The sequence below is a fragment of the Nicotiana sylvestris genome, chromosome 10, assembly GCF_000393655.2.
Source record: "Nicotiana sylvestris chromosome 10, ASM39365v2, whole genome shotgun sequence".
In the NCBI taxonomy this organism is placed as follows: Eukaryota; Viridiplantae; Streptophyta; class Magnoliopsida; order Solanales; family Solanaceae; genus Nicotiana; species Nicotiana sylvestris.
In genome coordinates this window covers 138746124-138818212 of record NC_091066.1, presented here as the reverse complement: position 1 = coordinate 138818212, position 72089 = coordinate 138746124, and the positions used below count along the sequence as shown (strand labels likewise).

The 72089-nt window shown below is 36.7% G+C and overlaps 3 protein-coding genes, 1 long non-coding RNA gene and 1 other non-coding gene across 7 annotated transcripts in view; 3 read left to right on the top strand and 2 right to left on the bottom strand.

Moving 5' to 3' along the window:
• The window catches only part of LOC104233227 (uncharacterized), a 1196-nt gene extending 51 nt beyond the window's left edge, over positions 1-1145 (top strand). Inside the window, exons 1-4 of the long non-coding RNA XR_712550.2 lie at positions 1-91; positions 407-648; positions 747-950; positions 1059-1145. The exon at positions 1-91 is cut by the window's left edge and continues 51 nt beyond it. This is a non-coding gene — a long non-coding RNA (uncharacterized lncRNA). The remainder of the gene's footprint in view (positions 92-406; positions 649-746; positions 951-1058) is intronic.
• Positions 1146-9271: 8126 nt separating this feature from the next.
• Positions 9272-13560, bottom strand: LOC104233229 (uncharacterized). Of its 3 annotated transcripts, none has more exons than XM_009786592.2 (6): positions 13299-13560; positions 12272-12624; positions 11617-12186; positions 10716-10998; positions 9539-10312; positions 9272-9453 (listed from the first exon to the last, which is right to left on the bottom strand). In XM_009786592.2, the coding sequence occupies exons 1-5, from the start codon at positions 13525-13527 to the stop codon at positions 9552-9554; spliced, it is 2196 nt and encodes a 731-aa protein (XP_009784894.1). In that variant the 5' UTR covers positions 13528-13560; the 3' UTR covers positions 9272-9453; positions 9539-9551. The 3 variants fall into 3 exon arrangements, with proteins under 3 accessions (XP_009784894.1, XP_009784895.1, XP_070016581.1); XM_009786593.2 differs by having other exon boundaries at positions 9544-10312; XM_070160480.1 differs by having other exon boundaries at positions 13289-13381.
• A 15010-nt stretch (positions 13561-28570) lies between these two features.
• On the top strand, positions 28571-28677 carry LOC138880611 (small nucleolar RNA R71). The gene has a single exon (XR_011403340.1). It is a non-coding gene; the product is annotated as a small nucleolar RNA R71 (small nucleolar RNA).
• A 24040-nt stretch (positions 28678-52717) lies between these two features.
• Positions 52718-59701, bottom strand: LOC104248461 (uncharacterized). Its single transcript, XM_009804714.2, has 5 exons — positions 59322-59701; positions 58555-58905; positions 55243-55839; positions 54405-54696; positions 52718-53280 (listed from the first exon to the last, which is right to left on the bottom strand). Exons 1-5 carry the CDS (start codon positions 59559-59561, stop codon positions 53243-53245), a joined length of 1518 nt encoding a protein of 505 aa, XP_009803016.1. The 5' UTR covers positions 59562-59701; the 3' UTR covers positions 52718-53242.
• A 4544-nt stretch (positions 59702-64245) lies between these two features.
• Positions 64246-65801, top strand: LOC138880027 (uncharacterized). The gene is made up of 4 exons (XM_070159679.1): positions 64246-64472; positions 64584-64741; positions 64874-65101; positions 65203-65801. Exons 1-4 carry the CDS (start codon positions 64246-64248, stop codon positions 65799-65801), a joined length of 1212 nt encoding a protein of 403 aa, XP_070015780.1.
• Positions 65802-72089: the final 6288 nt, after the last annotated feature.

The window sequence follows — 72089 nt, the reverse complement described above, 5'->3', positions numbered from 1 at the left end:
CAGAATTGATCTCAAGTACAAACACATGATATTCAATCTAATGAATTGAATAATTCTACCGATACTAAGGTTCAACAGAATGATGAATCAGGTAATACTTTTTGTTTATCTACTGGACATGTTAGTTCATTTACTGAGTGGTACATTGTTCTTATTTTTATTGTTCCTTGAGATTTTCAATAAATATTTTTATGTTGGTTGCGTCCTGCACTCCCATGCTCTTACTACAGAAGTATATACCACTTAAAAATTTTATTCTGTAGTATATTTTGCTGTCCTTGAGACTTTTTGGTGATAACATCTTATAGTAGATTAAAAGAAAAATAGAAAATGCTGCACTAATTTGGAAAGCAATTGTTCCATTCTCTATATGGATTTAATGATCATTAAATCTTTTTCAAATCAGGTAGTTCAGAGGAAAGAAAGGTTCGTGGACCCACAATATTAAAAGATATACGAAAACTGCCACTATGGAATACAATTGCTATACAATTCAATAATCGTAACTAACCCATAAGAAAAGAGGGTCAAAAGCTTGCTAGCTTTCTAGGCATAATCGCTAGAACTCCAGAACTAACACCTCTGAACATAGATGATTGGAGAAACTTTGCCAAAGATGAAAAGAAGAAACTGTTGGAGTTTGTGAAGGTATGGAGTTATTATTATTCTTATGATGTGTGAATATAATAATATATTATTTTATTATACGTGATATTATCTTTTGATTGTTTTCTTTTATTTCACAGAAGAAGTTCTCTATCCCAACTCGTGGAGAAGCATATGGCATAAAGTCAACAGGAAATAAATGGAAAGATTACAAATGTGACTTGAAAAATGTGTATACGACAAAATATAAGACGAAAGATGCTTTGCTAAGAAATAGACCAAGTCATATACCACGAGATCAATGGACCGGTTTGCTCTCTTATTGGCTTTCTGATAAAGCAAAGGTATCAATTTTATACTTTTAAAATACACATTTAATTTTTATTGTGTGATTGTTTTTGTTAGTTTTTATGTATAAATTATTATATATTATTTTTATATTGTAATGACAGAAGCGTACACAAGCAAATAGAAATAACAGATCAAATCAAAAGATGCCTCACATAGGAGGGTCAAAAAGTATTGCCGCCTTGATGGATGAGAAGGTATTCTTGTGTATATTTTAAAATTTAATTTCTCAAAACTCTCTTTGTTATGCATATTTGACATTATTATATTATATTAGGCTGAAAATGGGATAGAGCTTGCATGAGCATACGTTTTCATATTAACTCATAAACAACGTAAGGATGGTAGGCCACTGGATGTTGAGTCTACAAGGACAATCGCAAGATTTCTTCTTTTTTATTTTCTGAATTTTGGTTATCTTTCCAGAATTGGGATTATGAGAACTTTATTTGCCTTTTTCTGATACTATCATTTGAAATTATATGTAACAATCTAGCTAGTCACTAGAATCATGAACCTCATGTCACAAAAAAATTGCCTAATATTTTGATTGCGTGAGACATAACTAAAAGTGAATAATATAAGAAAAATAAAATTCAGCTTTAATTGCCTTAGTATACTTCTCAGATAATAATGAAAACCTAATATTGAGATAACAGCTTAGAACATAGTGACTTAGGTCATATTGTCTCTTAAAAACTGCAAACTTGGGACCAAAGTGAAGGTTATGGAGTTGTTTAAATCCAAATTTATGATATTAAAGAAACTAAAACTTTAGTGTGTATGGAGATATTATTTTTTACACCTCCCATAATGTGCTATGGTTGGCTACCTCTTAGATATTATTTTGAATTATGACAATCAAGATAAAATGGCAAGAAAATCATTTGATGGAATTAGGATACAATATTTTAATATGTTGGAGTTTGAATAGTTGTTTGTTTATGGTGCACCCTGATTACCATTAGCCAATGTTTTGTGTACATCATCTGGAGGTTCCTTTGATTAAAATATGACTTTTAGGTCATTATGAACTATTTCCAATTAGATTGTAGAGGTTGGCAGCAATAGCAATAAAGCTTGTCACAACAGCTTGAACAATCATGACCACTGTGATTATATTGTCTTTACTTGAAGATAAACCATGGACATCTTTGCAAAAAATAAATTAAAATGCTCACCACAGAAAAAGAATAAAGAAATCATTCAGATTTCTTATAGAGTAAAGGGATGATGGTAGTAAGATAAAGGCCTTAGAGCAATTGCACCTAGCAACATGTGGCTTTTAGGTAGGTGGCCAACCAACCAAGTTGAGTTCACTGGGCCTGATCAGTCGATATGCTCACTGGGCCGGTAGAGGCACCCCGACTATCTGAGTATAACTTCAACATTGATGGCCTGATCGGTGGACTATTTGGATGGTTCTCAGCTTGTTCAAGCATTGTCTTATCACCTGTAGCAGCTACATTATCCAAAACATCAACACATTCAAGTTCTTGCCTCTCATCATGCACAACAATAGATTTAAAGCTTGCTGGTTTTCAACTAGTTCAGCACGTGCAACAGTTGCATCAGTCACAGTGTTAATCTGTCCCCGTCCATTATTAAGTTGTTGCACAGCTTCATTACCTCGACAAACTTGAGTACATCCTTGATCTGAAACACGATCAGTAGTAGGGTTTTTAGAAACCTACTTTTCCCCATCGCAAACCTGAGAAACCCTATTCAAAGCTGTAATTTTAGAGCCTGCTGTTTTTTCAAACAATTCAGCAGGTACAGCAGCTGGTTGATCATGTACATGCACCAACTGTTGTTGAACAATAATCTCATTAGGAAATTCCAAAACCTTTGTACCATCTGTTGCCTTAGGATCCTTCAAATCAACAGGTTGTTCAGTAGATGATTGAGCTCGATTCCCATTAGGAGTCGGAGCAGCAAGTACCTATTGTCCAGCTGCATATATTGAGAGTACCATCTTTTCTCTTTCCCATATGTTGATAGTTGTATCTTAGATTGTTCATGTTCCTTAGTGATCAGCTGTCTAGCTGCATTAGCGTATTGCTCAACATCTATAGTTATAGAAGTCCTAGTTAAATTTCTATCAACCACAGGTATTGTTGCATTCTTCAAAACCTGAGAACCCCTAACTACAACAGCATCAAAAGGGCCTGTAGAAGTACTAGAACCAGATGTTATACTCGAGACACCTCTCCAACAGAATATAATATATGTCCAAGTTCTTTTCCTTTCACTCCTTCCCTTTTATTGTTCTCTGGAACTATTATTGGCTTGATATATGCACACATAACAAATGTGACTTCCAATCTTGTATGGCAAGGCATAATGTGTGGTTTGGGGTAAGAATCTTGTGTTGCAGTCTCTGTTTCGTCACAGGTGACACGTTATGTCTGTTAACCCATGCCTTCACTGCTCTATGCTCATATGTAAAGTGATCAGCTTCTATATGTGGGTTTTTCATTACTTACTGCAAAGATGTCGTGTGATAATAGACAAGGAAGCAGAATGAGATGCATGTTTGTAGAGAAAAGGATCTTACAAATTAGCAGGTCATCTCCTGGAATTTCAATTCTCACCTGAAGGATTGGACAGAAGTACTGGCTAGGTGCCTGGATAAGGTTCTTCTCTACCTTGACATGCATTTCCGCAATACATGAGAAACAGTTGGAGTGGTTTTCACCTTTATTTTCCCGGAGTTCTTGCACACTTTTGAAAGCTTAAATCTTTTTCTGATTTGCTTGATATCTTGAAAATTCATCTCATTTACTTCTTATCTATACTATTGCAGTTTGATTTGTTTCGGTCGGATTTGTTATGTCTTATTCTATAGAAAAATGGAACTGTCATTCTACAGTAAAACAACTTTAGCTTGGGGCAATGTTTGCTCGATAAACATCCAGTTGAAGACTATTATATTTCATCTATTGACGTAGTTATTTTGTAATTTTAGGTCACAGTCTGATGATCGATAATTTAGCCGGTGGAAGATTTTAAAATGATGAAGCATTGCAGAAATTATTTGAAGACTATTATTTGTTAGGATTAGTTATATAATGACAATAGCTATTTGCTTCAAATAATATAAGTTTATATTTTAAGTTACCGTGATATTACTATTTTGGATTAATACTTCCTTTTGTTTTTAAGATTTAATGAGATACAATATGTTTTTATGAATCAATATTATTATGTTTTATTATTTGGATCATTTTTTTAATGAATGTAGTAACTATTATCAATGGTGGTTAAACTATTGTCGTTATAGCTTGTGACTTAGTGACAATTTAACATAATATACTAGCTACAAAAATAGATGATAAAAAGGCAAATTATGATGTTTCCACGGGGAATATTATAGCCATTATAATTGCTATTAAAAATAATTTTTAGCGGCAATTTGATTGAATTTACTAGCCATCAAAATGGATGCTAAAAGGGCGTACTAATTCGTTTTCAAAAGGAATATTATAGCCATTTTAATTGCCACAAAACAATTATCGCTAAATCTATAGACCTATAGCGACAAATATTTTGAATTTAGTGGCTATAAAAATGGACGTAAAAAGAGCATTAGTAGCTGTTTTTAGATTAGATTTAGCAGCCATTATAATTGCCGCAAACAATTGCCGTTAAAGCAAATAATATTTAGCGGCAATAAGTCCGACCTTTACCAGCTTTTGTAAGAAACGCCGCTAAAGGCTTTGCCGACCCCAATATCAGTGGCTAAACATCAATGGCCGGTAAATGGTATAGCGGTAATTGTTATTTCCGCCAGTGACCTTTTATATTGCCGCTAAAGCCCCTTTTTGTTGTAGTGTGGGTGTTACTTCTTCAAGAGTTTGATCTAGAAATTATTGACCGGAAAGGTAGTGAGAATCAAGTGGCGGACCACTTGTCCCGTTTGGAGGAGGAGGGGAGGCCTTGTGATGGCCTTGAGATCAATGATTCATTTTCCGACGAACAACTCCTTGCAGTGTCAATGAAGGATATGCCATGGTTTGCCGATGTTGCCAATTACCTTGTGATCGGAATAATCCCGTGTGAGCTCTCTTCTAACCAAAGGAAGAAGCTCAAGCGGGATAGTTTGGATTTCTATTGGGATGAGCCATACTTGTTCAAGATTTGCATGGATGGTATGATTCGTAGATGTGTCTCGGAGGAAGAACAATTGAGTATCTTAGAGGCTTGCCAATCTTCACCCTATGGTGGCCATCATGGTGGGATAAGGACCGCCTAGAAAGTTCTTAGTTGTGGATTCTATTGGCCCACCTTGTTCAAAGATGTGGGAGATTGGGTGAAGAGATGTGATGAGTGCCAAAGAGCGGGCGAAATTTTAAAAAGGGATGAGATGCCTCTCAATACGATTCTTGAAGTGGATATCTTTGATGTTTGGGGCACCAATTTCATGGGTCCATTTGTTAGCTCTTGTGGGAATACTTACATTCTCGTGGGGTTGATTATGTCTCAAAATGGGTTGAAGCCGTGGCTTTGCCTAATAATGAAGCCCGAAGTGTTATTGTGTTTCTTAAAAAGAGCATCTTCACAAGGTTTGGCACTCCTCGTGTGATTATTAGTGACGGGGGGTCTCACTTTTGCAACAAGGCTTTCGACACGTTGCTTTCCAAGTACGGTGTCAATCATAAAGTTTCTACCCCCTATCATTCTCAAGCTAGTGGTCAAGTGGAAGTCTCTAACAGAGAAATTAAGAGCATCTTGTCAAAAATGTAATATGACCGATTGGTCGAAAAAGTTGGATGACGCTCTATGGGCTTATCGGACGGCTACAAAACTCCAATTGGTATGTCTCCGTATTAGTTGGTGTTCGGAAAAGCTTGTCATCTTCCGGTTGAGTTAGAGCACAAGGCCATATGGGCTTTGAGGAAGTTGAATTTGGAATGGGATGTTGCGGCAAATCTTCGTGTTGAACAACTCAATGAGCTCGATGACTTTAGATTCCATGCCTACTCAAGTTCATCCTTGTATAAGGACAAAATGAAGTACCTTTATGACAAATATCCTCGGGGTAAGGAGTTCAACATTAGAGATACGGTTCTCTTGTTCAATTCCCGGTTACGTCTGTTTTCGGGTAAGCTCAAGTCAAAGTGGAGTGGGCCATTTGAAGTTGTGTTCGTGACCCCATATGGTGCTCTTGATCTAAGGAACAAAAATGGTGAAGTTTTCAGAGTTAATGGGCACCGGGTCAAGCATTATCTTGGAAAATTTGATGACAGCCACGTGGTGGCACTTCTTCATCTAAAGTGATGTGATGGTAACATGTGTTGTGCTGCGACGTTAAATCAGGCACTTCTTGAGAAGCAGCCCATGTCTTTTTCTTCTTGTTTTCTCTGATTTTCTTTGTAGTTTAGGATTGATTTTTGAGCTAATTGTTTGTGAGATGTTGCAGTGCAAAAAATTTTGGAAAAATTGAACAGTCACTGAAGTTTGCCAGTGCAGCCGCATTGCACTTTGTGCGATCCGCACTGGTGAAGGCCAAGTGAGGTACTTTTTAAAGTTTGCCACCGCGACCGCATTCCATTTAGAGCGGTCCGCGGTCGCGGTCTGGTTTTGTGCGGACCGCGGAGGTTGCCTTCTCAAGCTTCTTCTGAATAAACCCAGCGCGGTCCGCGATCTGTTTTGTGCGGCCGCACTGGTAGGTAAGACTGGGTCCCACATCTTTTTCTATAAATAGAGCTCAGGGGTCACCAGTTACAGTTTCGAAATTTTAACACTCAAAGACCTAAAAGATATTGTTCATACTCTCTTGTGACCATAATTATTGCTTAGACTGACTAATTGCATTTTATCTTCACATCTAGTAATATTTCACTAATTCCTTATTCGTTTAATTGATTAATTTTGTTTTTATTTTATTACTATTAGCCTGTAACTTCTTTTTCGTCCTGTTTTCTCTAATTTTGTTAGCTTAGGTTGGTTTAAGTGTTAGTTTCTGGGGTGCTTAATGTGCATAATGACTGGGTAAATTGAATAGGGACAAAGTAGGTGAAAACTTGAACAAAAATGCAAAAATTGGAAACCCTAACTCAATGCCTGAACTAAGCACCCTCCGCGGACCGCGGTAGCTTTTGTGCGGTCCGCGGTGCCCTGACGAGGTCCGCAATACCATTTTGTGCGGACCGCGGTACCCATGTGTTTGAAAGTTGACTTTTGCCCAGCGCGGCCGCATGGCACTTAGCGGCCGCAGTACCATTTTCTTTATTTTTTTCTTCAATCATGAGTAGCTAAACCCATTAGCTAGGGTTGTGGCTCAACCCTATTGTGGATAATTGATGGGTGTTGCCATCTATTGTTAGATTGACTATGGGTGTTTTTTATTTGGGTCAATTTTATGGTTTAATCTATGAATTGGTGGTTACAAATACTGGTTTATGCTAAGTTGACTTGGCTCTTCTTGATAAAGAGAGCCTAAGTCTCTAAAATTGGCCCGACAAGGAATTGGGATGGACTCAAGAGAATTGATAGTCCCAGTTAACGGGTTAAACCTCGAGAGAGTAATCACCCTACTTGAACCCTAGTTGCTTGATCTAATTTGCCTACCCATTTGGTCTCGATAAAGTCAATTGGGCAAAATCACTCTCTCTACCGAGAGGTGTGAGAGTGGGTAAAATTGTGCAACGGTTATAGCATAAACCCCAAATTATGTCAATCGAACCTTAGTAACATCTACCCGTCAATTAGCCACCTAGGTAATGTCAAGACCCTAGTGCCCTTCTTTCCATTAGATACAACTTAGCAATTATCTCGTAGCATAATCTAGTTCCAATTAGTAATTAATAATATTAGTTTGTTAAAGAAAATTCAAGAGATATTTGGAAGTGACATTTGGAACAATTACACAACTCTAATATAGATAGATACTTGACTCCACTACTAACTCCCTGAGGAATTCGATCCCGACCCTCATATCGGGTAAAAGCTATTGCGACCCGCTCTTCCTACGTTAAGGTAGCGTTGAGTTGGCAGTGATCAGTCTGTACGAGACCTGACATTTCATAAGTTGTTGGAGTTATTAGCAGATATATGCATAATCCAGGAAAGGAGCATTGGCAAGCTGTGAAGTGGATTGTACGGTATATTCACAATACTGTAGATGTTGGGTTAGTTTTTGAGAAGGAATGCAATCATTATGTAGTTGGATATTGTGACTCAGATTTTGCGGGTGACCTGGACAAACGAAAATCAACTACTGGTTATGTGTTTACTTATGCAAAGGCATCAGTTAGTTGGAAGTCTACTTTACAGTCAACAGTTGCTTTGTCTACAATAGAGGCAAGGTACATGGCTATTATAGAGGCTGTGAAGGAGGCAATTTGGCTTCAGGAGTTGCTAAAGGAGCTTGGTATTGGACAAAAAAGTATCACAATTTTTTGTGATAGTCAAAGTATCATTCAATTAGCGAAAAATCAAGTTTATCATGCAAGGACGAAACACATTGATGTTCGATATCATTTCATACGAGAAATCATAGAAGAAGGTGGAGTCACAGTGAATAAAATTTATACTACAGAGAATCCTGCTGATATGCTGACAAAAGTGGTGACTGCGGTCAAGTTTCAACATTGTTTGGATTTGATCAACATTGTTGAACACTAAAGATTGAAGATGAAGGCACAACTAAAATTTGTTATTGATAGAAAATTGAAGATGTGCAATTTTGCCAAGGTGGAGATTTGTTGAAGTTGTCAAATATCCCACATCGGTAGCTGACACTTTTGTTTGGGAATTTTTCTCTATAAAAGGAGGCCTAATGTATAGGATTTAGACACACCTCTCATTTGTCTTCTCATCTTCTTAAGGCATTTGTATCTTCTCTCTTTAGTATATTTCACTTGTATTTTGGAGTGGAATAAAATATTGGTTGCGTCCGAGGAAGTAGGCAAAATTGGCTGAACCTCGTAAATTCTGGTGTTCCTTTTAGTGTTGTATTATTGTCTTATTTATTATTTAGTAGCTGCCATAATTTTTGGTATAGTAATTGTGACTCATTCACACTATATATATTTGACTTCCACATCATGTTGAACTTCTTGTTTTAGATTGACTTTTTTCTCATGCAATCATTACAAGTACCAAATTTTTAAAAATTAAGATTTTATAGGACTTCATCTTCGACAAGTCTTTTTAGAATTTATTTAGGCACGTATCCTAACCATTTGTGTCACAAACTAGATGAAGTTTCAATTCGAAGAGTTCTTTAGATGCCATTATTTGTTAACGCATGTAAGGCCAAAAATATTGAGAGAAATAAAGGAAAGAATAAATACTAATTTTGTACAAATGGTCACAGAAAATACCATTCCCAATCAACAGATTAATTTATATACCTCAAAGTTTTATTTCCAAATTTGACATAATATCCTTGATTACCAAAGCAACCCAAAAAAAAAATCCTAATAAGAGATATTATTCAACTCTTGTAACTACTTTTCCACTCTCGTTTAATGCTCGTATTGTAAGAAATCCCTGTAAAGAATTTAAAGTTATACGTATCAGAAACATCATCAATAAAATTGGTTTTATAACATACATAGGTAATTTGATTACGTACCTTACTTTTCAGACTAATTCTTGAATTTAAGACAATCCTTCTTCAAGTGTCCCTTCTTTTTGCAAAAGAAGCATTTCATATTCCTTTTATCCACACCGTCATGTATAGTAGCATTATTTTCATGATTTGGTGATTTCTTCTCATTTCTTTTTCCATTCTTTGGTCCTTTTTCTTGTTGAACCGATAGTAATCCTTCTCCCTTTAATCGTTTCTCCTCTTGAACACACATTGCAATGAGTTCATCCACGGTCCATTTGTTCATATTTGTTTTATAGCTAATCTTAAAGGAACCAAATTGAGAAGGAAGCGAATTGAGAACAAATTGAACCAAAAAAGATTCCGAAATGGTTATATCCATCGCTTTAAGTTGTTCCGCCATATTAGCCATTTCTATAATATGCTCACGCACACCTCTAGTCCCGTCATATGTCTTAGTAGTTAAAATTTCCATGAGTGTACCTACCGATGCCTTATCGGAAGCCTTGAATTGTTGCTCAATAGATGCCAAGAACTCTCTTGCTTTAGAAGAATTTGGTATTGATTTGCAAATGTTCTTAGCAATCTTACTCTTCATAATCATGAGACTTAAGCGATTAGAGCGTTCCCAAGTAGTATAGACGGCATATTCTTCCAAAGGCTCATCAATTCTGAAACATAAATCCAAATCCAAACATCCCAATGTAATTTCTAGTTGTTCCTTCCATTCATTGAAATTGGAACTATTCAACTCGGGAACGTTGGACATATGACTTGAAAGAGAATCTGGAGTAATAGCTTGAGAAACAAAAGAAAAAAATGTTACAAGTCAATAAATATTATGACAACCATGTAAAAACCTAATAAATTCACAATATTATCATTTGGTCTAGAGGAAGGGAACTTTGGATCAACGGTAAAGTTGTTTGTGTGTGACCTATAAATTATGGGTGGAATCAGCCACTAGTGATTGCATCAGGGTAGATTGCCTACATCATACCCTCTTAGGGTGCGGCCTTTCCACAGACCCTGCGTAAACGCATGATGCTTCGTGCACCGGGCAACCCTTTTGGTCTAGAATATGATTTGTTACAATTAATTTAAAAGTGATATAAACATTGTAGCTCATTTTTGGCAAAAATGCTCAAACAAGTCAAACTTTCAGAAGATGAAACCAACTCAAGACAAGTAGAAATCTCACCTTTATATGAAGATGGCATAATAATAACATTCATTGTTGCATTGTTTGGTGGAAGCTGCAAACTGAGCGGATAAAGTTTCCCATTCAATGGACTCCTAGTACACACAATAATTTCTTCAAGCCCAGTTTCATCCTCCAATCTCTTAGTCAACTCCTCAACAGTATTTCCATCGAAAGTTATGAAAAGTGCCTCCATTTCCTCTTCAATTTCTCCAAATTCATCCGCCATATGATAAAATATGAACCTCCCTTCCCCCAAATTAGGCACCGAAGAATCACTTGACTGCCAAAAGAAGAAGAAAAAAAGAGACAATTGAGCACCAAAAACAAAATAATTATTGAATTCACTAGAGGTGGTAAGTCATGTCATAAGTCAAACTTGGACAAGTTAAAACGGATCAAATGAATAAATCCAACCTACCCAAATTTTGTTGGAAAAATGACATTGTATAGCCGTTGTAAAATTGTATATATATATATATACACACATTATGTATGTTATATACAAAAATTATATAAATTTTATACACTTTTTTGACTACCAGATATAAATAATTTCTGACACGGACAAAGTGATAATACCCCAATTTGTTGGGTAAAAATAAGTGTAGTCAAAATGGCAACATGAATCAATCTCCCCTTCTCTTTTTGTTTTGCCTTTTTTGCTGGGGGAGGGGGGGGGGGTGAAGCAAGTCAACAAATGGATCATAACTTGATACATATGGATCATAACTTGATACATTTAAACTTGAACATATGACTAAAAATGGGCTGATTTTGTCACCTCTAGAATTGACATTCCAAGGCAAGTATACATAGCTTCACTTCTATTTATGAATTGTCGCATGAAAGAACAATAAGAATCCTTAAACGTCAAGATCAAATGTAGGAAATTTAGTACCTCTTGTGTAGAAAAGCTCGTGGATTTTGAGGAAATATTAGAAGGAGAACTAGATTCAGAAACACATGAATCTTCACGAGGAGCCAATGGTGATAGCAAGTTTTCAACAACCTGAACATCCCAAAGAATCCAATCTTGAGTTACTCTCCTATAAGGAATGTCATGTGTAACAGAGTTTTTCCATGGAAGTAGTCCACCATTTCCCCTCAAGAATTGCCCATATCTTGTCCTTAGCTTCACTTGATTTCCATCTCTAATGGGTTCCCATTCGACAGAAGAATCGAGACGATTTGGTAGAGTTTGCACAACTTTTCGACCAGTTATACCAAGAACAGAAGACTGATTTGATGCTGTAAGATACTTGCCATAACAACTTTTTAAGCGTATAATATTGTTGGTATTTTCGACGAATTCTATTGTCCATTTTGCATTTCTTGAAGCACCGTCGCGATCTTGGGTTACTGATTCTTTATCTTCTAATGCTGTTAAGTACTTGTAATGGTGACTCTGTAGACGAACGGCTTTTGCTTTGTGGAATAGCTCCATTGCTGGTCTTCTAGTTAGAGGACTCTGTCAAACAAAGAAAGACGAGGTTGGTTGTTAACTCATTACATACTGACAGAGCCAAGAAAAGACAAAGAAAACTAGAGCATACCTTAGGTGAGAAACAATGACTTGAATACATCGACATCGGAGACCCCAAATCCAAGGTAGAAAGTTCACCGGAGACCGATGAAAAATTCGAAACCATAGTCAAATAATCCGTTAACGATTCATCTTCCGGCACATCAACAGGCTCCACACTCCACAAAATCCAATTATGTGTAGTAGCACTATAAGGACAATCATGAGTCACTCTATTGGTCCATCGTAGTGGCGCTCCACTTGCACTTAAAAATTTTCCTCCATAACCTCTTAATTTCACTTGAAATCCATATCTTAATGGTTCCCACTCAATTTTTGTGTCCTCCATATTCTCGGGCAAAGTTTGAAGAACCTTTTTTCCTCCTATTAATGAAACATAATACTTATAAAAAAGTAAACTAGAGTATATAATATTTAATAATACAATTTAAACTTTTAGATGACATATCTCATGGTATCAGAGCAAGCAAAACAAATGTTAAAATATTATTGTCATCAAGGAAACAAAAAATAAATATGTCATGTGTATGACTTGCAAAAGAATCAGACCTACACGAAAGGTGCATTCAATTGAACCCTATCGGATAAATGAGATACTCCACCAATGGGCGTGATAAGGCATAATATAAGTAACTATAAGTGCACCTTTCTAAAAGTTTAAACTTTTAAATGAATTAGTTTCATATTTCACATATGGAATTAGAGCGAGCAAAAAATCTTGATTCAAATTCCACGTATGTATGGATCATATAAAAGAATCAGGCTACACTTAAGGACAGGAGGTATGATGAGACATATAACGTAATTAAGTAATTATAAGTGTATTATTCTTAGCAATTTAAATTTTAAATGAAATGGTTGCCACATTTTAACATGGTAAAAGAGTAGGCTAGCGGTCCTGCATGTGTGTTCAAATTTTACCGTCACCTAGAAGCAAAAAATGATATGAAAATAAACAGGCCTATAGACGTGAGCGAAAAGGAGGCATAATGAGATATAATATAATTAAGTAATTTAAAGTGTATACGTTTCGGAACCTGTCATGCTAAGAAGAAATGGCTCGTCGGAAGCCGTGAGGTATATGCCGGAGCTGCTTTTCAGTCGGATAAGGTGACTGTTTCCGGCGACAAGCTCCACCAGCCACCGTGCTTTTCTTGATGAGCCATTTCGGCTTTGTCGGATGTTTTTTTGATCATCATCTGCTACTAAGTATTTGTTTAAATGACTTCTAAATCTAACAGCCTTAGCATCGTAGAATAGTTCCATTAGTTAACTTTGTTAATAATATTGGAATTAAAGTTGAAGGATTTAAGCAAAGGATTGGAGAGATCAAATATTTATACAGGAGAACACAATAATCCTAGTGATGTCACTGTGGTTTTTGTATTGTTGCCAAAGTGATTAAGTAAGAGGGACAAGATTAGGACCATTATAATATTGTACATATATCACGCGTGGCTGATGTCAATATAGTAGACTCTGTGCTCTATAATTTATTCCCATGGGTATGTATATATGCATAGATTAATCAGATATTTAGGAATTGTAAACCATAAGTCATGTCCTTTAATTAAAAGGCCCATTCTTCAATTATAGGTAGATGACTTCAAGTTATTTTTATTGTAATTAGATTAAAGAATAAGAAAAAGAAAAAAGACTATCGATATTTTTAGTTCTTTTTCTTTCTCTATTTCGATTAGTTCCTATTAAATCTGTCGGAAGATGCTTTGTTACCTTTCTTCTTGGTCTATTATCAATCACTTCTTGGACTATTATGTAACGACTCGGCCTGTCCTTTTGAGTGTTGTAATCTCGTTTTCTCATTTACTGCTTATTCTATACTTAATTGTTGTTATGTGACTTGCTAGGGTGTAGTTGGTTTGGTTCCGGAGATGTTTCAGAATGAATCAGGACACTTAGTCCCAGGGTTGGATGCCTAAGTTGGAAGAGTTGACCGGATATTGACTTATGTGTAAATGGCTTCAGAATAGAATTTTGATGGTCTCGATAGCGTCGTATGGTGATTTTGGACTTAGGAGAGTGTCCGAATATTGATTTGGAGGTCCATAGGTGGTTTTGGCTTGAAATGCCGAAAGCTGGAAAATTAGAAGATTGAGAAGTTGAGAAGTTTGACCGAGAGTTGGCTTTGTGGTTGCCGTATTTAGATTTTGGTTACGGAAGTTGGAATAGGTATGGTGTGTCAATTACGACTTGGCTGCAAAATTTGAGGTTAATCGGAGTTGATTTGATAGGTGTTAGCATCGATCGTAGAAGTTGGAATTCATTAGTTTTCATTAGGCTTGAATTGGGGTGTGACTCGTATTTTTTATATTATTTTATGTGATTTGAATCTCGACTATGTTCGTAGCGTGTTTTAGGACTTGTTGGTATATTTGGTTGAGGTCCTGGGGGCCTCGGGGGTATTTCGGATGGTTAGCAGATCATTTGGACTTGGGGGGATGAAGGCTGAAGGTTGAAGGCTAGTGATTTCTGGTGTAACCGCATTTGCGGTGAGCTTGGCTGCAGATGCGGAGCCGTGAATACGTCTGAAGGCTCGCAAAAGCGAAGTTGGGACCTCAGAGGAATGTCCGCAGATACGGACAAAGGATCGCAAATGTGGAGGATGAGCTGGGCAGGGAAGTCCGCAGAAGCGGACGTAGGTGCGCAGAAGCATGTCCACAAATGCGAAGGAAGGTCCGCAGAAACGGAAGATGACTGGAGGAGCATGATCCGTAGATGCAAAGGTATTTTCGCAAATGCGGATTCGTATCTGCGCATGAATGATCGCAGATGCAAAAGTGGGCTGGAGACTGTGGATCGCATAAGCGATGAGGAATCCTTAAAAGCGGGACGACAGATGTAGTTAAGTGAAGCGCATGTGCGAAAGGCCTTGGGCAAATTATATTCGAAGGGTTTCCGGGATTTTTGTCATTTTGGACTTTGCAAGCTCGAATTAAGCCGATTTTTAGAGGGGTTTTGAGTGATTTCTTGAGGTAAGCCACTTTTGATCATTTTTATGCAATAATATTGATTACCCATTGAATTTTCCACCTAGTTTATGTATTTTTTAGGTGGAATTTTGGGAGTTTTGGACTAAGGATTGAAGAGTGAAATTTGGGGATTTGAGTGATGATTTATATCGAAATTTGGTAGATTTGGTATGGTTGGACTCGTGGTTGAATGTGTGTTTGGATTTTGTAACTTTTATCGGATTCGAAACGTGGGCGGAGGTTGCCTTTTTAGTTGACTTTTTGATTTTTGATTAATTATTTAACATCTTCTTATGGAATTAATTCGTATAGCTTGTGTTGAGTATATCGACTTGTTTATGGCTAGATTCGAGGCGTTCGGAGGCCGACTCGCTAGGCAAAGGCTTGCTAGGGGAGTGATTCGATTCGCTTGAGGTAAGTATTTTTTTAAACTCGGTTGAGGCACCAGTTGCCTGAATTGTTGTGATAGTTACGTGCTATTGGGTGCGCATGTGCATGGGGATGAACCTATGTGCGGGCACGGGGGTCATATATTCATGTTCGGGTTGTGATCGGGTTCTTATAAACCTAGAATTAACTGTTAAGCTTAAAACTGTGATATCTCTCATGTAGTAACAGTTTAAGTGATCTAGTTGAGCCATGCCAAGGTTACGCGGAAGTTTAATTCCTGAACAAACTTGATAAATATTTTCAGTGATGAAATTGCCGATTTGAGCTACAATAGCACACTTTGCACATGCTTACACTTTAGCATATTATTTATACCATTCCAGGAGCATGAGAATCTTATTTCATTGATTATATACATGTATACTTGCTTAACTTCTCCTATATGATATGTATGGACTGGAGGCCTGTGATTATGCCGGGTGAATTATGTTATTGGCATGTGAGTTGTCTGTGCAACATGTGAGTTGTTCGTGTGGATACATATATTGATATTATTGGCATGTGAATTATCCGTATAGCACGTAAGTTGTTCGTGCGAGTTCTATTGTTAGCGCGTGAGTTGTTCGTGCAGCTTGTAGAATTTGCATTTCCTTGACCATTTATCTTATTTAATTATTTCCTTCCTCTATATGCCATGATATTGTCTGAGCAGGGTATTTGAGAAATTGTGCACATGCACACATGGATATTCTTCTCACGAAATTTGATGAGTTGGTTTTAAATATTGTTTTGTGTTGCTTTTATTAAAAAATAAAAGGCAGAACCACACCGGAATAGCTAGTATCATCAATAATTTAAGCTTATATTATCTTGCCTTGTTTACTTACGATACTTATTGAGTTGGTTGTACTCACACTACATTTTGCATCTCGTGTGCAGATCCAGGTATTTTCGGGCACGGTGGTTGCTAATCTCAGAGTTTTTACCCATTCGGAGATTATCGAGGTAGCTGCTTTGGCGTCCGCAGATCTTGAATCTCCTCCTCTATCTTTCGGTTTTACTTATACTGTTCTACCTTCTTAGACAGTATTTCAGACTATGTTATTGTATAGATGCTCATATACTAAGTGGCACCTGGATTTTGGGAAAGTCTGTATTTGAGTCGCAGTTGTTCATATCGGCTATTTATGAGAGTTACTACTGTTAAAATTGCTTCATCTTATTTTTAAATATTAAAATGTCTAGTTTTATTTTGATTGTCGACTTGCCTAGTTCTGTGATAAGTGTCATCACGACATATTGAATTTGGGGTCGTGACATATTATCACCTTATTGTCGATAATCAACTTCCTTCTTGGTCGATGGAGGTTATTTTTCGGTCTCCTTGATCGTTTATCAACCCATGGAAGTCATTTTCTTAATTTCAAACTTTACGGTTCTAATTTCAACCCACGAGGTACTTTCGGTTAACTCTTCTATAATTACTTTGTGGTGAAATTTAGCTTAGAAAATAGTACAAGCAAGTAAAAAAATCTAATTTGTTTTAAAAGTCAAACGTAGATGAATTCAAGTTTTATGCACCGGTACTCTACAATTTTTTGTTACTGTCCTCTTTTTTAGATACCAAGTACCAACTCATGCTTAATGTAATTAATTACTTACAATCATATTTTAAGTGATTTGATTTCAAAATACTTTTACACATCATAGTATATATAAATTTAAACATAAAAGTATTTAAGGATTAAATTATGTAGTTTGCTATTGGTATGAAGATCATGGGTAATGCTTGAGGTCCTCAAAGGGGTGGGAAATGATGGAATGTGAAAAGCAGAAGCCATGGAAAAAGACTAAAATAGAGAGTGAAGACAGACCTTTGAATTCATTGAAAGACGAAATTTTGGAGTGGCTATATATTCTTGTCTGAATCATGTTGTCGAAGGGCAAAAAAATTGGTATAATCATCCACGCCTCCAAAAGGAATTAAAGTCTTTAGAAAAAAAAACAGAAGGAAAGAGAATGTTCTACGTAATACTAATACTAATTTTAATCTAGTAAGAATGTTAATATGGTCGCTTTATCATTATCTATATCTATCTATCTATATCTATATTCTATAGGGGTGGGCATCGGTCGATTCGGTTCGGTTTTGTAGAATTTTGGTTCGGTCAATTCGATTTTTGGTTTGTGATTTTAATAACCAAAATCGAACCATAATAACTTCGGTTCGATTTATTCATGTTCGGTTCGATTTAATCGATTCGATTTTCGGTTTCAAGTCATGACAAAAATAGTACGAAACAACCAAACAATATATTAGTAAAAAAGGAATTTGAGTAAGAAACAATACTAAAGTATATAATGTTAAACTTATTAGTATAATAATTTTGTGGTATAAAAATATATTACTATATAGATAAAATATTAATATTAATATTAAACTGCGAAGTTAAAGGTAGACAATTCGAAACATAAATTGCGTACTTTAAGATTCTGCACCATATAATATTAAAATAAGTAAAAAAAACTACGCATGAAATTATGGAGTATCAGCATATCAATGGAAAGCTAATTAGTTAATTAGTCAAAGTACAGGATCCTTCAAAAAATTAAACATCTAGACCATATTATTAAAAAAATGATGAAGCGAGTCCTGTACTTTTCAGTTTTAACGGAAGAAACTTGTATTTATCTCTTAGATATGAACTATATGTATAGACACACACATAAGCACATGCATTTTTCTTTTGGATTTCTCATCGTCAGGCGTAGCTACTTATTGCAGAGGTCCGAAATTTGGTTTTTCGGTTTAAAGAAAAATCGAACTATTAAAACCGACCACCGAATCGGACACCGAATTTTTTAAAATTATAAATCGCAAATTGACCGAATAAACCGAAAACTGAAACCGAATAAATCGAATTTTTCGGTTCAACCGGTTTTTTCGGTTCGGTCGGTATTATGCTCACTCCTAATATTCTATATCTATCTATATCTATATTTATATCTATATCTATATCTATGCCTTATAAAAGGACAATGTGGACGTTGCAAATATAACCTGAGTATTTATGCCCAGAGTCGAATCCACAGAGAATTAACCTATCAATTACTTTCGTTGGACTTACAAAATTCTTTAGAATCAACTTCCCTAAACGTTGTGAATAACAATTGATGGTATATTTAATAACTAAGATTGAAAGTCAATAAACAGTTGTAAACTAAATATGTTTAAGTTGTGAACAATAATGAGAAGGTTCTAAGGTAGTGATTTCCCCTATTGATGGAATCCCTTCTGTTTATGTTTCATATAGATTTACCAACACATCTCTATCAATCATGAACACTCTTTTTACCGTGAATCTCTCCCGAGTAATCACGATAATTTACTAGACGCACTCTCCTGAGATACGCTAGCTGGCTTTGTTTATTACAGTTCACTTTAGATTGCACCCAAGACTTTGTTATCCCTAATCCCGCCTTTAAACCCGCTATTATAGATCCCTCTTATACTTTGGGAGTGATGTTGTTCAACAATTACCTAAATATGCACTCTCTCCCGAGTTATGCACACTAATTAGGCACAGCTAATTGAGGATCCTATCAATTAACTACAACAAACACGTAGTTGAAGAAATAGAGATTAAACTGGCAAACTATATTAACATAATCAAGAAGTTCATCCTTCAATAGGTTCCATCAAAAACCCTAGACAAAGAATTTAGCTACTCATGACAATGGGTAAATAAACTATGAAAATATTCATGATCAAAATTGCCAGAAAAATAAAGAGAAGAAGAAAATATGATGTTTTGGGTGATCTCTCACACTTGTTTTTCTTGCCAAAGTACTCTCTAAAACATTACATGTCTCCCTTAGACGAGTTCTATTGTTTAATATAGGGTTTTGGGCTAAAAATCCCGTATTTTTTTGCACTTCAGTCCCTCAATTTTCCGCTTCCTATCGCGGTTCTACCGCGGTTACGCCAGGACCGGCACCAACTAGCCTCTCAGAATCTGCAATAGCCTTCTGCCGCGGTCCGACCGCGGTTACGCCGGGACCGCGGCAGTCCATCTCCAGTTCTGGTTTTGCTGCCTTCGCGTGGTGCACTTAGCGGATATTGTAGGATTGGCCTCTTTTTCTCCGTAATTGATCCCAAAAGTACTCCATAGACTTCTTTTATTGTATATAGCCTGCAAAGCATGAAAAGCACTAATCAGAGCATTTTGTTATCACTTTTTACCATAAAAACTATACAAGAAGGTGGTTCTTTAGGGTCTAATTATAGTCCAATTCACCTATTATCAACACCCCACACTTAAATCTTTGATCGTCCTCGAGCAAGTTGAACCACACTTCTAGGTCTAATCGTTCGATGCATTACCCAGTTTATGTCACACCCGCTATTATGAAAGAACAACCTAAGCAGTGCAACAGCCACACCTCAGATGAAGACTCTAATGTCATGCCACACTCGTGCTTACTCTAGTTATTCTAAACAGAGGTAAAACTTATTTTTTCTTCCTGAGTCACATGCCCTCACATCACATTTCTGAGAGAAGTTCCACACACATAAAATCAAGCAACAATGAACTATAGATAGAACGAATCCACTCACTCTCAGCAAAGAACATTCACATGCCACATAGATACACCATAAGCTTGCCCTTAGTGTAATACTCTACTAATTGAGTTGTTCAGTCCAAGATCAAGAGGTCTTTATTTGGTTATAATGTAGGCTAAGGGACGGGTAGGATATATTTGGATATAGTGACTAACCTCCCTAAGCGCTTTTAATACAATCGTTCCCTTTATTTCAATTTCCATGTTCAACCCAATCATTCTTCCACACTTGTTTCATAGGCTACCCCCACTTTTCTTTAGGTACAACTCACCTCTTTCTTTTTTTTAACAGTCATTGCACCATTCAAGTGTTTTCCTGATTTTCCTTTTCTCACTCCATTACTACCCCACACTTTGACTTTTATATGCTCTTTAACGATTCAAGTGCTTCTAGGAGGTACAGGTTCAAACAGTCAAACTATTCAAACACAGGGATATAGGTTATTGTAAGGTTATCAAAGAACAGGCTTCAGGCTCGAAGGGGTTAACTATGGAAATATTTACATGTGGATTCATAATTATACAGGCTACACAAGGAACTACCTCAATCATCTCTAAGGCCAAACAACTTCTATTTCGCTTTGCAAACACACAGGGCAAGTTCTAGGTATCGCATGCAAGCACAGAATACAAGTATTATCTCACACACACTTGGCATGTAACTCATTCCGAATTAGTTTGTCAACACACTCACGTGAGCGTTCAAGAAAGACAAGGTGTGCAGAATTAAGGCATAAAATTACGAGTCTACAAACGAGCCTAGACGTCGCACCCTCAAGTTCGTTTTAGTTATTTGCAGGTGTGTACATTACGGGTTGCATTCTTGCCCTCACTCATCTTAGTCCAATAGAGTCCTAAGGGTCCTAAAAATATTAAAGAAAAATCTATCTAACCCGGTTCAAGAAAAGACCTTGGAAAAGAACCGTGGTCAAAAGAAAAATCAAGGAGGAATTACTACACTACCTAAAAAGAAAAAGAAAATAAAAAAAATCTAAATGGACTACTTCCCTCAAGAGTACTGTCCAAGTGGTCCGTCCTCAGGAAGAGTCTTCTACATTTATTTATTTTACAACCAATGTATATGTACACTAACAATATACCACTAAAGCAAGTCTCCACCTCACACAAAAAGAATATGGCATGTCCCCATGTCATAACACAAATAAAGTGCAAAAGGGTAAGAAGACATCCCTGAGCATCACTCGGAGTCGGAGACAGTGCTGGGATCCACATGACAAGCCCTCCCCAAAGCACGGAACCAAGCTATCATCCAGCTCTCAGACCTGGCCTGTCGCTGAGACATGGCATCCATATGCACATGCAGGCCATCCACCGAGGAGCGAAGATCTGCCACATGTTCCTCCAAAGAATGCAACATGGGTCGGCTGGACTGTGATCTAGAGAACCCTACCCCAGTATGGGGTCACCGAGAGGATCCGGCTCCATCATAGGATCTCCTGGATGGTGCCATGGGTGCTGGGGCGTCATCCTCATCATCAAGCTCAATGGTTGTGGGTGCATCTCTGCCCACTGTGATATTTGAAGCTCTGAATGTCGCTTTTGCGGGCAAAGTTCCATCTGTAGGATTGGTGGAGACACCATCCAGCAGACACAACCTCGTCACAAGTGAGGGGAAGTAAAACCCCTTAGATAGCAGAGGTGACCGAAGGATCATTTCATCTCCAATAATTCTCGCCACATCAAAGTCTTTCTTCGTGACGAAGCACCACACCAATAGAGCCCGTCATCTGTCGTGTTGCCCGTGGGCAATAACCGGCTGCAAATAATGGTGAACCAGCACTTAGCCTCATGTATGAATGACTTGGAGTGAAGGGTAATGTTTTCCTGTAGCCAGATTGGTCGACTCCCTGCGCAAATTGTCTCAATCATAGTGTCCCAAGTGACCCCTTGGGTGTCGTGGTAATGATCAATGTCACCAGTGAACTGGGGCAGCTGCAAGACCTGGCGAATCTTCAGAATTGAGGCATCTACCACCCTGCCCCGCACAATCACAGACCGGCACAAATGTTCCGGACAGTTCGCGTAGAACTCCCTGACTAATATTGGGTTTGTCGTCTCAGGTTCATTAAACAAGAACTCCATCTTCCTCCGTCTGATTTCCTTATACATGTCTTCTTTTTCTATACGGAGGGCAGCCCTGTCAACAGGAATCTCAGGGATAAAGCTTTTGGTGGCCTTAGCATGAAATGTGTCCTCTGCCTCCTGTGACTAGAACCTGGTGGCATCATATATTGGCATTTAGGAAGTGCTTGCCGAGCTCTTTCGCCTTTTTCGAGCCATATTACCTACAGACAATTCAGGGTAACAATCAGATGCATCCTAACATGTGCCAGTCGGATGGGTACTCAGACTTCGCCACCCGATGGCACCAAACAGTTTCCTTTTGTCAATCAATGCCAGTATACCCAATTAGTAAGGTGCCCAAAGTGACAACCTCCACTATTTCCCTCACACCACTATTAATTCTACAATTCCGCCATATAATACCCCACACAATCTCCCACAAGTGAATCATGTCAAATGCTACCACCACCACAAACTAAGAAGGGCATAAAGGGCTCCAAAATTTTACAACACACCCCAATTTTCGGCCATTTAGACCCCTCCACCAAGCTTCACCCGAAAAATTTTGTTTAGGCTTCTAAACATTCTAAAAATCACCCCCAAGATAAGCACAACGAAAACCCAACCATTTAAGCCTCAATCATGGCCAAAAGAAGCAAATAATGGAGAAAAGGAAAGAAAAGAAAGAAAAAAAGAAAACATTTACACTAAAACACTACCTAGGGTTTAATTGAAACTAATTTAGACTACTCATTACACTAAGTTATGGAAAAGAAAGAGAAAAGAATAGAGAAGCTTACCTTGAGGATGAATGGAAGGGATAGGTTGTGGAGAGAGAGATGGAGAAGAAAGGAGGGGCAACAATGGGGGTTTGAGGGATAGGAGATGGTGTGAAAGAGAGAAGAGAAGAGAGAAGGGGATGGGGGTTGCGGGTGGTTTGAAGAAAAGAAGGGTTTGGGGGAATAGTGGGGGGTTAGGTTTATTAAAAGGGGGGAAAGAAAAAAAAAATCTGCAACTTACCTGGCCCGCGCTGGTCTGCTGCGGTCCTACCGCGGTTACGCTGGGACCGCGGTAGACCTCTTTCAGAGGGGGGTATTTGACCGCGGTCCTACCGCGGTTACGCTGGGACCGCGGTAGACTTCTTTCAGAGGAGGTACTTGACCGCGGTTCCAGCGTAACCGCGGTCTGGGCGTGTTCCTGCTACTTTTTTTTTCATGAAGTTATGCATTACACTTACAAAATATTCGTGGGTTGCCTCCCACGCAGCGCCTGATTTAACGTCGCGGCACGACGCAGATGAGCGCATTTAAGGCTCGCTCGACCTCTGTGGTTCAGTCAGGTGTAGCTCAGACACTTCCTTTGGTTCGCTCATGCCCACATATAGTTTTAATCTCTGCCCATTGACTCTAAATGTACGAGAGTCTTTCTCTGTGGCGTTCTCGATAGAACCTGAAGGGAAAACTTCGACCACTCTAAATGGTCCAGACCATCGTGACCTGAGTTTACCCGGAAATAGCCTTAATCATGAGTTATAAAGCAACACCATATCTCCAGGATTGAAATTTCGCTCCACAATGTTCTTGTCGTGCAACCTCTTCATTCTTTCCTTGTACAACCTTGTGCTCTCAAAAGCAAGATGTCTGAACTCGTCGAGCTCATGCAATTCTGTGATTCTCGTTGTGCCCGCAGCCTCGATGTCTAGATTCAGCTGTTTCAGTGCCCACCACGCTCTATGTTCAGTTCCATTGGCAAATGGCAGGACTTCCCGAGCACCAGCTTATATGGTGACATACCAATCGGTGTTTTAAAAGCAGTTCTATAGGCCCAGAGTGCATCATATAACTTTTTCTCCCAATCAGTTCTTGTGGCGTTCACAGTCTTGGTTAGCACACTCTTTATCTCTCTGTTGGACACTTCAACCTGCCCACTAGTTTGCGGGTGATAAGGGATAGCCACCTTGTGGCGTACATCATACTTTGCAAGCAACTTCTCGAAAGCTCTATTACAGAAGTGAGTGTCTCCGTTACTAATAATAGCTCTTGGTGTCCCAAATCTGGTGAATATGTTCTTCTTCAAAAACCCAGCCACCACTCTTGCATCATTAGTGGGCAACGCTGCAGCTTCTACCCATTTGGACACGTAATCCACAGCAACAAGTATGTACTTATTGCCATAGGAGCTGACAAAGGGACCCATGAAGTCAATCCCCCAGACATCAAACACTTCCACCTCTTGAATTGGGTTCATGGGCATCCCATGGTGACGGGAAATGTTCCCGGTCCGCTGACATTCATTGCAGCCCTTCACCCATTGGTGCGCATCTTTAAACACTATTGGCCAAAAGAATCCGGCCTCAAGCACTTTCGCAGCTGTCCTGACCCCTCCAAAATGTCCTCCATAAGCCGATGCGTGACAAGCCTGCAAAACAAAAGATTGTTCTATCTCGTGGACACACCTCAGGATCATATTGTCAACACAAATTCTAAACAGGTAAGGCTCATCCCAATAATACATGCGGCAGTCACGATAAAACTTTTTCTTTTGTACAGATGAAAGGTCATAGGGAACTATACCGTAGGCCAGGTAATTTGCAAAGTCTGCATACCATGACGCTTCTTCAAGATTAGTAGCGAGCAGCTACTCTTCTGGAAAGGTTTCCAGAATATTTTCAACCTCAACTGCATTTTCAGCTCCCTCAAGTCGTCATAGATGATCATCGACTTGGTTCTCTGTGCCCTTACAGTCATGAATTTCAAGGTCGAATTCTTGAAGCAGCAACACCTAACGAATCAGGCGCGACTTAGACTCCTTCTTCTCAATCAAGTACCTGAGAGCTGCATGATCAGTGTATACAATTACCTTAGAACCAATCAGATATAATCTGAACTTGTCGAAAGCAAACACCACAGCCAACATCTCCTTCTCAGTCACAGTATAGTTCAGCTGGGCTCCACTCAGCATTCTACTAGCATAGTAGATTGGATGCATCAGCTTGTCCTTCCACTATCCCAGCACTGCCCCTACTGCGTAGTCACTGGCATCACACATGAGTTCGAATGGTTGCTCCCAGTTGGGGGCAAAAATGATAGGTGTTGTGACCAGTCTCTTTTTCAGCTCCTCGAATGCTACCCTGCAATCATCAGAAAACAAGAAAGGGTGATCTTTTTCTAACAACTTACAGAGATGGTTGGTAATTTTTGAGAAGTCTTTTATGAATCTCCGGTAGAAACCGGCATGCCCAAGGAAGCTTATGATTACTTTGACTGAAGTTGGAGGAGGTAGCTTTGCTATTACATCCACTTTAGCACGATCCACCTCAATTCCTTTGCTTGACACCCGGTGCCCCAAGACTATGCCTTCTTGTACTATTAAGTGGCACTTCACCCAGTTCAGAACCAAGTTAGTCTCGATACACCGTTTCAGCATACGCGTCAGATTTATCAGGCACTCATCAAATGAATTCCCCACCACTGAGAAGTCATCCATGAACACCTCCATTATGTCCTCTACCATGTCAGTGAATATGGCCATCATGCACTGTTGGAATGTGGCGGGTGTGTTGCATAGGCCAAATGGCATCATCCGAAAGGCATAAATGGCATAAGGGAAAGTGAAAGAGGTCTTCTCTCTGTCCTCCGGTGCAATGGAGATATGGTTATATCCTGAGTACCCGTCCAGAAAACAGAAGTGTGACCTCCCTGCCAGTCTGTCTAACATCTGATCAATGAAGGGAAGTGGGAAGTGGTCTTTCCGGGTGGCTAGATTTAACTTTCTATAATCCATGCAAATTCTCCAGCCCGTGACTGTTCTTGTAGAGATCAATTCATTGTTATCATTCTTAACTACCGTCATGCCACCCTTTTTAGGTACACATTGAACTGGGCTAACCCAGCTGCTGTTAGAGATTGGGAAGATAATTCCCGTGTCTAACCACTTTATTACTTCCTTCTTCACCACTTCCTTCATATTAGGGTTTAGCCTTCTTTGGTGTTCCCTGGAAGGTTTGTGTCCCTCTTCCAGTAGAATTTTGTGCATACAGCAGGCGGGGCTGATCCCCTTTATGTCTGTCATGGTCCACCCAATGGCAGTCTTGCACTCCTTAAGTACCTGCAAGAGTTATTGCGCCTGCACATCTAACAAACTAGATGAGATAATAATATGTAATGTGGAGTTAGGTCCAAGGAATTCATACCTGAGATGGTTGGGCAATGGCTTTAACTCCAGCTTTGGTGGTTCTTCGATAGATGGCTTGGCTGGAGGAGTCTCTCGATTTTCCAAGTGCAAGGGCTCAAATTCTAGAGTTCTATCCCATAACTCTCTACCCTCTAATGCCAACACCCATTCCACCAGTTCCTCTCCATTCACCTCATCCAAATTCATTAAACATGCAACAAGGGGGTCCTCAATGGCTAGCACCTCATCATCAGTCTCTACGATTACATCCACAACATCAATAAGAGAACAATTGGCGAATTCACTTGGTCGCCTCATAGATTTATGCACATTGAATGTTATCTCCTCATCATTCAATCTTATCTTGAGCTCCCCGGTTTCACATTCAATGAGATCTCTCCCTGTGGCCAAGAATGGTCTTCCTAAAATTATGGGAATTTCTTCATCCACTCTGCAGTCTAAGATCACAAAATCTGCAGGGAACACAAATTTCCCTACCTGAATTAGCACATCATCCAGTATACCAGAGGGTTGTTTCATTGTCCTGTCAGCCAGCTGTAACAACATAGAGGTGGGTCTAGCTCTTCCAACGCCCAGCCTCTTGTAAATCGCCAGGGGCATAAGATTGATGCTGGCCCCTAGATCACACAGTGCTTTAGCAAAAGCAAAATTACCAATAGTGCATGGAATTATAAAGCTCCCTGGGTTAGACAGCTTTTTTGCAATTGGTCTAGTCACCACTGCACTACATGTCTGAGTAAGAGTAACTGTGGCCAAGTCTTGGAAATAAAACTTTCGGGACATCAAGTCCTTCATCATTTTTGCATACCCAGGCATCTCCTTCAAAGCTTCAATCAATGGTATGTTTACCTGGATTTGTTTCAGCATTTTGAAGAACTTCTTGTATTGTTCCTCCTTTTGGTACTTAGCCAGCCTCTGAGGGAAAGGTGCAAGAGGTCTCTTCTTCCCAATCAACTGGGATTGATCCTTATCAGCTGCTACATCAACTACTAGTTCCTGGACTATCTCAGCTTTTTTCTCGGTCGCATTCTAAATGCTATTTTCTTCCTGGGCAGGCTGGACTGGCACCTCCGTCAGTTTCGTTGACTCATCCAGCTCAATGGGCACTGGTATAAGTGTCTCAACTTGTCTAGTTTCTCGAGCCCTCTCTTGATCTACATCCAGATCTCTGCCATTACGTAGACTTACCGCCATCAGCTGCTTTGGGCCTTGATCTTTTGGATTTATCTGGGTGTCTGCAGGTAGTGTCCCATGAGGACGATTGTTCAGAGACATAGAAATTTGGCTCACCTGCACTTTAATATTCTTGATTGTTCCATCATGTGCATCCACTCTCTCATTAATCTTTGCATTAGACCCAATAACCTAATGCATCATTGCCTCGAGTCTAGCAAACCCATCTTCCTGCCTTCCACCATGCTGCTGCTGAGGAGGGTGATACCCCTGCTGTTAATTCAGATTATTATATCCATGTGGCCTTGGGTAAGGTGCCATATTGTTAGGGGGTCTCATACCTCTCATGTTTCCATTGTTGAACTGTGGATGGATTGGCCTGTATTGCTGATTTTGTTGGCCCCAATTCTGACCACCCTGTCTCTGGCCTCCATAATTAGACACATAATTCATGTCTTCAGGGTAGCGGTGATGATCATGTTCTGCATTCCATTGGTTATCGATTGGCTGACTAATGCAAGATGCACACAATCCCCCATTGGTAGTATCTACGATATGTACCTACTGCTTCTGCCCTGACTCTTCCACCTTTTTGGTGAGTATACTCATCTGTGTCAATAAGGTGGCCATATTTTCAGCCATAGAGTTGGATGGATCTAAGGGCACTGAGTGAACCACTGGAGTGATAGGTGCATTCCTGGTTGTCCATCCCGAATTTTGTGTCATCTTGTCAAGCAGACTCTGGCCTTCTTTCCATGTTTTGCTCAAAAATGCTCCACCAGCTGAAGCATACAATGTTCTTCACGCTATCTGACAATCCCATGTAAAACCACTGCCCCAACATCAGATCTGGAATACCATGGTGCGGGCATATAACCAGCATCCCTTTAAAGCGCTCCCATGTTTCATGCAGTGTCTCCATTGGTCTCTGTTTAAAACTCAAAATTTCATCAATTTGTTGAGCAGTCTTATTGGGTGGGTGGAACTTGTTATGGAATTGCCTGACTAACTCATCCCAAGTTGTTATAGAATTTATGGGAAGTGAGTTTAGCCAAGTCTGGGCAGTTCCTGTCACTGAGAATGGAAACAATAACAGCTTGATTGCTTCAGGAGTTATGTTGGGTTGCCTTTGGGTTTTGCAGATAGAGAGGAAGTTCCTCAAGTGCTGCTGAGGATCTTCGACTTGCGACCCCGAAAATAGTCCCTTGTTCTACAACAAGTGCAGCATGTTATTCGTAATTTGGAATGACTCAGCCTGTATCTGCGGCACTACAATGGCTATGGACAGATTTTCAGCTGTGGGTTGTGCCCAGTCATAGAGAGCAGCCTCTGGCATTATTGGTACCGCTGGGTTTTCCTCGTGATCCCCCATGACTACTTCGAATTGTGCAGTTGTTGGTTGTTGTTTGTTTTTCCGATTAGCCCGATTCAAGGCCTTGAAAACTTTCTCGGGATCTGATAATGCTTCAAATACTTCACCAGATCTCGATGAGTTTCTAGGCATGCACCTGTGCAACCAAGTCAACAAACGTTAAAATTTCAATGTAAAAATTGGGTATTGAGAAAAAATGACTACAATAAGAATTTTGTACTTCTTTCAATTGTAATTGATAACACCGTTAATTCCCCGGCAACGGCGCCAAAATTTGATCACGCCCAACTATGCCTTATAAAAGGACAATGCGGACGTTGCAAATATAACCTGAGTATTTATGCCCAGAGTCGAATCCACAGAGAATTAACCTATCAATTACTTTTGTTGGACTTACTAAATTCTTTAGAATCAACTTTCCCAAACGTTGTGAATAACAGTTGATGGTATATTTAATAACTAAGATTGAAAGTCAATAAACAGTTGTAAACTAAATATGCTTAAGTTGTGAACAATTAATGAGAAGGTTCTAAGGTAGTGATTTCCCCTATTGATGGAATCCCTTCTGTTTATGTTTCATATAGATTTACCAACACATCTCTATCAATCATGAATACTCTTTTTACCGTGAATCTCTCCCGAGTAATCACGATAATTTACTAAACGCACTCTCCCGAGATACGCTAGTTGACTTTGTTTATTACAGTTCACTTTAGATTGCACTCAAGACTTTGTTATCCCTAATCCCGCCTTTAAACCCGCAGTTATAGATCCCTCTTATACTTTGGGAGTGATGTTGTTCAACAATTACCTAAATATGCACTCTCTCCCGAGTTATACACACTAATTAGGCACAGCTAATTGAGGATCATGTCAATTAACTACAACAAACACGTAGTTGAACAAATAGAGATTAAACTGGCAAACTATATTAACATAATCAAGAAGTTCATCTTTCAATAGGTTCCATCAAAAACCCTAGACAAAGGATTTATCTACTCATGACAATGGGTAAATAAACTATGAAAATATTCATGATCAAAATTGCCAGAAAAATAAAGAGAAGAAGAAAATATGATGTTTTGGGTGATCTCTCACACTTGTTTTCTTGCCAAAGTACTCTATAAAACATTACAAGCCTCCCTTCGACGAGTTCTATTGTTTAATATGGGGTTTTGGGCTAAAAATTCCGTGTTTTTTTTGCACTTCAGTCCCTCAATTTTCCGCTTCCTATCGCGGTCTTACCGCGGTTAGGCCAGGACCGCATCCAACTAGCCTCTCAGAATCCGCAACAGCCTTCTGCCGCGGTCCGATCGCGGTTACGCCGGGACCGCGGCAGTCCATCTCCAGTTCTGGTTTTGCTGCCTTCGCGTGGTGCACTTAGCGGATATTGTAGGATTGGCCTCTTTTTCTCCGTAATTGATCCCAAAAGTACTCCATAGACTTGTTTTATTGTATATAGCCTGCAAAGCATGAAAAGCACTAATCAGAGCATTTTGTTATCACTTTTTACCATAAAACCTATACAAGAAGGTGATTCTTTAGGGCCTAATTATAGTCCAATTCACCTATTATCATATAACTTGCGATGCTAGTCTTTGATTGTGTAAAATTTCTATAATTAATATTTATGCATTTGAAAGCTTATTATTTTTTTTATGCGTATTATATTCGACATAAAATATTCGTGCAACGCACGAGCATAGAGACTAGTTATTATAAAAGTACGAACATAATGTCGGTTTACTAAAATAATCTTATAATATTAAGCATAATAACTCACAATAAAAGGATATAATCAAAATTCTAGACATTTGTAATCCTATTAGTTTTAGGACATAATACTACAAGTTAGGAATCCTACATGCTTACCTTTAGGAATCCTATCAGTATAATTAATTTAGAGCATAGACCTATAACACTACATGTTAGCATGTAAACCTAATACCTTTATGAACACAATAGGTTTCCCATTAGTATAATTACTTTCGGGATAGAGACATATTTTTAGTCATATAATCCTATTACTTTTAGGATATACTTCTTAAAAATTTCTATTACTAATTTAATTTGAAAACGTATTATAATGTGCTATTACTAATTTAATTTGAGAATGTATTATATTGCCCGAATATATTTAGAAAAAGGAGAGCCTATATTATTGTAAAAGCACGAATACAATATTGATAGACCAAAATAGTCCTAAAATATTAAATAGAAGAACTTATAGAGAAAGAACATAACTAAAATAATACATTTTTTTGGATTACAAGACCTTCTATGTTAATTTTTAAATATTTAATACGTTATAATTAATAAATTTTATCTATTAAATTCTTATTAAAAATATGTAGGAAGGTTTAATAAAATTAATTTCATAAGAATCCTCCATATTGACAGTACATTACCACTCCATAATATCCAATACTAAGAGAAAATAAAAGTAATATTAAATGGACTGCATAAACCGTCGAACTTAAGAAAAAAATCCCTATTATATATTTTTATATTATATTTAAACTGTTTTCCTACTCAAATAATATATTTTTAATTAATTTTTCGTGTAATATTGAAAAATACATCAAATTATTAAACAACTAAGAAAATATTTAAAAATATAGATGGTATATAGAAGTTTTGACAATAACTTCTTACATGCAAAAATTATTACACTGGTCAATGTGCTTCTAAGTATATTTTTATCCCCGAATTCAACTTTTGTCTTCCGAAACTAAAGAATATCCTTTTAAATTTGTGTGAAAATAATTTTCAGTATGTTTGTGTTTTGTAATTATAATAAATAAAGCACAAGGACAAACATTCTAAATACTGGACTATTTTTATCGCAATATATGTTTTCTTGCACGAACAACTGTATATTGCACTTTAAAGAAGAATATCAATATCGACAACAAGAGTTCTGGTTATGGCAAAGCAATCAAAGCATTAGAAGGAAACATACACACAAAAAATCATCTACAAAGAAGTGTTCGGTAAGATACCATCAAATTTAAATACTTTTAAATTACAATACGTAATTATCTAACTAACATGACTAAATTGATCATTTGTGTAAGTTCTGATGATGTCCTTTTATTTTGAGTTCACGTATTATACTAATGTAATAATATTTTTTGGTTTTCAGATGATTAAAATGGTTAAACCATCACGTGTCATTATTAACGTGCAACGTACGTCCATAGATACAAGTAGTATATATACGTACATACACACTGGCGCGCACGGACATAAAATCATTTGGTCAGAATATATATTGATATTATTTGTTTAGAATTTGTTAATCTGATTAATTAAGATTTTCAGCGCGAAGAGGGAAGCGTTCACTGTCAGATGTTTCTCTCCATTTTTAAAGTTCGAACTTGAAATCTATATATATATTAAAGCAAGAAAGTTATCATATATTGTTGACATTATGGTTAAACCAAGTGCAAGCTAATAAATAGCAATAGTATATAGTAACTTTATTTTATATTTGACTATTTTAGTTAAATATAAAATATAATTAATATATATATATATATATGTAAAATTAAAAGATAATTTTGAATTTATAGATAAAGTTCTAAAATTCGAATCTATATATATATATATATTCAAGCAAGAAAACTACCATATATTATTGACATTATGGTTAAGTCAAGTGGCAAGCTAATAAATGTCAATAGTATATGGTAACTTTATTTTATATTTGACTATTTTAGTTAAATACAATATATATATATATATATATATATATATATATATATATATATATATATATATATATATGTAAAATTAAAAGATAATTTTGAATTTATAGATAATGTTCTAAAATTCGAATTTAAATTAAAAATAAAATTTATCTTTTTCTATCATGTTATCATACTTAATTCGGTTAATGATCATATGCAATCATGTTAGGAAATTTTGTTATTTTTTATAATTATTTAAATATTACTTCGCCTCTAGCAACAAAAAAAAAAACTACTCCATATAACTATAAAACTTTTTCACATTTAAAATCCTTTAAGTATAGTTCTTTGAAACATTATAGCTAGATTTGAATAAAATGAAATTCTTTTAAAATAAATGCAATATATAGGGTACACGTTTATATTTATCTAAATAACATAAAAGAGTTTACAAAACCAAATAAAAGTTTACTTACATATAGAATAAAGTAAACATACATGCTGGAGAAAGAAACATCACAAAATCAGTCCATATTAAAAAAAAGTTATTTCTTTTTTCTTCTTGAAGAATATTTGTTTGAAGAGTCAATTTGCATAAATGGATATCAAACAAATAACAAAACTTTAGCTATTAAATTGCTATCATTAATTTCAATTTAGCATATTCAAGGAATTGAAGGGTATAAGCTGAAACCCCTTCATTTAGTTGTAGTCAAGCCGGTATTGCAAGGGTATAATATTTTTTTCGTTGAAGAATATTAGTTTTGAATCATTAGATTATGTGAAAGGTTTTTCTTTTTTCAAACTCAACAAGAGAGAAATCGATTTCTAATTGATAGTTTCTAGAGCGACTTTTAAGTGTAACAAAGAGTATATATAAAGAAAACATTAGTATGACGTGATTTTCTTTTTTTTAAAATGTAAAATAATTATTTCGAAAAAACTCTTTACTTTTTTTAATTCAAAGATAATAAAAATATAGGATATTTTTAAACATTAGTAGAGAGTTTTAAAATTATTATAATAGAAGTTATATCATGGATAAACTCAAAAAATCGAAATCTTATGGAATATGTACATAATATCTGGCCATATTTATTGTTTACTTTTTATAGCTAATATAAATAGATGATATACCGACAACACACGATTATACACATATTATATATGGATTATATATAAATTACACATCATTCAATTTTTTAATATAAGTGGTCGGGTGAGCACCTATTTAGGCTAATTAGATAAAGCCAAAAGAAAAATCTGAAATAATTTCAACTAAAGACTAAAAATATAATTAAAGTTCATATGTAGACAATTTTATTAAAACTAATCCTTTTATAGTGAAATAAATTAATTTTTTTAACAAAAGAAATAATAACATAAAAAATAATATAAAAAATAAATATTAAAAAAATGTTAGAAAGATCTAAAAACAAGAAATAAAAGATGACAACAAATTTCTTCTTATGTTTCATCTTTGTTGAGTATAAAAAATTTGAAAGTTAATCTCATCGATTTTAAATATTTTTTTTTAACTCAAATACATAGATTATAAGATAAGGATATCTTAGAATATTTTTTTTAATTTACATTATGTACATTATTACTAACAAACTGATATGATTTTCAAATTTGAATTGGAATGCAATTTGAGTAGTTTGCATTGAGGTTAAGCCAAGTATGGTGTCGAAAAGTAAACTACTTGATAATTTTAAGATAATATATGCAATATTTTATAATAATAATCAACTAATTTAACATTTAATGATTCAAAAAACAAACTTTTTTTTGTATATATAGGGTATTAAAATTCAAATTCTAGGGCTAGAGATATCGATAAACTTAAAGTGGAATCATACTTAAATAAATCTGGACAAGGAGTCATTTAAATTTTTAGATAGCCGATTAAAATAAATTTTAAATTAAGGATAATATCTTCACTTGCATCCTTATAAAGATAATCGTTATTATAAAATATATAAAGTTTTAGAAATTGAAATTTCGAAATAGAAATATTTTTTGAAAGATTAAATCATACCAAATAAGAGTTCAAGTCGTAGTATAAGAGTCACGTCGTAATCAAAGAACCGCTTATATCGTGTCAGCCTTTGTGTTTTGCCATAAATATGAGTTATCATTTCACTTTGTAACTATTTTTAGGTTCCAATGACACCTATGAGAATAGTGCAAAAATAAAATTATCACTACGAGAATTGAGAAAATGTTAGTCTTTTTTCATATAGTGTTTTTTTAATTAATATCTGACGATTATCTATAATTACTTAGAAGGTTTAAATTTTAAGGTTATTTACATATAATTCAAATAACTCAGATATTTAACATGGTTAGTGTCAAATATCAAAATGGAGTAAAACAAATTCACTAGCTAAAGAATTTTTATATTTTTAGATAGCCAACTAAAATGAGTTTTGAATTAAGAATAATATTTTTAATTACATTATTATAAAAATATTTATTATTGAAAAATAATATTTTAGAAACTGAAATTTTAAGAAAGAAATATTTTTTTAAAGATATCAACGCACCAAATAAGAGTACAAGTAGTAGTAAAAGAGTTAAGTCTTATCCAAAAAGTCATTCATTGTCTCAACATTTGATTGTTTTGTCATAAATATGGGTTATTATTTTTCTTCCTCACTATTTTTAGGATCCAATGACACTGGCACGAATGATATCAAAAAAGAAAAATAAAAGAAATTGTTAATTTTTTTCATGTGGTTAATACATAATAATTATCTATATTTATTGAAAAAGTGTAAATTTTAAGATTATTTACATACAATCCAAATAACTTAAATATTTGACATGATTAGTGTTCGCGCATCCGCGCGGGTACTAATACTAGTTACTGATTAAGAGTGAACGAATGACATCCATTCCACCGGAGGTGGATGTAAGGTAAATACCCGGGTTCAGTTGAACCCATAACTTTCGACGTGAAATATAAATTTATGCGTAAAAATTTACTAAAGTTGGAACAAATAGTAGATCTGAACCCATATCTTTAAAAATATAATGGGTTCAATACTAAAAACTAGGGATGTACATAGTTCGGGTTGGTTCGGATTTTGCAATTACCAAATCAAACAAATTGTGTAGGGTTATTAAATCTAAAGACCAAACCATACCAATAAAACTCGGGTTTTTCAATCTCGATTTTTTCGGGTTATTCGGGGGTTTTCGGATTTTTTTTTCCGGTAAAATCTTTGTAGCACAAAATATATAATTTGTGCTCAAAATATTTCGTTAATCCTATTAAGATACAATTACATAAGGTATTTTCAAAGAAAATAATACAAAATATGAGATGTGTCATGGAATTATCCTAAAATATTCAACAATAAAGACAATAAAATTATGTAATATAATTATTGTTAATTTAAAAGCCATAATAAAAACAAACATAATCTAAAAGTACTAAGTCATGCTAAAATAAGTAGACTAATAAGGGAGTATTAATTACATGACTAAATGCTGAAGAAAAAATAAAAATAGGTTATGCATTTTTATCTAAATTATTGCAAAACAAAAAAAAAATAGATATTCAATACATTATGGTTCGTAGTATTGAATTGAATGTCGTTTGTTAGCATTAGTATTGATTTGATTTTAGTTTGGGCTTTTGTTAACATTATTTAAGTTATTAATATTAATGGCTATAAAACTTATTGGAACATTCAAAAGTTCTAAGTCCAACCTTGAAATAATATCTTAAAGGATAAAATTATGAAAAAGTTTAAGTAATATTTTTAAATTACATCACAATAAGTATATTTATATATTAAATATATCTAAAATTTCTATATATGTAATGTCGGGTTGGTTTGGTTTCGGTTTGACTTTTAAAACCAAACCAAACCACTTATGGTCGGGTTTTTTTTTCCAACACCAAACCATAGTCGGGTTTTTTTTCTCGGTTTGACTCGGATTATCGGGTTGGTGCGATTTGTTGGTTTTCGTTGTTTATCCCTACTAAAAACCTTAAAATTGAACCCATAGACTTTCAATACTGGATCCGCTTCTACATTCCGCCTAAAGGTGTTTAACGGGCTAACCGGGCCGGGACGGGCCTCCATTTTTTGGACTCGTACGGGTTACGGTCCGGACCGGTTCCGGGTTGGTCCTTAACGGGTTTAATGGGTTCGGGTTCATCCGGTTAAAAACTGAACCGTACGGGTTACAAGTTGAGGGGGCCGGGCCGGATTTAGTGTAATTTTAATTTATTTTTTTTGGAATTTTGTATAAATATTGTAAGTTATATTAATACAAAGTACTAACATAAAGAATACAAAGAAGATGGGAAAAAATTGCACTTATTGCAAGTGCTACTTTTATTTCTTAATTCAAAGTTTCAAACTTACAAATTGAAAGGTATACATTTTTTTCAACAAGTAAAATAGTAAATTCAAAAGGTTTGCATTGCCTTAGTAAGTTCATCATAATCAATATGAACTGATTGACCTTCTTCTGGAGTGTTAAATTCAAATGAGTTATCATGTGTTAATATATCTCCAAGTTCCTCGTCTTCTAGGCTATCAACATCTTCACGTCCTTGATTTCTTTGTTCCGATCTAATCCAATCTCTGAAACATACTAAAACTTCTAAAGCATTGCTCTCCAATGAGTGGCGGGTATCTCCAAGTTGTTGTTTTGCTTGGCTAAATGTACTCTCCGATGCAACAGTAGAAATTGGCACATTCAGCACATCCCGAGCCATAGCGAAAAGAAAAGGAAATTGCTTTCCATTCTCATGCCACCATCCCAACGGTGAAAATTCCTTTGTACGAGGCTCTTTTTGCTTCTGCAAGTAGAATTGAAGTTCATCAATGTTCCTGCTACTGGTTTGAGTTTTAGAAAATGTAGAAAAAATATTAAAACTATCAAGGCCTTCTTCATCATCCACAGTAGCAGAAGTGGTACAGTGCATAGTGGGATTCACATTGCTTACATTAAGAGCAGCATCATCAATTACATTTGCATAATAATTATATAATTGTTGTAAATATTCATTTAGCTTGTTCATACAAGTATATAAATCTGGGATTTCAGTTGGTCCAATCTCCATATAAGTGTATAAAGCATTCATTAATTGGTGAAAATCAGACATCTTAATAGAAGGATTTAAAACAACATCAATTAAGTAAATCGGAAGAATTGGAAAGAAATATTTTTTGAATTTTGCTTGCATTTTTTCAACAACATCCCTATATTTTTCTTTCTTCTTAAATTCAAAGAGTAGAAAAGAAATTTCAGCTATATGTACTAAAGCCATAGTAACAGTAGGGTAATATGCTCCAGAAAACTCAACAGTAGCTGTATAAAATTTATGTAAAAATTTAACAACATCATTAATGACCTCCCAAGTACCACTTGTTAACATACAGTTTGGATCAGTACAATGCGCATTAGCAACTTCAGTTACTGGGAATCTATATTTGTAGCAACATTTTAAAAATATATATGTATAATTCCATCTAGTAACAATTTCGTCTGGCATGAATCTGGGTTTAAGGTTATACTGGACACACTTATTCTTAAATTCCTTTATTTTAGATTGTCTTTTATTTCCTTGAATAACACCAACTGCTCTTCTAACATGAGTAATCTTAGTTGAAAATAAATCAAGGCCACTTTTAACAATTAAATTATAAATATGACATGCACACCTAACATGAAAAATTTCAGCAAGAGGTGGTTGCAAATGCAATTTTAATATTGAAATTGCGGCATTATTGTTAGAAGCATTATCAAAAGACATACACAATACTTTTTGTTTTAGATTATAAAATTCAACAATTTCACAAATAGTACTACTTATAAACGCAGCAGTATGACTCTGATCTTCATCATATCTAAAAGCGATAATACGTTTTTGCATACAAGTAGCATCATATATCCAATGACATGTAATTGTCAAATAATTATTTCCATTAACAGCATGGCCAATATCAGAAGTTAGACAAACTCTACAAGAAAGGTGGCTAAACAAATAACGTATGTATGTTTGATATTGTTCATAAAGTCTAAAGACATCAGCTCTACAAGTACTTCTAGGGATACCTTAAAATAAAGGATTGCAAATCCTTTGAATATACATAATAAGATATGATGAAGAAGGAAAAGAAAAGGTAGACAACCCAAAGCAATCATTTTTGCTAACTCCTCACGATCCTTTATTTTATAATATTTCACTAGACCTCCAGTAGTAGGTTAAAGAGTTGTTTGATTTCCATCACCATCAGCGCCCCATTCTATGGGATGCTCAGTTCTCATATGTCTACTAAGCGTCCCAGTCCCCCCTAAATTTCCTTCAGTCAAATGTTTAAAATCACTTTTACAAAGTTTGCATTTAACTCTATCAGTACCTTCTATTATTTTAAAAAAATTCCAAACCTTACTTCTTTTTATACGATTAGTAGTCGGAGCCACAGGTGGTCTACTTCTAGTGCCACGACCACCACCTCTTGTAGCAACCCCAACACTACCAACTCCATCACTAGTAGGTGTAGCTGGTATCTTATCTTCCATTCCTATTTCATTATCTTCTATTCCAAAATCTTCCTGTAATTGTTCATAATCTATATCTAAATTATCATTAGGCGATGATTCGGAAACATAAAGAGTTGGCGGGAGTGCACCGAATTCGACAATAAATTGAGCACTTGATTAGGCAATCCCGATGTTACCACGAACAAACGTCAAGCAAGTATTTCAATTTTGAACTTCAATTGTTCCAAGTTCAAACTTCAAATTCCGAAAGGACAAAACACGATAAATTAAATTCAAGAAAAGAGAGCCAAATAAAATTAGATTGAAGACTTGAAGTCTTGCAAATTGGAGAATGAGAGAATGAGAGAAATTGAGATTGAGAAATGAGTATTGAGTGAAGAAATGAAGAGGGGGGGGGGGGTATTTATAGTTTTAGAGAAGTTTAGTTTTTTAAATTGAAAAAGGGTTAAAAATTTAAAAAAAAAAATAGGCTATTTGTGCAATATTTCCGTTGGCCAACGGACCAAAACATGGTCTGACCGTTGCCAACGGCCTGTGGGGCCCACCAGTTCGAAAAATTAAAAAAAAATAGCCGTTTGAACCGGGCTAGTTAACCCGGTAAGAGGTACTATTCACTCTACCGGGTTCAACCAGCTCCGGTTACCCGTTTGAGCCAACTAAACAGAGCCAACCCCCCCCCCCAAACCCCCCTACCTAGTCTAGCCCAACCCCTTATTACCGGTCCGGACCGATTCCGGGTTCTACCGGTCTGGGCTAGTCCGGAACCAGTCCAACCCAGCCCGTTTAACACCTTTAATTCCGCCACGCCTCACGTGGTGCTTTAGCTTCAATTTTTTGGTATTTTCAACGTTATTCGTACATTATATGGTACATCAGAAGGGAGAAAAAAATGTAGGAAGGATTACATAAAGTCAAAGCTTAATGTGAAACGAGCCATGATTAGTGCTTCTTTGGCTTTCTTTTATTTTGTATAAAATTGGCATCATAATTCTGATCTTGCTTTCTTCTCCAGCCATCTGTTATTGTGGGAATTAAGTATGTTGTATGAAACTGACATCATATATGTGGCATTCTTTCTTATAAATAAAGCCATATAGAATGTCTCAATGTTGAGAGGTGATATATATATTTGGAGTCTAGGGACAGCCGCGTGATTCATGAATTTGGAATATAGTTTTTTGGCGATCCATCCAAAGAATAATCTTTTAGTTTTGAATAAAATAATTAATAGTGATTTTTTATTTAATTATAAATATCATTTTAGACATTCAATTTGAAAATAAAGCTTCATTTGAATGAAGTTCAATCTTTACTAGCTATCTCAGAATTTGACCTTTCCATAGTCATAAAGAAAATTTACCTGTCTAACATTAAGGATATGTTTTAAAAGTCACATATATGAAGATTTTAGTGCAATTATAAATAATTACTTAGTTTAACATGTTTGTCTAGCTAAACAATAGGTTAAGCGCCTTGTAGTTTATTCATCACATCTAGAATAAAAGACATCAAATTGTAATTAAATATAAAAATGTATTAACTCTACCCCACAGAGTGGTTTTATATATTTTTTTATGTATAATTAGGCTGGAATAGAAAACATTTTTTATTTCTTAATTAGCCCACAAGTATTAAAAATTTGTTAGTGCCATCGTGAAAGTAAAAACATCGAATATTGGTGCGTTAAAATTTTTTGTCCACGGGTAGATTTTAGTGACACATTGATAAATGTTCAATTTTAATACATAACTTATAAACATGGATCTTGATGCGGCTATATAATTGTGAAACAAAAGCATGATTACTATCCACATGTTTGCATATATTTGAAAATGCATATGAAATTCCTGAGTTGAAATACGCCTAAAAAGGACAAGGTTCTTTTGTATGGACCTTGAGTCTGAACCTAGCTTGCGTCCACGTCAACTTACCTTCTAATCTATATAGGACATTTATTTATACATAGTTTATGTTTGTGTAGGCATGCAAATTTTATTGAATATAAATTCAATAGAATTATTTGGATCATTTTAAATATATAGTCCAAATAAATATTATGGGCTAATATAATTAAATTAATTATATAAGTCCAATACATATGGGTAAATAAATAAGTCTTAATCCATTTAATTGGACTAAAGTGATGAGCCTACTTTATTAAGCCCAAGATGTCATCTTCCTAGAGACCCAGTTTGGTGCCACTGGTCAAATGACGTGGCATGCCAAGTCAAACGGAAGAGCCAATGAGATCACGCCACGTCAAATTGACAAGGCATGTCCAGTCACACTAAAAGGCCAATGAAATCGCGCCACGTATGCAAGTGACATGTTCTGGCCAATCAAATGCAGCCATGTCACACTTCAATTTGATTGGTCGGAAAGAGTTTGTTCTTATCACAACTTTTCCCTTCCACAACTATAAATAGGGGTCTTCATAACTCAGAAAAGACACCAGAAGTTATAACAAGAAGCAAGAAAGAGCTCGTGGATCAAACGCTGCAAATTCCTCCACAAGTTTCAAGCTTCAAGTTCAATTTCAAGAAATCAAGTTCAAGCTCAAGAACGAAGAACAAATCAAGTTCAAGCTCAAGAACGAAGAACAAATTAAGTTCAAGCTCAAGAACGAATCAAGATCAAGTTCAAGCAATCAAGCTCAAGAACAAGATCATTGTTCGTGGAAACAAATATAGATTCAAGATCAAGCTCAAAGGCCCTTGAATTTATTTACTATTGAAAAGAAGAATCAGAGGATTCATAGAGATTGTAACACTCAAATATTTGAAATAAAATACTACGATTGTTGCGATATTTTCGGTCTTGATTTTATTTTCTCGACGCAATTTATTGTCTACAAATTCTGGCACGCCTAATGGGACAGTCTCTACCTCTCATCTCAACTTTTCATTCACCAAATACCAACAACATTGAAATGGCTTCAAAGAAAATCAACTCCGGTTCAACTTTCACCAAGGTTACTAACTCCAGGTTCTATGCTGATGTGGAAAGCATCCTCGATGTTACCTTTGGAAGCTTTGGACCAGTTACGAGGAGAAAAGCAACCTCTTTAGGACAACAAACACCCCAAGTGCCATCCACGTCAACCCCTGTTTTCGGATCTTCATCCTCAAAAGGAGCAAGATCTTCCACAAACGCATCTGAAGGAGGAAGCGATGTTGCTGAAAAGATCAAGAAAACTCTTGCTCTACTTGACCTCTCCGGATCCAAGCACTCTGCTATGAAGGAATATGATGATGCTTCAAGTGATGGATCCTCCCCACTTACACTACATAGCATAAGCCAATCAAGGATCAATCTGTGCGAAAATCCATGCTACTCTCCGTCGTCCACGACAATCATGCAAGCTATGATGACAAATACTTCATCCGTAGAGGAGCAGTTGGCAAACTTGATGGAAGCAATCACTGGCTTGACCAAATGCATGCAAAATCAAGAGGCTAGAATTGATAAGCTAACAGACAGGGTGAGAATCTTGATGGAAGAAGAATCCACCCATGCACCCGGCAAGCTCCCAGAAGTTCTAGAGAGTGACTCTCCTCCAAGACAAGCAGCATCCACTAAGGCTATCCTTGTCTCATCTGAAGGGATGATTCCAATCGATCAACTGAAGAAGTTCATCGAAGGAACCATTAAGAACAAATATGAAGTTGTTGCCAAATCTTCCCTTACATATGCAAAGCCGTACACTGCAAGGGTCGATATGTTGAAGATGCCTGCTGGCTATCAACCTCCGAAGTTTCAACAGTTTGATGGTAAAGGTAATCCAAAGCAACATATTGCGCACTTCGTGGAGACGTGCAACAATGCTAGGACTTATGGAGATTACCTCATCAAGCAGTTTGTCCGCTCGCTAAAAGGAAACGCTTTTGACTGGTACACGGACCTCGAGGCTGGATCTATCGACAGTTGGGATCAACTAGAGCAAGAGTTCCTCAATCGCTTTTATAGTACGAGACGTACTGTGAGTATGATAGAACTTACAAATAATCGTCAACGAAAGGGGGAACTAGTTATCGACTTTATCAATCGATGGAAGAATTCAAGCCTCAACTGCAAAGACGGGCATAGTGAAGCTTCGGGCATAGAGATGTGCATCCAAGGCATGCATTGGGGATTGCGCTACATCTTGCAAGGTATCAAGCCTGGCACATTTGAAGAACTTGCAAATCGTGCCCATGACATGGAATTGAGCATGGCCTCCGCTGGAAATGAAAGGTTGCCCATCTATGAACCTCGCAAAGCGAATGACAAGAAAAAGTCAGGAAATGGGAAAGTTCGTACCCAAGTCTGAAAGCAAAGAGGCTATAAATATCAATACGTCACTTGTGAAGTTCACGACGAAGGAGAGAAAGAAGAAGAGTATGAAATCCAATTTGTTTCAAGATAAGCCAAGTGGGAAGCTGACTCTAAAAGAAATGCAAGATAAAGAGTACCCATTCCTGGATTCTGATGTTCCAGCCATTTTTGAAGAACTCCTCGAGTTAAATCTCATCGAGCTTCCGGATATGAAGCGACCAAATGAAGTTGGGAAAACAAATGACCCAAACTACTGCAAATATCACCGACTTGTAAGCCACCCTCTAGAGAAGTGCTTTGTCTTCAAGGATAAAGTCATGGACTTGGCTCGCACAAAGAAGATCGTGCTTGAAGATGAGAAAGCAAGCGCAAACCAAGTCTCTATCACCTTTGGCTCATTCAGTCCGGATGAATTATGTGATTTTAAAGAAAGTAAAAATGAAGAATTACTGGAGAGCCACAAAGCTGAAGTCAACCAACCTGATGATGATGAAGGTTGGACGTTGGTGACTCGTCGTAGGCGCCACAAAAGGAGCCCACAAAAAGAATCAGTGGAACAACCAACAAGGAAGATGATGGTAAAAAGACCAATAAAAAAGAATCCAGTTAGGCATTTGAAGAAAGCAAAAGTGGAGATGCACCACCGTCAAAAGCCACGAAATCCATTGACCATGGAGGAGTTTTTACCAAGTTGGTTTCGCACGAAGATTTCCCATGAGGGCATTGATGCCTCTTGTTGCCATGCTGACAAAGGGGAAGAAAAGAGTGATGACCTACCATTGGCACCATCTTCGAAAAAGCCCATCGAGTCCACTCCTCAAGAAGTTAATGCTTGTGAGGAAAAGGTCACGTTCACAAATGACGATTTTTTGCTAGGTGACACTCCTCATAACCGCCCATTGTACCTGGTTGGCTATATGTGCGATGAAAGGGTAAATCGGATTTTGGTTGATGGAGGATCCTCAGTGAACACTTTGCCAATCCATACTGTGAAAGAACTTGGTATTCCCATGAACGAACTCTCAGAAAGTCGTATGATGATCCAAGGATTCAACCAAGGGGGCAAAGAGCCATAGGCGCGATCAGGCTGGGAATCACTATTGAAGATATGCAATCAAGTGCATGGCTGCATGTGATCTACGCGAAGACTTCATACAATGTTTTGTTTGGGAGGCCTTGGATTCATGAGAATAAAGTTGTTCCATCTACCGACCATCAATGTTTAAAATACTACGAGGGTGAAGTCGAGAAGACGGTAGTTGTTGATGATGATCCATTCACCGAGGCTGAGTCACACTTTGCCGATGCAAAGTTCTACTTGAAGAACCGCATTATGAAGGAGCTGAAAGTTGATGATTGTACGAAAAGCAAGATTGACGAACCCATAACTAAAAGAGCTGATGTGACTATTGGTAAAGCCAAAACTGTTACTGAGGAGGTACCCGCCAACGTGAGTAAATCTCATAAAGTGGGTATTGCGTCTTATGGAAAGAAAGTAAGTCCCGCGCTCCAATATGTCCCTAAAAGGAAGAAAGACGAGGGTGGATCACATAATCTCCAAACCAAGACGCTAAGGGAGTTAACTCTTCCGGTAAAACGAATTGAGGCAGTAAAGTTGTCCTCAAAGCCGCTTGCAGGGTTTGTAGCCCAAAATCGTTTGCAGAATGTGGCACTCCCTACAAAGCGAACAGATGAAGGTTTCGATCCTAACGCTTACAAGCTATTTGCAAAAGCTGGATACAATCCCAACGAGCTGTCAAAGTTAGGGAAGCTCCCATCAGAAGCTGCAACGAGGCAACCACGTGAAGGTCTGGGATACAAGCAACTGTCACCAATGCGCATCTCAATAAGAAGGGCGAGTAGCAATTATATCAGTGTAGAAGACGAATCTGCCGCTTCTAACAGGCCTTCTGTCTTTGATCGGCTTGGAAAATCAACTATGAGAACTTCTGTATTTTAGATATTGGGTCCATTAAAGAAGGGGAATAAGTTCCAGAGAAATCATCGAAATACAAGAACACCCGCTTCACCCAAAATTTAGGAGATCTCTAAGGATTTCCAAAGTTTGGTTCCTTCCAGAATGAGGCGACAAACAAAACTGGTGGTTTCATGTGAAGAAGTACTGAAGGTAAAGCCATATACTGTGGTCTACACTAAGGAACGTGACGAAGATGAAGAAAGTGTAGGTTCTTCGTATTATGTCACTGTACAAGGCGAGAATGGTGTTTCGTCTTCGATGGAAGAAAATGCGGAATTGGAGGATGTTTCATCGTGTTATCACATAGCCTTCAATGATGGGGACCCTCAAGAAGATGAAGATGCGAAAGATGCTCCACCTGAACTTGAAGAAGGAGTGAAGACGACAATTGATGCCTTAAAAGAAGTTAGCCTTGGCACCGATGAGGAACCAAGACCCACCTACCTAAGTGCTTTACTAGAAGTTGATGAAGAGAGCACTTATATTGAGTTACTCAAAGAATTCAGGGATGTTTTTGCTTGGAGTTACAAAGAGATGCCTGGCTTGGACCCGAAAGTAGCAGTCCATCACCTTGTAGTCAGAAATAGTGCTCGCCCTGTTAAACAAGCTCAAAGGCGTTTTAGGCCAGACTTGGTTCCCCTGATTAAAACTGAAGTTAACAAACTCATTAAAGCTGAATTTATTCGGGAAGTTAAATACCCAACATGGGTTTTAAGTATTGTCCCTGTAAGGAAGAAGAATGGCCAGATTCAAGTATGTGTTGACTTTAGGGATCTCAATAATGCATGTATGTCCCAAAGATGAATTCCCGCTTCCTATTTCAGAGCTGATGATCGATGCTACTACTGGTTACGAGGCAATGTCTTTCATGGACAGTTCGTCGGGCTATAACCAAATTCGCATGGCACCAAAAGATGAAGAGCTTACTGCATTTCGCACCCCCAAGGGTATTTACAAGGTAATGCCTTTTGGCTTGAAGAATGCTGGTGCTACTTACCAAAGGGCTATGCAGAATATTTTCGACGATCTTCTCCACAAGAATGTCGAATGCTATGTTGACGACTTGGTGGTGAAATCAAGAGAGAAGAGTGACCACATGAAAGACTTGAGGATGGTATTTGAATTGCTCCGGAGGTACCAACTTAGGATGAATCCGTTGAAATGTGCCTTTGGAGTTACTTCTGGAAAGTTCCTTGGTTTCATTGTCCGACATCGAGGGATCGAAATTGATCAAGCCAAAGTGGATGCCATTTTGAAAATGCCTGAGCCTCGAGATATCCATGAATTGAAAAGTCTGCAAGGAAAGCTAGCATACCTTAGAAGATTCATATCAAACCTGGATAAGAGGTGCCAACCATTTAGTCACCTCGTGAAGAAAGAAGAAAGGCGTTCCTTTCAAGTGGGATCAAGCTTGTAGCAATGCCTTCGAAAGTATCAAAACCTACTTGATGAAGCCTCCAGTTTTAGCAGCTCCTATACCAGGAAAGCCATTGATACTATACATTGTAGCGCAGGAAAGGTCTGTTGGAGCACTGTTGGCCCAAGAAAATAGTGAGGGGAAAGAAAACTCTCTTTACTACTTGAGCAGGATGATGACACCTAACACGTTGAACTATTCGCCAATTGAAAAGTTATGTTTGGCGCTAGTCTTCTCAATTCAAAAGTTGAAAAACTACTTTCAAGTTCATGTTGTCCGTCTTGTTTCTAAAGCAAATCCCATCAAGTTCGTGATGTCAAAATCTATTCTTAGTGATCGACTAGCGAGATGGTACCTCCAATTTCAACAATTCGAGATTTTGTACATCCCTCAAAAGGCTGTAAAAGGACAAGCATTGGTAGACTTCTTGGCAGATCATCCGATACCTGATGACTGAGAGCTAACTGATGAACTACCTGATGAAGACGCAATGGTCGTTGAAGTTCAACCTCCATGGAAGATGTACTTTGATGGTGCTGCGTATCGTGGGGTAGCCGGGGCTGGCATAGTATTTTTCACTCCTCAAGGTGAAGTCTTGCCCTACTCCTTCACCTTGACACAACTCTGTTCCAACAATGTTGCTGAATATCAAGCATTAATACTTGGGTTTTAAATGACTGTTGATATGAAACAATTGCAATTGCAAGTCTTTGGTGACTCCCAGTTAGTGGTCAATCAGCTTTTGGGTAGTTACGAGGTCAAGAAACCTGAACTACGCCCATATCATGATTACGCAAAAAAGTTGATGGGGTGGCTCAGCGATGTGACTATTCAGTATGTACCAAGGAAAGAAAATAGAAGGCTGATGCTTTAGCTGCTCTAGCTTCATCATTAGCCCTGCCTGACCAAGCGCAAGTTACCATCTGCCAAAAATGGGTAGTACCGCCGCCAAATGAGGTCGAAGGTGAAGAAAACGAACTCAAGCATCTTGTTGTTGTTTCTGAAGTTGAGAAAGAAGAATGGCGATAACCCATTATCGACTACTTATGCTATGGGATACTTCTAGAAAATCCGAGGAGAAGGACTGAAATCCGTCGTCGTGCACCTCAATAACGATACTCTATACAGAAGGTCGTTCGAGGGAGTACTCTTGCGATTCCTAGGAGAAGAAGAAGCTCTCCAAGCTTTGCAAGAGGCACATTCTGGGGTATGTGGGTCACACAAGTCCGGACCAAAGCTCCACTTCCATATAAAAAGGATGGGATATTATTGGCCAACGATGGTAAAAGATTGCTTGGACTACGCTCGAAGATGCAAGGCTTGTCAATTCCATGCGAATTTTATTCATCAACCTCCTGAAATATTGCACCCGACTGTTGCATCCTGGCCATTTGACGCTTGGGGATTGGATGTTGTTGGACCACTGCCAAAGTCCTCTGGTGGGAACCTATACATCTTGGCTGCAACTGACTACTTCTCAAAATGGGCTGAAGTTGTTGCTCTTAAGGAAGTAAAAAAGGAAAATGTTACAAGTTTCATCCGAGTAAACATTATTTATCGCTTTGGCATTCCTCGTTACATAATAACGGATAATGGAAAGCCATTCAATAATAGGTTGATGAACAGGATTTGTGATCTCTTTGGCTTCAAGCAACGTAACTCTTCGATGTACAATGCTGCCCCCAATGGTCTAGCTGAGGCATTCAACAAGACTCTATGCAACTTGTTAAAGAAAGTTGTCTCCAAATCCAAACGAGATTGGAATGATCGTATGGAAGAAGATCTATGGGCATATAGAACGACTCATCGCACGCTGACACAAGCGACTCCTTCTTCACTCGTTTATGGAGTCAAAGCCGTCTTGCCACTTGAGCGTCAAATACCTTCGTTACGACTGGCTATTCAAGAAGGGATCACTGATGAAGAAAATGCTCGACTTCGATTAGCAGAGTTGGAAGCTCTTGATGAAAAGAGATTGGAAGCTCAACAGAGTCTTGAATGTTATCAAGCTCGATTGTCTCGCGCCTTCAATAAAAGAGTTCGTCCGAGATCCTTTCAAGTAGGAGATCAAGTCCTTGCCGTACGAAGACCCATAAGTACTTCCCATAAACCTGTAGGGAAGTTCACTTCAAAATGGGATGGGCCATATGTCGTACAAGAAGTTTATTCAAGTGGGGCTTACAAGCTGGTTGATGCAGATGGTATGAGAATCGGCCCTATCAACGGCAAGTTTTTGAAGAAGTATTATCCATGAAGTTGCAAGTCATAATGCTCATCGACGTACGAGCCTAAACTGCAAGTCATGACGCTCCTCGATGTATGAGCCTAAACTGCAAGTCATGATGCTCCTCGACACACGAGCCTAAACTGCATGTTGCTACACTCCTAGCCCGCAAGAGTATAAACTGTGTACGGCCCAAAAAAAAAGTCCGCTAGGTTAAAAATGTCGAAAGAGGTGGCCTAGGCAAAAGTTAGGACATAAAAAAAAGAGTCCGCTAGGTTGAAAACTTCGAAAGAGGCGGCCTAGGCAAAAGTTAGGACATAAAAAAAATCACCCAGTCTGAACTACGGAATGACTTGATCCTTTTCACCGAGGTACGTAGGCAACTTAGAGTTTCATTCTAAGTTCAGTCGCACAAGTTCAAAAGATACATATTGCCCCAATTGTTGTCCGAGTGAAGTATGGAGGAATGCAAAATCAAGCTGAAATGTCATCCTCTTGTGGAACCTTGATCCCATTTGATTTAAAAGGGGCAACCCTCCATGGTAAATTGATATCTTCAAGTTCGTCGGTACTCAAGTTGAAGTCCCCAAGTTGAAATCTTCAATTCCGTCGGTCTTCAAGTTGAAGTCTTCAAATTCGCCGATCTTCAAGTTGAAATATTTAGGCCCTCAAGTTGAAGTCTTCAAGTCTGTCGGTCTTCAAGTTGCAGTCTTCAAATTCGCCGGTCTTAAAGTTGAAATATTTAACCCCCCAAGTTGAAGTCATCAAGTTCGTCGGTCTTCAAGTTGAAGTCTTCAAGTTCGTCGGTCTTCAAGTTTCAGTCTTCAAATTCGCCGATCTTAAAGTTGAATTATTTAAGCCCTCTGAATCTTCGAGTTGAAGTCTGCATAGTCCGTCAAATCTTCAAAGTTTTTCAAGTGTTCAAGTCGATGTCGTCTTCAAGTTGAAGCTTTATAACTTTCCAATCTTAAGGTGGACATATAAGTCCATTTGCATCTTAAGTTGGCCTCTTCGTGAGTTTGTCCTTAAAAAGGAACTATAACTCTCCAATCTTAAGGTGGACATATAAGTCCCTTTGCACCTTAAGTAGGCCTCTTCGTGGGTTTGTCCTTAAAAGGAACTATAACTTTCCAATCTTAAGGTGGACATATGAGTCCCTTTGCACCTTAAGTTGGCTTTGCCGATAGTTTGGGCCACATTGAGAGTAATCTCTCCGGTTGTCCGGCCACTTTGAGAGTAATCTCTCCAAGAATTGGGCCACATTGAGAGTAATCTCTCCAAAAATGGGGCCACTTTGAGAGTAATTTCTCCAAGAATTGGGCCACATTGAGAGTAATCTCTCCAAAAATGGGGTCATTTTGAGAGTAATCTCTCCAAGAATTGGGCCACATTGAGAGTAATCTCTCCAAGAATCGGGCCACTTTGAGAATAATCTCTCCAAGAATCGGGCCACATTGAGAGTAATCTCTCCAAGAATCGGGCCATTTTGAGAGTAATCTCTCCAAGAATTGGGCCACATTGAGTAATCTCTCCAATAATCGGGCCATTTTGAGAGTAATCTCTCCAAGAATCGGGTCATTTTGAGAGTAATCTTTCCGGTAGTCGGGCCATGAGAGTAATCTCTCCGATATTCGGGCAAGGATGAATACTCATCCCCTCACACCCCAAGATTGTCTTCTTCATGCGTGGATCATCTTGTTAAACAAAAACACATCCTTCTCGCTTGAACTACCAGAAAAAAGGACAACAAAACAAGAAAAGAAGAAATTACTTTCGCGTTGATGCTTCCGAGTCCACAAAACTAGACTCAAAATGGCTTGCGAAAATTACAAATTAATACTTAACAAATGCGAGTACAGGGGATTTATATAGATTTGGAGAGGAGGCGTTAATAAGTCATGGTCGATGTGGGACGTTGCGACAATATGACTTCGAAAAGGACTCAGGATAGTTGAAAGGCAGCTATGATAATTAATGTTACCTACATGGAGGCAGTAACATTCTTTGGAAAAGAATCATATCATCTCCCAAAAGAATTTGGATTCGGATGACATCAAGGGATAAGAGAATGCCAAGTTGAATTCTTGCCAAAGAAGGATTTAAAGGCGCAAAAAAAAAAAAAAAAAAAAAAAAACGTTGGCAGTATTCCACGTTAAAAGTTTCATGCAAACATAATTTCATTACGTAAGTTCCAAACTTGCTTGGCTACTGCGGCTTCATAAAATCAAAGCTACAAACTTGTTAGCATGCTCAAAGTCATAACAAGGAAGAAAATATCAATTTCTTTTTAATAAAAAGGAGGGTGGTTATTTTGCAGTTACTTCAAGTCTAACCTTTGAGATTTGATAAGTCTACACCTCGATAAACCTACAAAGGGGGCATTTGTAGGCATGCAAATTTTATTGAATATAAATTCAATAGAATTATTTGGACCATTTTAAATATATAGTCCAAATAAATATTATAGGCTAATATAATTGAATTAATTATACAAGTCCAATATATATGGGTAAAATAAATAAGTCTTAATCCATTGGGCTAACCCATTTAATTGGGCTAAAGTAATGAGCCCACTTTATTAAGTCCAAGATGTCATCTTCCTAGAGGCCCAGTTTGGTGCCACGTGTCAAATGACGTGGCATGCCAAGTCAAACGGAAGAGCCAATGGGATTACGCCACGTGTTAAAATGACAAGGCATGTCCAGTCACGCTAAAAGGCTAATGAAACCGCGTCACGTGTGCAAGTGACATGTTCTGACCAATCAAATGCAGCCATGTCACACTTCAATTTGATTGGTCGGAAAGAGTTTGTTCTTATCACAACTCTTCCATTCCACAACTATAAATAGGGGTCTTCATAACTCAGAAAAGACACCAGAAGTTATAACAAGAAGCAAGAAAGAGCTCGTGGATCAAACGCTGCAAATTCCTCCACAAGTTTCAAGCTTCAAGTTCAGTTTCAAGAAATCAAGTTCAAGCTCAAGAATGAAGAACAAATCAAGTTCAAGCTCAAGAACAAATTAAGTTCAAGCTCAAAAACGAATCAAGATCAAGTTCAAGCAATCAAACTCAAGAACAAGATCATCGTTCGTGGAAACAAATATAGATTCAAGATCAAGCTCAAAGGCCTTTGAATTTATTTACTATTGAAAAGAAGAATCAAAGGATTCATAGAAATTATAACACTCAAATATTCAAAATAAAATACTACGATTGTTATGATATTTTCGATCTTGATTTTATTTTTATTGTCTACCGTTCGTACCAACTTTTTATCATATAGTAAAAGATACTCAGCTAGTTGTGTGCACTATTGCTTTTATGAGCTGTGGTTGTTGAGCCTAGAGTATGACACCAGTCAATGTTAGGTAAAATGCTTTTTCCAGCCTTTATTTCTCCGTTAGAATAAAACAAAAAGTACGACTTCCATGCCTCTTTCAATAGAAAAATGGAGAAAGTGATGCACCTCGTTCTCAATAATGCTCAAATTAATAATAATTTACAACAAACTGTAGTTGCTAAAGACCACAACAACAAAAGGAACTTCTTGCCACAAAAATCAGTTCAAGAAATCTCTTTCGGAACAAATGATAAGCCGGTACACAAAGCATTCCGTATTAACGAAGGGTCCGGGAAGTACGATATAGATAGACTAGCCTAATGCAAGCATTAGTGACTACTTCGACAGCTCAAACACGTTGCTCCAAGGCTCCTCTTCAGGAAATGGAACAAAAGATCCAAGCACTTCTCTTCAACCACCAGATCTCCTTCATTTTCATTTTCATTATTCCGTGCAATAGTATGCGATTAACATCCAATGATCCAAAGCAGCTAGTCTAGTAACTATCATCTCTGTCTCTTTCTCAGACTCAAAACCTTATATACAAATGCTTTATAAACAAGGGAAAGACATAAGACTACATTCATCTCATTGATGCAAAAATCCAGCCACATCCATCTACTGCATCAGTCCATGTAGCCCTCTCGGAGTTGGCCTACAATGGCATTCTTGGTTTTTCAGAATCTCTTGCCTCTGATACACCGAGCAAGGGTTAAAATGTTAGCAAGAACACCAATGAGAATGTAATCAGCTGACTATACAGAATCAAAATAAATAGATGGCCAAAGACGGATTCAACTAGTAACTTGTACAGGCACTATAAAAGATTGAACTAAAGAGTGAAAACAGAAGTGCCCCCAGACAACCTAATGAGCTTTCTTTAGGTTGAGTTAATTAACCCGACAGGTTCGCCTAGATGCCTAGTGAAGAACGAGCTGATGGGAAAGCCACTTGACTGTAAGGAGAGGAGCTCCAACCACTTTAATTCTGTCGTGTAGCCCTGCAGATAATTCGAATACCGAACATCCTTCCATCCCTCATTCAATCTGATCTACTAGCTCTAAGACCGACTCAATGGGAGGAATCAGAAGAAGCTACACAGGGGTTTTCACGGGCCTATTCATATGGTACCTAAGGTAATTCTATGATACCCGTGAGGCTTCGACACCAGTAAAATTAGCTTCACAAGGGTATTGGATTCAAGTTGAAGGTATATGAACTTAAACATAGCCGTACGAGCAAAAAGACTCCTAAAGGATGATATTGTTGTTAATAACAATAGAATTTAACTTATATACACTGACAGTGTAACTACTTTTTACAATATTAGTTGGCCACATAACACGAGCAATACTCTCAAAGTAAGCTTTGACAACATCAATTAACAGCCCAACACTGATATAACAGATTGAGCTTATCACAAGTTTTGTTGTAAATTCCTTAATTGTCTAGGTGACATTGGTTTGAAGGAAATCAAGGGCTGAAATGCTGATGCTTTTACTCAAGAACAAAGGCATAGATGACTGGTCAATGAACTATTAGTAAAAAAAAAAAAGAAGGGAGCCCGGTGCACTAAGCTCTGACTCTGCGCAAGGTTCGGGGAAGGGCTGGACCACAAGGATCTATTGTACGCAGTCTTACTCTGCATCTTTGCAAGAGGTTGTTTCCCACAACAATGTTTTTCATTTGGCTACAGACTCCATGTAAAAGAACCTCTATGAACATTATAGATTATTCTGAACCAAAAACAAAATCATGAACCTAAAAATTCAAACATCCACGAAATTAAGCCAATTCAAGACAAGTAAAAGTCTCACCTTTATATGAAGATGGCATAATAATAACATTCATAGTTGCATTGTTGGGAGGAAGCTGCAAACGAAGAGGATAAAGATTCCCATTTAAAGGACTCCGAGTACACACAGTAATTCCCTCAAGCCCCGTTTCCTCCGTCAATCTCTTCGTTAGCTCCTCAACACTATTTCCCTTGAAAGCTATGCTAAGTCCCTCCATTCCGTCTTCAATTTCACCAAATTCATCCGCAATATGATAATATATAAGCCTTCCATCTCCCAATTTAGGCGGCGAACAAACCAAAGAATCACTTGACTGCAAAAAGAAAAAGAAAAAAAGAAGAAGTTAAGTACCATAACTTAGAAATCATTGAATTCACATCCCAGATTAACAAGTTTGCCCGACACCTATACTTGTAGACTGTAACATGTAGCCTGAAAGTAAAGTAAGCTGACTAGAACATTACCACCATAAAAGCTAAAAAGGGTCAACAATACTCCTTAAATGAACAAAATATCTTATTTTTACTCTCCGTTATATTTTGGAATTATTCATACTTGGCTAGCAAATATTTGCCTTTGACCCTAACAAAGCTCCAACAGTATAACATTAAGGTAATTTTAAACTATAATCAAAAGTAGAGGAGCATTTTGACATGTAAAATTAACTCAGTCCGAACAGGAGCTCCTTTAAAAGTAAATGTCAATTACTAGACTATTGCTAATAACAAAAATATAAATACCTCAAACTATAATGGAGAGTAAAATCAAGATATTTTGTATAGAATAAGGTTAAATTTGTATCTTTACCCCAAAATATAATAATAATCATTGAACTTCAAGGTCAAAAGTTGGAAATTACCTCTTGTCTAGAAAAGCTGAGGGATTTTGAGGAACCAGTAGGAGAACTAGATTCAGAAGCAAAAGAATCCGAATGTTGAACCAACGGCGTCGGTGGCTTAGGAACAGGAGAATGATGAACCAAAATCTCAACAACATGAACATCCCAAAGAATCCAATCTTGAGTTTTAGTCCGATGTGGTATATCATGTGTCACTGAATTTCTCCACGGTGGAAGTCCACCATTACCTCTCAAAAACTGTCCGTACCTTGTCCTTAGCTTCACTTGATGTCCTTCTCTAATGGGTTCCCATTCAATTGAAGAATCAAGCCTATTTGGAACAGTTTGTAAAACTTTCCGACCAGTCATACCTAAAAGAAATGGCTGATTTGACGCTGTAAGATATTTTCCGTAGCAACTTTTTAAGCGTATAACGTTGTCGGTTTTTTCGACGAATTCGACTGTCCATTTTGCGTTTTTTGAAGAGCCGTTACGATCTTGGGTTACTGATTCTTCATCTTCATCGGCTGTTAAGTATTTGTCGTGGTGACTTTGTAAACGAACGGCTTTTGCTTTGTGGAAAAGCTCCATTGCTGGTCTTTTTGTTAGAGGACTCCTCTGTGAAAACAAAGAAAGAAAGAGAAATGAAAATTGTTGTTTCAATATTGATAGTTGATTAGGAAAATGGTGACATTGGGATTGAAAAATATTTACTAATATATTAGGAAGTGATAAAGACTGGTGATAGAAAATTTCTATGTAATAATGATGACAGTGGGCATCAGGGGCCAGTCATGTCTGGCTTGACACGGTTTAACGAACAAACCGCGTCCAACGTTAACACGTGAGAAAATCTAGGCTTTATTTTGGATTTTTTCTTTCACCGATTCAAGTTTCTATTTTTAGAGATGGTCAAAATTGGAATAAGGAACAGCAAAAATAAAATCCAGAAAAAAAAGGAACAGAAAATAAAACATTACTTTCCGTATTTATAATAACTTAAAATATTTCAAATTTCTACCAACCAATATACGAGTACAAATGGTTGTTTATAATTATAGTGATTGGTGACTACAAAAATAGTAAGTTTTTTCCGTCCTTGTCAAGTATTTTAAAAATAAATTTTTATTTTTACTTGTAACTTTGCATATCAAGAGAAAAATAATTAATTTTTCTTCTTTTACCCTTAGCATTAATTACTCATTCCAAATTATTTTTAAATTCATTAAGACTATACATCAATTAATATGCGTATCATGGTAAATTATACACTTTATTTATTATTTTTTAAGGGACGTAAAAAGTCCAAAATTGACAACTAAAAGTTAAGTACCGTAAATGTGTAGAATTCATATCTGTTCTAAAGATGTATAGTTTTATGTTTTAAAATAAATAAATATGGATGTCAGAGTAAAATAGTGCATAATTTTGAGCTCTCGGAGTTGAAAAAAGAATTTTACAAAAAGAGAAGTTTGGACATTGGAAGGTTCTGGATACTCTCTTTATTTTAGTTTATGTGGCAAAATTTAAAACAGCAAAATCTTTAAACTTTATGATATTTAACATTCTAATATTTCAATAATGATAAAGTATGCTATTATTAAACGTGCATTATTCTTTCTAAAGTAAGAAAATAATATCATATAAAATGGTTAAAGAAAATATAATCGTTTGGATTAACTGTGGCAACATATTCAGAAGTTTGACCTAAATGGTCTGGTTTGAATTGAATTAATCTAAAGATGGACCTATATCACACGTTTGCATCTTATACTATGTGAAGAAAAAGTTAGCTTCAGAAATTCTTATGAAGATACCTAGACGGATACTTAACTACCTTTTTGGTTATTCTAGTAAGAATTATTGGAATTAAGAAAGTAGGGAAAAAGAGGGTAATCAATAATCCCATAGCTAGGTAGTGTGTCTGTTATTCTTATTCTTTAATATTCCAACCTAATTAGAATATATGATGGTGCGATTTCTCGAATCTGTTTTTACCCCCATAAGGCAAAAAAAGGAGGCCAATTTTCTATCCTTTTCAATAAATTTCTTATTCAAAATTTTTGCTTTTCGAAACTGTCCGAAAGGCTTAATAAAACAAGCTATTGTCAAAAGAAAAAAAAAAAAAATCACAAGCAAAACTATCATTCTTTCAGCTGAAATCTATGGCCATTGCAGTTTGAAATTGAGTAGGGGAATGTTTTTCTTTTCCTTTGATCCACACGGTTGGTATATCTTTAATTACTTTCTCCGATCCAAAATAAGTGACCAATTATCTTTTTATTTTGGTTCAAAATAAGTGTTCATTTATATAATAAACTCTTATGTAAGTATCCCTAAGAAGTCTTTTACTCCTCATATTAAATTATGCTGCAATATTAAATTAAGGGTAGTTTAGTCACACTAACTATTTTTGTCTAAAATTTAATATTTTCTTAATGGGCGTGCCCAAGTTAAATTGGTCAGTTGTCGTGTATTCCCCCATGGTTGTTTGGGATAAGACTCCAAACTAAACTGGTGATATTAACGACTTTTCTCAAAGCTTTCAATTGAGCTAAGAAGAACAAAAGAGTCATATATCCTTTATTTGACCCTTAGTTAACAAGTTATCAATTCATGTAACACATCCTTGGAGTTGTCGTACTTCACATTCATTCTCTTTCAACTCTCTTTTTCTGTCTCTTTTAGTTACCTCTTTCTCTCTAGTTTCTTCTTACGTAGTGAAGATTATTTCCACTTGATTATGGAGTATGGACATGAAACAGAGAAATTTCTGGAGATTTAGTTTTCATAAGAGATCGATAAATAGGAAATAATAAATAAAATGTAAGAGATCTTTGTAAGATTATGTTTTTCTATTCAAATTGTAACTGTTGATATAAGATTATTTCTCCACAAAGCACATGCTAGGAGGGTATATGTCAAATTATATGGACTTAGTTACAAGTATATATATCGAAGAAACAAGTTTAATATAAAAGTAAGAATCCCCATACCCCATTAAAAAGCTAGTAAGCTGATTAAAATTGATTTTTGCTCCTGTTAATGACTACACCGCACCCTGTTTTACTGTAATACTAAGGTTTCATATTCATATATATTCAAGCCACGTACATTACGTGTCCCAGCCACGTAAGAAAATAAAAAGGACTTTTTCCTACCAGGCAAAGGCAATAAATGATTACTGTAATTATTCACCAAAATTAGCTAATCCGTATAACATGACTACGAAATATGTAGTATATGTCCAATTCTAATCATAATTAGTGAATAAGTTATAAAAAAACAAACTAGAGACGAAAAATCATAAGTTGACATAATTAAGAAACATACCTTAGCCATCCTAGGAGAGAAAGAAAAACTTGAATGAATCGACATCGGAGATCCCAAATCCAAACTTGAAAGTTCATCGGAAACCGATGAAAAACTCGAAACCATCGTTAAATAATCGGTCAACGACTCATTTTCCGGTACATCAACAGGTTCCACGTTCCACAAAATCCAATTTTGTGTGCTACCACTATATGGACTATCATGTGTCACTGTATTTCTCCATGGTGGTGTCCCTCCATTTGCACGTAAATAATTTCCTCCAAAACCCCTTAATTTCACTTGAAATCCATCTCTTATTGGTTCCCACTCAACTCTCGTCTCCTTCATTTTTTCCGGCAAAGTTTGAAGCACCTGTTAAAAATATAATTAAATAAATAAAAAATATTTTCTCTATTATTTTAAGTTTTAGATAAAATGATCGGACAATTAAAAATATGGTGTAAGCACAAATAGCCTAGGTTTGACTTCTACAATTACTAATTATAAAGACTTTCACGTGCTTGACTCAAGAAAATAAATTAGGCGAATACATGAATAGATACATAATTAAGTAATAAAAATATTGAAAACATAATTGATTTTTTAGGTTAGAGGTGGCATAAACATAATCTATCTGTCCCATTTTACGTGATGGCATGAAGTTTAAGAATGAGAAATATATGAAATTAGAGTTATAAGATAAGCTATAGAAATTTTTATTAAAATAGAAAGGTTAGAGTTAAATTATAACCAAATACTTATCACATAAATTAGGACAGAATAAGTACCTTTTTTCCTGTCATGCCAAGAAGAAACGGCTCGTCGGAAGCCGTGAGATACTTGCCGGAGGTAGTTTTCAGCCGGATAAAGCGGCTGTTTCCGGCGTCGACAAGCTCAATCAGCCACCGTGCTTTTCTTGATGAACCGTTTCGGCTTTGTCGGATGTTTTGTTGATCATCGTGTGCTACTAGGTATTTGTCCAGATGACTTCTCAATCTTACAGCCTTGGCTTTGTAGAATAATTCCATTAGTGTTAAACTTTGTTAATGATGGTAGATGTAAAGTTGAAGAGGAATATGGATTTAATTAAGCAAAGGGGAGATCAAATATAGAAGAATAAATAATTGTAGTGATGTTACTTATAAGAGGAGAAAAGATAGTTTTTGTTGGATGGTTTTTGTATTCTTGCCGAAGTGATTAAGGAAGAGGAACAAGAGGTCCATTATAATAATATTGTATGAGATATGTTTACTTTTGGCTGTGAATTATAGTAGACTTTTCGTTCTCTAATTTCTATACCTTGGTAATTTATGAATGGTCAAACTTAAATTATTTTGCCAAGCCTAATATACATATACTCGTACCATAATAATTTGCATCATTTACTTGCTTACTTTGTGGTGAATTTACTTTAGAAAACACTATTGACCGTAATCTAATTTGTTATGAAAGTCAAATGAGAGAAAAAGTATAAATTTAAGTGTTATCAATTGATTGTTTAACATGGTAATTTGACTGATTTCAGAAAGTTACTGTCCTACTTTAGAGTACTAACTCATATAATAATTATACACACTTATAATTTAGGATCTTTATCTTTATATAAGAAAAATGGTACTAATTAGGCTTCATATATTCGATCTTAAATTAGTTGAGATTAAGGCATAATTATTGTTATTTTATATTTTAAGCGGTATAATTGTAAAAATATATTTCAGATATTAGTTTATAAATTTTAACTAAAAAAAAAGAATTTAACTACACTTATTCATCTAGGTAATCATGATTTGTATGAAGATCATGGGTAATGCTTGAGCTCCACAAAAAAAGGGTAGAAAATGATGGAGATGTGAAAAGAAGCCGCGGAAGGAAGACTAAAGTAGGAGAGTGAAGACAGACCGTTGAATTCATTGAAATATGAAATTTCGAGGAGGCTATTGTTGTCTGAATCTTCATCATGTAGTAGAAGGGCAAAAGATTGGTAATAATCATCCACGCGCTAGAAAGTATGTGAGTGATGTGTGCCATCGGGCAAAGCGGTACCTTAAGGGATAATGCCATAGACAGCTTATTTCGAGTATTAATTGTTGTTTCTGCGGCTCAATCTATAGGTCTTACCGAGATAATTTTCCAATGCTTTCATTTTTATGTGTGTTGTCTTTATTAGAAAAGAAAAGGAAAATAAAGTTTCTAAAGATATTATCACTTTTAGCGAGTCTATTACTCAAATGGTCACTCACTATCTCAAATTATCTCCTAAAGTCACTTTTTTCGCTTGTAACAACAAAGTCACTGAACTATGCCTTTTGAACTCAGAAGGTCACTCGACTAGATTTTCCAAATTTTGGATTGCCAAGTACCTATTTTACCCTCAGAATTATAAACATTTATCTTCTTTTTATTTTTTTAAAACTTTTTAATATTATGATTTTTTTCCTTTTTAATTTACAATATGGACTTACCTATAGAATAAATAAATATTATTTATAAATTAAAAAAAAAAAGTATTTAAGCATATGTAATGCTGGAATAACAAAATAATGAGCATAGTAAAAAAATTAATTAGAATAATTTGTTAGTAAAAAATAATTTTAGTATTAACAACAAAAATTCAAAAATTTATTTACATAATTCAGAATGAAAAAAAATAAAAGTTGTAACATATATATTTCATGCACATAATATAAAAAGTAATTATTTAAATAAAGGTATTTTATAACGTACATTATATATTATTGAAAATTATGCTCAATTATATTATATATATAATCCATGCACGACTTAACATAGCATATTTACTCTATACATATAGTCTCCTACTTTTCGGTGACATAACTTTGTATCGTCGGAAAGTTGGTAGAAACATAATAATATAATTGAGCATAATTTTCAAGAATATATAATGTATATTATAAAAATACCTTTATTTAAATAATTATTTTTATATTTGTAACACTCCTCAAATTTATAAAAGTTTCGAGACATGATAATTATTGAATTAAATTATTATTATTATTTTTATTGCCTATATATATATATATATACTCACACACACTTAAATAATTGGATATACAATTAGATAAATTTTAATATTATTAATAATTAAAAGTGGATATCATTAATTATTAGTTAAGTTAAAAACAAATGCGGGGGGGGGAGGGCCTAAAGCCCATAAAATAAGCTGTTGGAAAACAAAGGCTTCAAGCCTTAAGAAAGCACTGGCATTCACGTAAAAGGAAAAAAGCCAAAGCCTTGGACGAAAAACAGAACGCTAGTTCTGTTGCTTACGAAACAAAGAGTCACGAAACAGAGCTACTTACTCATGCAGGCAACGAAAAATCCTAGGGTTCTTTACAAACCACTAATTCTTGAACTCAAGTATATAAAATTCCCTATTGTCAATTATCCTAAAGTAGTAGTAGGTAAAAATAGAATATTTAATTTCCTTCTTCCTCTATATCAACAGTAAATTCCATGTTTAGGTGTGAAACTTTAAAATTAATTAAAATGCACTAGTTGTTATAGAATCAATTATTTGACGGGTATAAATTGGACTGGAGTCTACGTATTGGCTCGAGAAGTTTTGAGGTGAGTTGATACAACCCTTTACTAAAGTGGTTTAACTCACAAAAGCACGCATACAAGATGTTTGATAAATTGCTTAAAAGAGTTTATATTTACTTAATTGGAATGAGTGAGTACCTATTAACTTAGAATTGTTCTAGCAAAAGTTTAGATGATTTATTATGATATATGTGCAAAAAATTTCAGATTTTTGTGTTATTCTTATATGCTACTTTCATGTTGAAAATTTATGAAGAAGCAAGAATCTTTAGAAATACTTTTAGATATTTATTTCATTCTTATGTCATGCTTTACATTTAAAGATACACGCATGAGCATGTACATGATGTTCCAAAAAGAAAAGATTTAGACTTAAAAAGTCACAAGAAGAAGTTTTATAAAGAAAAGATTTTTGGGAGTATCCTTTATTCTGAGAAGGGGTCATCGTTCAGGCCGAGGGTCCTGACCAAGGCGTTGACTTCCTGAAACTACTTGTGCCAAAGTAGGGAGCACACGAGCCGAGGGTCTCGTTGCTGAGAATTTACTTAGTCATGCTAAGGTATGATACATAAGCGCTGAGAATCATGAAGCGAGTGGCACCTCGTGGATTGGGCCTATTCGATCAGGTTGGGATTGAACCCATGCCGATCACACGGTGACTGAGACAGAATTAAGTCAGGATAGTTGGAACTCCCAAAGTATAAAGAGAAGTAATTTTTTTAAGAAAAAGAAAAAATTTCTTTTAGAATATTCATAAACTGCTATTATGCAATTATTTTAGAATTGTTCTTAGAGGCTTTATGTTTTCTATGCATTTAGATTCTTTTCTCGTAATATGTATTGTATTAAAGTTTCGTCCCATGTCGTTAAGACTCACTGAGTACAATGGATGGTACTGACATTCTCATTTTGGAACATATGTTGGTCTACGGTACAACGTAGGAACCGTTTTTGCAAGCGAACATGCTACAGTTTATGACTTCCCTCCCTTCCAGTGCTATTGGTGAGCTCCGCTTTTGTTCGTGGAGTATTCCTTAGAGTCATCTTTATTTAGCTATTTCTTTGTTTACTTAGAGAACCGGCCAGGAAATTTCATGTCTTGAGCAGTGCGTCAGTTTATCAGTAGAGGCTTCATAGACACAGTCGGTGGATTAAGATTCAGATGTTTTTTATAACAACTTAGCAGTATTTTATTGGTTACTAAATAAAGTTTTGAAGTTGGCTTTTTTTAGATATTTAAATTATTTAAAGGTATTTTGTTACAATAGTGTCTTGTGGCATATAAAGTTTGAAGTTATAATAGATTTGATAAGCGCAGATAGTTCGCTCGGTCATGTTTAGTGATTGGGTGCCAGTCCCGACTTGTTCAGAAAATGGGTCGTGACAAACTTGGTATCAGAGCCTCAAGTTTATGGAGTCCTAGGGGTCTATGAAGTCGTGTTAGTAGAGTTTTGTTTATGGGTATGAAGCGCGCTATACTTATAAACAGGAGGCTACAAGCATTTAGGAAAAGTCTCATTTTTTCATACTTTAGATTATGCAGTAGAGCCTACCTCTAAGAAATTATCTAATGTATTCTTTTCTCCAAAACTCGCAGAAATGGCTCGTACTCGCAACTTTGGCACCGACACTCAGGATGCTGCTCAAGAAACTATTGCTACTATTGTGGCTCAAGGTAGAACTAAAAAGGCTCCAACTCAGAAAAGGAAGGGTAAATCCACAAGTGGGCTTCAAGTACCCCGGGTTGAACATGACGAAGGGGTGGAGCATGATGATCCAGTACCTCAAGATCCAGTGCCGCCCCCAACAGCAGCTCCAGCTCAGACAACTATATCTCCGTAGATGAGTCAGATGTTTACTGCAGTCAACAGTGCTATGGAGATGTTTAAAGCCTTCATGGCCAACTAGAACGAGAGAAGAGATGAGATTCCACCTCAATCAAATAGACAGAACAATTCTGAGTCCTCAAGAGTAAATGAATTTTTGAAGTTAAGTCCTTCAGTGTTCCATGGTTCCATAGTTAAAGAAGATCCAATGTTGTGGCTGGAGGGTGTCAAGAAAGCCCTCCGAGCGATAAAGGCATTTGATGATGAAGTTGTGGAGATGGCTGCTTACCAGCTTATAGATGTGGCCAACACTTGATTTGAGATGTGGGAAAAGGAAAGAGATGAAGATGATGGTCCACCTACTTGGGAAGAATTTGAAGAGGCCTTCATGGCTAAATTTACCCCGAAAGAGGATAAGGAAGCTAAGGCTACAAAATTCGAACAGCTCAAGCAAGGGAATAAAAGTGTGCAAGAGTACTACATGAAATTCATAAAGTTAGCTAAGCATGCTTCTCACATGGTTAAGACAGAAAAAGTAAAGATTAGCAGGTTTTTTAGAGGTTTAGCTTACCAAATTAAGGATACGACATCAGCTGCAGCGGTAGGGATGACATCCTACTCCTCTATTGTAGGATTTACCAAGCACTTATAAAAAGACAGACAACAAAAGAGAGAAGAAAAAGAGCATAACAAGAAAGCCCGGATAGCGGGTAGGTTTAATGGTACATCCAGTGGAGGTGGAAGGTATTCCTATAATAAGGAGTCATTAGCACCAGCTCAGTCCAGTCACCAGTCAGGTGGTGGGTCTTCTTTCAGACGTACTCAGATTTATGGAAACCAGCCTCGCTAGAATCAGAATTTTAGGACATCATCCTTACATAGCTAGAGTCATGCTGAGCAACATTAACGCCAACAAAGTCTTTGTGAAACATGTAAGCGGCAACATTCAGGTCAGTGTAAGCTCGGGTTTCATGGTTGTTATCATTGTGGATACATTGGTCATATAAAGACCAACTGCCCAAAGTTGCAACGTAATTTCAGTGGTGGATCAACTCGTCCTTCTAGTTCCTCAGCTACTGCAGTTGCACCACCTCAAGCTGTTGTTCTTATAATCAGACCGGGCACGGGGCAGGCAGAGGTGCAGATCGAGTTACTCGGGGAGGGGGACAACCCCGTTTGTTTGCTACACTTGATCGTTAGAGTGCAGAGGCATCTGCAGAAGTTATTACAGGTATACTTTTAGTCTGCTCACATAATGCTTATGCCATAATGGATCCAGGTTCAACGTTTTCATATGTGACTCCATACTTTGCAATTAACCTCGGACTAGAACCTGAACAACTTAGTGAGCCATTCCTAGTATCTACTCCAGTTGGCGAGTCAGTGAAAGTCACAAGAGTCTATAGAGGTTGTATAGTTTCAGTCCAAGGTCACAACATCAAAGCTGATCTCATAGAGTTAGAAATGGTGGATTTTGATGTGATCATGGGTATGGATTGGTTGTCTTCCTGCTATGCCATGTTAGATTGTCATGCCAAGATAGTTAGGTTCCAATTTCCAAATGAAGAAGTCTTAGAGTGGAAGGGTAGTTTAGCATTGCCTGTAGGTAAGTTTATTTCTTACCTTAAGGCACAACGAATGATCGGTAAGGGGTGTCTCGCCTATTTGTCTCACATCATTAATCCAGAATCAGAACCACCAGCTCTTGAGTCTGTGTCAGTTGTTAGAGAATTTCCAGAAGTTTTCCCAGATGACCTTCCTGGACTTCCTCCTGAAAGAATCATAGACTTTGGCATTGATCCCATGTCAGGCACGCAGCCCATATCTATACCTCCTTATAGGATGGCTCCAACAGAACTTAATGAGTTGAGAGAATAGTTGAAAGACCTCCTTGACAAGGGCTTCATCAGGCCGAGTGTTTCATCGTGGGGTGCCCCAGTCCTGTTTGTCAAGAAGAAAGATTGGTCTCTCAGAATGTGCGACGATTATCGGCAGTTGAATAAAGTTACCATTAAGAACAAGTACCCACTACCAAGAATTGATGATTTATTTGATCAACTTTAGGATGTAAAGTACTTTTCAAAAATAGACTTGAGGTCGGGGTACCATCAGTTTAGAATCAAAGAAGAAGATATATCTAAAAAGCCTTTAGAACTCGCTACGGGCACTATGAATTTCTAGTAATGTCCTTCGGGTTGACAAATGCCCCAGCTGCATATGGACCTCATGAACAGAATTTTCAAGCCATTCCTGGATATCTTTATTATCGTGTTTATAGACGATATTTTGGTGTACTCTAAGAGCAAGGAAGATCATGCAGAACACCTCAGAATAGCCTTGCAAACCTTGAAGGAGAATAAGTTTTATGCCAATTTTTCAAAATGTGAGTTCTGGTTGCAGTCAGTGGCATTCTTGGCCACGTAGTATCTAGTGAAGGCATAAAAGTAGACCCCCAGAAGACAAAAGCAGTCAAGAACTGGCCTAAGCCGACAACGCCAACCGAAATCAAGAGTTTCTTGGGGTTAGCTGGCTACTATATAAGGTTTGTAGAGGGGTTTTACTCACTTGTAGATCCATTAACTAAGTTGACTTAGAAAGCAGTTAAGTTCCAGTGGTCAGACGTTTGTGAGCAGAGTTTTCAAGAGTTAAAGAAGAGGTTGACCATTGCACCTGTATTAACCTTGTCGACAGGTTTGGGTGGGTTCACAGTGTATTGTGATGCCTCCAGAGTCGGTCTCGGTTGTGTTCTTATGCAAAATGAAAAAGTTATTGCTTATGCTTCCAGGCAGTTAAATAATCATGAAAAGAACTACCGCACACACGACTTGGAGCTTGCAACAATGGTGTTTGCATTAAAGATATGGCGACACTACCTTTATGGCGAACATTCTGAAGTGTTTACAGATCACAAAAGCCTCCAGTACATTTTCAAGCAAAAAGAATTAAATTTGTGGCAGAGAAGGTGGCTTGAGCTACTGAAAGATTATGACATCAATATCCTTTATCACCCCGGCAAAGCTAATGTTGTAGCATATGCACTTAGTAGGAAGTCAATGGGTGTCTTGGCCCATCTTGCAGTGCAAAGGCGAACTTTGGGTCGAGAAATTCAAAAACTGGCAAATGATGGAATTAGACTGGATGAGACCGAAGAAGGAGGTATAGCTGCTTATGGCTTAGCGCAATACTCTTTAGTTGCGCATGTTAAGGCTAAGCAAGATGAAGATCCGTACTTAGTGAAGTTAAAAGAAAGAGTTAGAAGCAAAGAAATCACTTCTTTCACTCTAGGAAGTGACGGAGTTTTGAAGTTGAATGATTGGTTATGTGTGTCTGATGTAGATGGTCTTAGGAAGGCCATAATGGAAGAAGCTCACAGTTCGAGGTACTCTATCCACCCAGGTGCTACCAAAATGTATCTGGCCTTGAAAGAGTTGTATTAGTGGAAAGGCATGAAGAAGCAAGTAACAGATCATGTGGCTAAATGTTTGAATTGCCAGCAAGTCAAAGCTGAGCATCAGAGGCCTGGTGGCCTAGCTCAAGATATAGAGATACCACAGTAGAAGTGGGAGATGATTAATATGGATTTGTAGTAGGTATACCTCGCACATACTGTAAGCATGATTCAATTTGGGTTATTGTAGACTGACTGACAAAGTTCGCGCATTTTCTAAAAGTAAAGACGACATATTTCGCAGACCAGTATGCGCAATTGTGCATCAAAAGAATAGTTTGATTGCATGGTAATCCAGTTTCAATCATATCTGACAGAGGCCCTCATTTCACGGCACATTTTTGGCATGCATTTCAGAAAAGATTAGGTACCAAGGTCAATTTGAGCACCACTTTCCATCCACAGACCGATGGTCAGGCAGAAAGGACCATTCAAACTCTCGAAGATATGTTGCGTGCATGTATTATAGATTTTGGAGATAATAGGGATGATCACATGCCACTTATAGAATTTTCTTACAATAACAGCTATCAGGTGTCACACCTCCTTTTTCTACCCTGAAAATGGGGTATAGGGGAGTTTTTTCAATTAAAGTAACAATAATCGAAACGGGATTATTTATTTAAGTTTAGAGTCGTCACTTAAGATAATTTATGGTGTCCCAATTCACCGGTTTAAAATCCCGAATCGAGGAAGTTTGATTCTGTTTTACCGTCCGTGAAACACAGAAATCCGGGTAAGGAATTCTGTTAACCTTGGAGAAGGTGTTAGGCATTCTTGAGTTCCGTGGTTTTAGCACGGTCACTCAACTATTATTATTGGTCTAATTATCTGATTAATTATATATTTTACACCTACTGGGCATTTTTAACCTTTGACCGCTTTTAATTATCCATGATTGTCATACAACTAATTATTTGATACACATTGTGAATCATGTCACAGGAACCGTACTCATGATCTATAACATATTTAATTTATTAACAAGATTAAATTGTGGTCGGGTCACATATATGTACCCCCGGATTTGAAAATTATATATCACAACTACGTCACGGGAACCGTACCCGTAGCTATGATAATTTATTTAATTAACGCGCCTAAAGCAAACTACGAAAGTTCAAAGCATTTTTCTACATTAGTTAAGATATTGATGTGTGGGCCATAGAATATGTGATTGGATGGCACACCTCAACTTATTTAAAGAAAAGATGTTCCTAATTATAGCAAGCTAAAAAATTTTAACGTTAAAGAAAAAAATTGAACCGAAGTTCAATGTAATGCTACATAATCAGATATATGCTTGGGGTAGGTTTGTTCAACCTTTGATTATTTAAAAGAGAATTTGGTCCAACAATGGCCCATTGAATGATGTGTAGATGGAAATTAGTATCAGTTGGGCTCAAAGTTGAGCCCAATACACAAATAGAGGACCAGGGGAGAACAGGTTAGTTTGCCGTTGGCATGGCCTTTTAATTGGGCTGATTGCAAGCCAGTTCCCAAATAAGGAACCGTTTTATTATACAAGAGAAATAAAATAAGAATTCAAGGTCGTTTGGGCCTGAAGTCGAGCCCAAAGACAAGAGTGAACTCAAGTAGAAGGCAGCCCAGCCTAAGTTCGACCAGGCTGTCCCAACTGGGCCTTTGTCAGGCCCACATACACACAAAAAAACTAGCTTCCTTTACATCATATGTGTAATGTCAAAATCAACATTGTAAATATGATTCTTAAATCATGTTACTAACAAGAATTAAACTTCAATTTGAACCAGCATCAGCTCGATTTATCAATATAAAATTATAACAACTAGATGAATGGGGCACAAACAGTCCCGCAAATGACTATTAAACATAAGTTGTGGGCTGGAATTATAAATCCAGCTTGCCTAGTCAAACATTTATTTTATTAACATTATACTATATACATCCAAAATCTATAATAATGTTTAAGTAATAAAAATGTTCAACACAACATGATACCTCTAAGCTGATGTTGAATATTTAAGTCATAAACATTATTCTTACAGTCCTAACAGGCTTAATCAGAAATTGTAAAGGAAAAGCTACAGGATGAACAACTAAACAATAACATAAAAGAAACCAGTAGTTCCATTCAAAAGCATTGGGCTACAAACTTTATTTTTCACACTTTCAGAGTTCAAGACATACTTGAAAGCAGCAAAGAAAAGCAGAAAAGAAGCTTCAGCAAAGAACAATGAGACAACAGTAGTAGCTACACTAGATTTACAACATATTCAACCCAGTACTTCACAATAAAATCTAAGTGTTTTTGCTAGCCAACAAAAGAGGTTCAACCAACTGATGGAATAGTGATTGAGTTTTTCTTGGTGTATTTTTTTTGTTCTGAAAATCTATATCAGCATGTGTCTAAATGAGTGAATAAAGGGTACTATTTATAAGCCTAAATGCCATGTGATGGAAAAATCGTTTAGGGAAAATTTCCCTATTAGCCTGAAAAGGCATCTTTTTAACAAATTTGGACAGCTAGTTGTCCCTCATTGGCTTCTACACTCTGTGCTAACCAAATGAGGCCAACTGCCCCTATTCTAGAACATTCCAACATGGTCTTATCCTATTTCATACTTAGACACCCTTCAAACAAACCCCTTAAGTTTCTTTATTATTCAATTAACCCCTCACAATTTCAATTGATATCAAATGATGCCAACCAGAATTGATAAGCTAAAACTAACAATAAACTGACAATCATACTCTGAAACTAAATTACAACTAATTAATTATTTAGGCAAAACAAACTATCACATAATTTCAAATACAACAAATAATTAACTACTAGAATAGCCAACACAGTTTTACTAATTAATCTAAGCATGCTTTACTTAGCCAAAACTGATAATTAGTAAACTAGAACAAAACTAATTAGAATGACTAGAAGATTAAAATGACTTCAAACGAAAATAAGTAATCTAACATGCTAAAGAAAGTATGAAACTACCAAAACCACACTGATTCAAGCAAGAAAGACAAAGAAGACAGTGATGACTCTAGAACATGAACAAGCAAATTAATGAACCCTAAAAAAAGAACTACTGACTCGAGCATAAAGAGAACAATGGTGAAATCAAACAGGGACTTAAAGAAAAAAAGTGGGAGATGAGATTTTACCTTGTTTAACTCAAAAAAGTAATGATAAAGAACTTGAATGGAACCGATGAATTATGGCTGGAATCCAGTGAGTCTGCCCAAATCTGATGATCTCGGAGTGACTCAAAACTATCGTCAATCAATTGCTATTGTTGAGATCAATCTATTAATGCAAGATTTAGGTCAAATCGAGTTGGAATTGTGCGAAAAATCAGAAAAGAAAAAATTAGGGTTTTCTGGAATTCCTAGATTTGGATTTCATGGAGTTTGGGCGATTTTTTGAGAGAGTTAATGAGGGATTTGGATTGAGAGGAGGAAGGAGGTTATAGGGTGTGAATCTGGGCCTATTTTGCGATGTGTCGCATCCGTGGGGTGATTTCCGGCAGGTGGTGAAGAGATGGGGAATTAGGGCGGCTAGGTTTTGGGTTCAGAGTGAGGGAGACGGGGAAATGGGGGGAGGGGGTCTGAAGGGTTTAGGAGTATGGTTAGGACAATTATATGTAAAGGGGTAGGCTAGTTCTCGTCCGTTAACTCAAGGGTGATCAATGACTGGGATTGATGGTCACTGAAACGACGTCGTTTGGTTTATGTAAGGGTTGGACCGGGTGAGGGATTGGGCTTGGCGGGTTTTGGAAGGGAAGGGGGGTTTGGGCCATTGGTGTTTGGTCTCAATGGGTGGCCCAAACCAAAAAACAGCATTTTCTTTGTTTTTCTTTCTTTTTCTCCTTTTGTTTTTTCTTTTTTTTTAATTAATTAAAGTCCTAAATTAAATCTTAAATTAATTTAATTTACAAAATTAATCTAATTATCTAATTATAATATTTACAAAATTAGTTGATCCTAAATTAAAGAAGAGAAGAATTACTAAATTAGCATTAAAGGCTAAAATGAGAAATGAATGATATTTTTTTTATTTTCATTTTAATAATAATTAACTAAACGAATTAATCCTAAAATACAAACACAAAAACCTAATATTCAATTCATGGAATTTGATATTTTTGGAGTATTTGATATGCTTTTAATGTATGCAAAAATGCACCTAAAATGCATATAATTAAACAAATAGTCCTAAAAATTCTATAAAATTAAAATAAACTAAAAAAATCTATTTTGTGATTTTATAGGAGTATTTTGGGTCGGGCAAAAATTACGTGCTTATAGCTGCCCCTCTTTGCTCGGAAACACGAAGAGTTTTCGGGCAAAGATAAAGTGAGCAAATACGAGCGATTTTTGCCCGTTTAGATACTCCACGGGAAGCAATTTTGAAAAGCATGACCGAACCCTACTTCCGAGGTTGCCTACATATACTTGGCTATAAAATAATCAAGTTAGTATAGTTCTGGAAGTTTTGGTAGCTGGGACTACCAAGAAGCTGTGATTTCACTGATGCTGCTGCTGCTACTACTTGCTGAACTCCTTATTACACTGAGACAAAATGAAAAAGGAGCTAGACTAATCTATGATCTATGAGTTACAAGAATCCTATCTATATATCTTCAAACTTGATCTTGAAACCTCTGCGGTTCTGCCGCGCATCTTGAACTGTTGACTTGCACTCTTGAGGCGAGCTTTTGTTATTTCTAACTTGA

Bases quoted from the DNA above. Each gene is read 5' to 3' on its own strand.
- LOC104233229 (XM_009786592.2), bottom strand. From the start codon at position 13,527: ATGGAACTATTCTACGATGCTAAGGCTGTTAGATTTAGAAGTCATTTA. The intron at 12,625-13,298 runs GTTCCGAAACGT...TTTCATTAATAG, and splicing joins ATTTCTTCTTAGCATGACAG to GAGGAAAAAAGGTTCTTCAA. The intron at 12,187-12,271 runs GTATGCTCTAGT...TTTGTTTGACAG, and splicing joins GTCATTGTTTCTCACCTAAG to AGTCCTCTAACTAGAAGACC.
- LOC104248461 (XM_009804714.2), bottom strand. From the start codon at position 59,561: ATGGAATTATTCTACAAAGCCAAGGCTGTAAGATTGAGAAGTCATCTG. The intron at 58,906-59,321 runs GTACTTATTCTG...TATTTTTAACAG, and splicing joins TTGGCATGACAGGAAAAAAG to GTGCTTCAAACTTTGCCGGA. The intron at 54,697-55,242 runs GTAATTTCCAAC...TTCTTTTTGCAG, and splicing joins TCAGCTTTTCTAGACAAGAG to TCAAGTGATTCTTTGGTTTG.
- LOC138880027 (XM_070159679.1), top strand. From the start codon at position 64,246: ATGTGGGAAAAGGAAAGAGATGAAGATGATGGTCCACCTACTTGGGAA. The intron at 64,473-64,583 runs GTTTTTTAGAGG...ATAAAAAGACAG, and splicing joins GAAAAAGTAAAGATTAGCAG to ACAACAAAAGAGAGAAGAAA. The intron at 65,102-65,202 runs GTTTGCTACACT...TAATGGATCCAG, and splicing joins GGAGGGGGACAACCCCGTTT to GTTCAACGTTTTCATATGTG.